Source organism: Seriola dumerili, unplaced genomic scaffold (genome assembly GCF_002260705.1).
Source record: "Seriola dumerili isolate Sdu_G_001 unplaced genomic scaffold, Sdu_1.0 BDQW01000081.1, whole genome shotgun sequence".
NCBI lineage: Eukaryota > Metazoa > Chordata > Actinopteri > Carangiformes > Carangidae > Seriola > Seriola dumerili.
The window spans coordinates 1,056,131-1,128,219 of record NW_019174336.1 but is presented as its reverse complement, the minus strand read 5'-3'; the positions used below and the strand labels follow the sequence as shown (position 1 = coordinate 1,128,219).

The window sequence follows — 72,089 nt, the reverse complement described above, 5'->3', positions numbered from 1 at the left end:
TATGATTTATTTTCATTTTCTACAAAGGAACTAAAAATGATTACGTAATTTGGTATTAATTAAGAAAAACAGAGACAGAGGGCTGCATCCAAAACCCATTCCTAAAGATTTGCTCCTCAGCGGCACATACCAGTGAGTTAAGAGAACACACCAATTTTCTCATATTTTGAATTTGCAGGTGGTGTTTCTCTGGTTGTTTACTCTGGTGCAGTTGATTTTTCATATGAAAGTCAAATAGACAAACCACAGGACTGTGCGACAATAGCTATATGATTTTAGAGTAAGCGGGTGGTGGTGATTGTGGCTTGATCAGAGCTTCAGTCATCATTGTGTTTACATGACAAGAGGTTATAATACATCCTCTAAGCAGCTACTTCTTCAGATTTGGCAGATTGGAGGCTACAGTGAGTCGCTATCTGAAAGTGACAAGACGGGCCAGAGCTAGCTGGTTAGCAAGCTAACTTCACCTCTGGAGACAGCTATTGGTGAGTAAAGAAATGACGTTTGATGCTTAACTCACAATGTTTCTTCTGGTATGTAAACAGCTGCTAATGCTAACATTAGCTATGTGGCAAAACTTACAAATAGCTCCCTTAAAAACTAAATTATTATTAAATCATGTGGATCTAAATCTGTTCCACAGGATATGTGAAAAGTTTGACCTGTTGATAGCACTAGAGGAAAAGTTGGGGGATCATCCTGGATATCTTAACCAAAGTTTATGATACCCACTGGACCAAGATGGTGGACCAACAGACTGACAAGTAGACATTATCGTCCTTAAACCCACATCACTAGCATGGCTAAAAACTCAACCAAATAAATGGGTACATGTGTGCTTCATACAAATTGTCTAAGAATATTGTCTCTTATTTTATTTTAAATCTTACAAATATGGCCAAAATAACATGTGGAGCAGCCTTTGAATGGGACATGGTTGGTCTTGTTTGGTCTTGACATGTTTGGTCTTGACATGCACACATAGAAGGAGGCAGTGAATGGGACACAGCATCAGACTGCTGGCTGTGGTTCAGGATGTAAGTGCATTGAGTAACCGCTGGGTGGCGGACGACTCGAAGGAGAGAGGAAGGAGAGTCGAGTTAGTAAGTAGCAATCTACACTAAGGCTAAATCACAGAGGGGGTAAGAGCTGGAGGGGTGGGATGTAGGTGTAGTTGGGGGGGGGTTACACACTGCTGGGACCAGTAGGTTCGGGGGGGGGGTTACACACTGCTGGGACCAGTAGGTTCATGAGGAGGCAGGAGGTGTGTTAGTGCACCTTTTTTCGGCCAGGTATGGGAACAGTTTTGAGTCTGGAGAGAATTCCACCTGCTGCACTTTGCTAGAAACCAAAATGTCAGAGAGGTTATCAGTAGGTGACCTGGCAATGTTAAAGTCATACATTTGATCATTACAGTAGGAACAGATTCAAATCTTAAAACAAGAACCTGTCAGGTTTATCTCTTACTGACTCATTCATCTGTGAGAAACACCTTCTTCATACAGTCGGCCTAAATAACATTTACATGTTCATTTTACTGTAATGTGCCTGTAAGGAGGAGGAACAAAATCATACGGGCTGGCTCACCAAAATGGTGAAAACCCATATTATCAGACCTCCCCGCCTCAAGCCCCTCAAGCGGGGCGAGGCAGGAAGTACGTTCATGTCATATGTTTCACTGTTTTTCTGACATGCTCTGGCCCATGAGAATATGTAAATACATCAATAACTTACAAGAGCAGAGGTTAGCCCAGGGTGGTCCCGTGGGAGCAGCGGCCGCCCTATCAACCCTGTGAGCACAACACATGACAAATATGTTAGATTTGAGTGTTTTCCATCACTTTTGATTGTTAGACACTGATTAACATGCAGCAGACTTTGTTTGAATATCAGTCATGCTGAAGACACGTGTGTGTTTTTACCAGTTTCTCCATCAGGTCTTGGACAGGGCTCTGTGAGCACTCGCAGCAGGCCGTCTGGTTTGTATGAGTAGTGCTCAACCAGCTGTGGTTAAGGCAGAAGTTATAATACATGCATCAATAACTGTACAAGACTATCATTCAGTTTTCAGAGGTCAAAATGTTTTTTAATCCCTAGATGATAAGAAACCAACTAGTCCTCCAACCTGAACAACCATACAGATCGTTTTTTTCAACCCTCTGATACAACCCAACATCAACCTCTGAGGCTGAAACATGAAGCCAACATGGAAGAACAAAAACCTGCAGTTCCTCTAATGACCACTAGCATCTGGCTCCAACAGTGAGTCAGTCCTCATAGACTCCCATGTTAAAAATGTCCAACTTTACAGCACAAATACACATGTTTACAGCCTGGTACAAAAACAGTTTTGGTCTCTATAGACAGACGACCTATGGGTTCATTTTGTACACATGCTTCAGAATAAATGAAGAATAAAGTTCCCAATAATAAATGAATGAATAAACACGTGCAGCTTTCTAAAGTCTTGTCATTATCGAGGTTACCAGGTTTGATACCACTGTTACTGTCCACAGACCTAAACCAACATCTGTCTTCACTCATCACATCTGGACCTCTGCCCTGTGACGACAGGAGCTGCTCAGAAACTCCAGGCAGGTGGAGAATGTTGATGGATAATCAATGTCAAGAAATACTGAACTACTCTGGACTCCAGCACATTTCAATACAGTGTCCATAATGGATATAAATGTAACTATAACAACCAACAAATACATCATCATATTAGAATATGAAATCAGAATAAGAAATAAGAATAAATTGTATTTTATCAGTCACCAACATTTCAGACGTCTGCTGGGAAACCTTTAAAATAACAACATGAGAATAAGAAGACAGATGAGGATCGTTTTGTTAACCTGCCACAGCGTGTCAAACTTCTTGCCATCTGGGATTGAGAGCTTGCCGGTCCGGTCCCTGTCGATGCGATAGTGCATGACCTGTCCTTCATGTAGTAAACACAGAGCGTAGGATCCATTCAAGTCTCTCTGTCGAATCCTGTTCACACAAGAAGAAGATGAGAGGTATTTACTTTCTACTGTGGAGAAAGATGGATACAGATCACACATCTTTCTACTGACACCAAAGAATCAGTCAGTAAAGACAAATCAGTTGGAGCAAAGCTATGGAGCTATGGAGGAGGCAACTTCTCTGACAGAGTCAGTACATTTGATTTAGTCAGGTCTGGTCTGTCTAACTCTGTCAGAGGAAAGGCTTTTGTAGAAGAAGTCAGAGCTAAATCAAACTACAAGCTGAAGTTTAGTGGTAGTGATGTTCAAGTCATGTGACCGTGGTGTTGAAGTCATGGGACCATGGTGTATTTGGTTTATAGCCTAGTTGAGTTTATTTTCTGTAATAATCCAAAAGACAATATCAAAATCCCATTGGCTTTTTGTGGAGGGAACCAGGGGGATGATAACTTCAGGGTTGGACTACAACAAAACATCATACCTGCAGGACTCAGTACACACATCACCGTAAGAATATCGTTGATACATAATAGTAATAGATGGTATTAAACCCTGTGTCATTTGTCTGTGAGAGTAAATGTAGCAGTAGTGTAATAGTAATGAATAACATGTTGTAAAAAAAACAGTTACTTCATCAAAACAATTGTATCAGAACAAAGATCCAGAATAAACCAGACAGGAAATACACCGTGGTTACAACAAAAGCTTGGCTCAACTTGAAGAATTTGAGGCACATCATGTTTCTTTGAAGAAGACGATTATTTATATCTCTTCCTCCTTGTGACTTCAGTTCTTATGTTTTATGGTTTTAGACTTCTGTGATGGAGGAACCTTCATGGAACTACATTTACATATATGAAATATATGTACGTATGAATTAAAATCAAACATGTACATATATGTAAAAATAATATATGAAACTTATTAGAAATTTGAACAATTTCATATATTGACATACATGTATATGTCTATCACATAGAAATATGTATGTCTATGTATGTATGCTTACATTGTAGACAACATACATAAATATATATGCATAGCCTGTCACAATATGTTGATACAAAAGATAGAATGTGTAAAATTTATAAGAACATATACAAATAAATTTAGAACTATTTGTATATAATAATACAATATAATAATGTATATTAAAATTGAAAAAGCACATTATTTTAATAAACTTGCATCTAGAAATAAAATATAAATTGTTATCAAATATGGTCGCAACATGTTATATCATATAAAAAATTTTCATATAGATTAATATATACATTTTACTGTGGATATTTCCTATATGTTATAACTTATATATTTATATATACTTTATGTATATATGTTATAATAATATAGCCCCTTAAAGGTGACATATATGGTAATATCACTCTTGATATAGGGACATACTGTATGTGTCATATGTTACATTTCTGTATAACCCATAGACAGGACCTGAGTACAACCTGTTGCATGAGCAGATTTTAAACTTTAAATATATATATTTAAATCTTTACATCAAACTGTATTTTATTTTCTCTCATGTACTTTAGATCTTAATTGCTACCAGTCAAAAGTTTGGAAACAGCCTGAATAACCTTTACGTATGCGGTAAACTGCTCAAGGAAAAAGAAAGTTTAGTTCACCAACAACTGATAAATCATGTAAATGTGATGGAAAACAGGCTTTTTTTCAGGGGTGAAAAAATTGGTTAATTTACAGTTTTTTTCCGCAGCAGTGAAAGCAAATGAAGCTCTGACAATTAATGCAAACAATTTCTACAGGTTGATGACTGACAAACCCTCTGTCTGTACAAAGGCAGTGTTGGAACAAACTGTGTTACAAACCCCTGTGTTACGACAATGCTGTAATGCAGGATGTGGTGTTTACTGCTGTCAGAATGGTGAGAAAAAGGTGGGTGAGACAGACTGGTTGGTCAGGGCATCATCCTGCAGCAACATAATGAGCCAAAATATTAGTTCATCAAAGAACCAGATGGTGGAGCTACATGGTGAACACCGGCACAGTCTCCAGATTTAAACCACATGCAGCTGGTTTGAGATGAACTGGACTTCTGCAACCTGCAAGTGCAACACATCTGTGGGCACTTCTGCAACAGTGTTGGGACGAACTTTCTGAACAATGTTCATTTCCACTGTAGAAAGAAGGTCACAGGTGTGTTCGATTGGTGGATGAGAAAAACTTTAGATTAAAATGAGGTGTTTTCAAACTTTGCACCAGTTGCTCATTGTTTGACATTAATCAAAAAATGTGCAAAATGCAAACTTCAAAGTGAATAACAAAGATAAGGCTGGAGTCATAGATAATGAATGAATAATAATACTGTATAAAAGGTATAATCTTTACCCATTATTTTACAGGTGTGTCAGATCCATATCCATCCATCTTTATTCCATCCTTACTTCCTCTTTCTGAACTGCGTGTTTGTGTGCAATTGTAACAAACCATTTCCCTGTGGGATCAATAAAGTTTTTCTGATTCTGATCTCTCCCTCTCTCTCTTCAAGCATCTGTTGAAGACTCCTCTCTTCAGAGAGCACCTCCTCTTCTAACATCCCCACATGTGTAACTAGCTCTTACTGTGGACTTCACCTGATCTCCTTCACTTATTAAACAGATGTACTTAGTTCTTACACCAAGGTCTCTCCTGCTCTGAAGCTTAAGTGATGAACCTCACTTGTAACACTCATTAAGCTTCCGCCAAATGAGTAAGTGTAAATGTAAATGGTAGTCAGGCAGAGGTCAAGCAGGGCATATATGTGGTCTGGGACGAGGTTGGTTCTGTTGGACAGATTGTTGTCCAGTAGCAGTTGTTTCCTACGGTCTTCTACGGTGGCCCTGAGAGCTCAACAAACTGCAACTTCAGAAAACACGCAAATACACAAAAGAGCTGCAAATTCAGAAAACATCTTCATCAATGTGACAACACATGTGCTGCAAATTCACACAACACAATGGAAGTGTTTCCAGGGGACACTAAACAGTGATGAACCTGGCTGGGACTTTTTGTTCAATGACCAATTGTAACTTTTGAAGTTAAAAGCATCGAATAACAAGTGTGTCTCAGCAGGTTCATGTCTTTTTCTTTTTAGAGAGAGATTATGCCTTCGTGGTACCTCATGGTAATCCTACACTTGTGTCCACTGGAAATACTTCTGTTGTGTTGTAGGATAGAATTTGCAGCGCATTTATTTCAAACTGATAAAGATGTTTTCTGAATTTCTTTGTGTTTTGTCTTTGCATGTGTTGCAGTGTGTTGAGCTCTCAGGGCCACTGTACACTGTACTGCTTCGTAAGTGGGAGTGCATGTATAGCATGAGGTGACACCGTTTCATCTGAGTCCAGTTTTTGATGTGGTGTGGTGTTGCCGACCAGACAGCTGTGATGGTGGCCAGGTGGTAATGTTGTAGGTTACCAAAATGCCACTGGTGATGGGTCTCATTGCGGCTGCTTCCACCAGTATCTTGGGGGGTGTCCAAAAATGCAAAGGGTGGCCTCCCCATGTTACAGGCGGTAATATAGTGGTCAGTCAATGGCTTGGTCCAGTCTTGTTAGGGACACGTCCACCTACAGTATGAGACACTGAGGCAAGATCCTACCAGCAGATATAACAGGACAGCAGTTAACTGCCTCCAACAACTTGTAAAGGTCCAAGAACTGAAGCAGGTCCAGATGCCTCCATATATGTCTAAGACAAACCTACATACAGTATGTTGGCTCCTAGCTACAGCTAAGTTGCTAGTTCCATATGAAACACATCAGTACCTCGCCAATGTCTGTACCTACAAGTGAAAAAACTCATATTTCAGTTTAAAACTATTCTCTCTAAAATTAAACTCAAATGACACGGGTGGTGTTGGAGAGTGAGTCAGAGAATCTTGTAAAAAAATAAAAATAAATCTTTATAGTTTAAATGACAAAGAGTATAAAATGAGTTGAATATCTCAAACAGCATTTAGACCTTCTAACTATTTCTGATCTGAACAGTTAAATGAAAACACTTTTTTGTGTGTGGGGATGTTAGTGTCGTGTCTCATTTGTTTCACAAATGCTTCAGCCTGCTCTTCTAGATATGTTGTTTGTTCCTTCTTTTATCTCTTTGTTTTAGTCTTGAAATATCTAACCTTCATGTACACGCAAACCAATATTTATTTATTTTTCATTATTCAGTTTTACTTTATTCTATTTGACTTTTTGGTATTTACCACTGGAGAATGTTTTAATAGTTTTTAATCCCACCTGTAACCACACAAGTTGTTGGTCAAAAATTGTGTGTTTTGGCAGGGGGGCCCTCCAATTATTCATATAACAAATAATCTGAAAGAAAAATGTAAAAAATCTAAACATTGTTTTTACTCCAAATATTCACGTAGAATTTTCTAAATCTAAATAATAAATAACTAAATAACTTCAACATTGTCACATGTAGATAAGACACATTATAAGGCCAAATAGTTACTGTCAGTTTATTTAAATTTAAGTATCTACAACTTTACTGAAAATAGCTTCTGGGATCTAACACCCTGGGGCCCCAAGCAGTTGCCTGTCTTGCCTCACAGGCTGTGCCTCTGGTCATTATTCATGACTGATCCAAACTGTGATCTAAATATTTCTAGAATGCAAAACTATTCTAGAAACAAAACTCTAATGACAAACTGTAACAAACTGTAATAGTATTATTGTGAGCTGTTGTTGTCCACTGCTGAAATCTAAATCCTAAACCAGGAAAGTGACTCCAGGATATTCAAGTCATCTGTGCAGAGTGTCTGAAACACCTCATACATATAAATATAAAGTTATGATCACGTTTCCCTACAGACTCTACTTAAGAAAGAGGACAGAACAGTCACATCGCACCCTGCGTCTCTGTCTCTGGTTTGGCCACTTCAGGAAGCTTTGCAAGCTACCAGAGCGGAAACCACATTGTGTGTGTGTGTGTGTGTGTGTGTGTGTGTGTGTGTCTGTATGTCCGTGTGTACTGCTCAGCTGCTATAAATACTCTATACTCTGTTTGTTCAAACGTAACAAACGCCCATTTCAAACATTTAATATCTTGAATTAAATGTAAAGCTGTGCTGCGGTCTATGTGCAGCTGTAGATGTAAATTTCCATTTATTTCAGCACTCACACTGTTACAGTGCAGATCTACATTTACACCACAGCATTATGAAATCCACCAGCACAGACAGAACAGCTGTCTGAATGTCTGTGACTTACTATAGTTAATCATTATATCATTAACAATGAGGCCTAGACAGGACATCATTGCTACAAATAAGAATTAGCTCAGAAAATGTTTAATATAAACTAAAAACAGCTGACTGGTTTGTGACTGGAGCAGCTTCTGTCTGCCTACCAACACCCAGCTACAACCACCCACTCATGAAGAGGAAGAAGTCCCACTGTTGCATTTGTAGTGAACTTCAATGTCCTGCTTGTAAAGTGCAGAGGAAACACAAGAAGAACCTCACAAAGTTCTTACAAGTTGAGCTTACAGGTTGCTTGGTTCTTGCCCACATAACCATGGATGTAAGTTTGCATATGGACGTGGGGACATGTCCTTAACTATATTTAAACTCGTTTGCACTATGTTTGGTCATATTATATAATTCTGAAACCCCCCCGAGGCTGCATCTGCAGGATGACTGATTTAGGCTAGAGTTTGATTGGTTGAAAGGGTGGGGACTATCTGGAGCCTCATGTCATGTACAAATATTACAATTACTGCCAGACACAGAGGATCAGTGTGCGGTCAGTTATCAGTGCTGTCAGTCCAGACCTCAAACATAGGTGTAAATATAATATTTCAGATGACCCTCTGTCCTCTGTTGTCTGAACTGCAGCACACATAACTTCATGTTGTCCATGCCAAGATGTTTTGTTCTTTGTAGATACCATGCCACCAAAAAAGACACATTAGTTACACATCAAATAACTTAATGCATTAAGTTATTTGACTGGAACCAACACCACAAGGAACATGAGACCTGTTGAACCGTTCAGTGTTGAGTCCATCTGCTTTCATTGTGTCACACAGCAGAGACATGTTGCCCTGTCAAGAGCCTCTCATACTTTGCAATCCTAAAAGACAACATGTATTGTACTCATCCAGTTTATGCAGTGTTTAGTTGTGCTGCGTCCCTGTCATTTCATCTTAGACAAACTGAATATAAATCAATTTATAGGGTAAGCTCTTATTAGATCAGAGTGTTAGTCCCAGGCAGCTTCATTTGTAGAAAGTGAAACATTTTTTTGTGGTTGGATCTGATATTTAGACTGAATTTATTTAGTGTTTATGAGGTGGGTCTACTTTGCTTTATTTTCCCATGGCAACACACATCTTTGAACCATCCAGCAACATTTGGGATCAAACCATGACTTGATGTAGGCTTTGTAAAACAGATTTTTAAGAAGGCTGTACAGATGATGTTCAGCCTTTCACATGATTCCCTCCAGGCATGGATTTCACATATTCTGCAGGGTTTTTAGGAGTTTTTACAGGTTGAGATGGTTCAGTTACAGTTTGGAATGTGAATTGGTGAAAATTGCTGGTGGACTGATGGAGCCTTGGAGGAAAAGCTGCTTGAGAAGATGACCTCATAAGCTACTTTTACAGTGAAATAGTTTTGACTCTGGATGCTCTGAATACTGTGAGCTCTGGAGAAATACTGAAACTGGTCAGATTTTGATTGTAATTCATTTTACGGCCTCACAGTTAATGATGTAAATTACCAGTTAATGATGTAAATTAACTGTAAACGCAGCCGAAGGACACCTGAAAATACTTACAGGAATTTTCCGTTGGTGCGGGAGCCATTTTGTAGCCGGGGCTCAGACTCTTCTCGAGCGATTGTTCCGTGGAACCAGGGCATTCGTTCATGTGCAGTGGTGGCAATCAGCTTCTCCAGCTGAGGCCTCTGGCTGATGATGGCCTGCTCCAGAGCCGCCCCCTGAACACATACATGAACCCACTTATAAGCCACTCACTACAGTATTGTGTGACTCTGAACAGGTCCCAAAATGGTGTGGATGACCAGACACACACATATGATCTCATTATTTCCTCTCTATATGTTAAGAGTAAACTCTTTAACCAGTAGCAAACTCACAGGTCCATTCTTATTCAACTCAAATCTTCTGATCTTCATCCTCCTAAATTTCTCACTTGAAGGTGGTTTTTCAACAAGATTCAGGGCGATCAAATAATGGAATGGCTTTCTCCATTTGTCAAAGAACTGTTCCTCTATAACATGTTACAAAAGGTGCTTTAAAGACCATTCAACTGCTGTTTTATAACTGTTTTTTTCCCATGTATTACTGTCCATGTTTAAGTGTTTTGTATGTTTTGTTCATATTGACATGTAGCTATTATTACTGTTGCTCATGGAGTTACACTCATACACATCACATTCTCACATTTTCTGCTCTTATTTTGATATTATTATTATTGCTGTTAATTTTATCATATATATTTTGAATCTATTCGTTTCTCATCATTTTTATATTGTCACTTTATTTTCTCATATGTTTATTTTGTATTTCTATAATTTTGTGGTATTTCAACATGGTTAAAATGATGTAGGTCACGTTCAAAATTTTCAATTTTGAGTTCACAGACCTAAAAAAATTGATCAGTTTCACATTTGTGTCTTTTTTTTTTAAAAGGCTGCTCTGAGCTTTTTCTTTTCAGGAGAACCTCCTCTTATCATCCATCCCCAGCTCCCTGTCATCGCCACTTCCCACATTATATGAATTACTGTGCACTACCACAGAGTCACAGACATACTTTTAAAAGCCAAGAGAAACCAATAAAGAATGTGTCATAAAGCAGGACAGGTCAAGACTGATCAGTTTATAAATTCAGCTCTATGTTTTGTTTTTTTTTGTACAGAAAGTGAAAAAAATATTTAGCAGCATAAAGGCAGAATAAAATTTCCATTTCCACATCTACAGTTACTGCTCCTCTTTTTTCACTCCTCTCTCAGGCTTCTCTCTGGAGCTCTAGTAACAACAGTTCGGTGAGCCAATAAGTAGGGAGGATGCTCTGAGCCTCTCTTCTGATTGGCTGACTGTTTTCTGAGTGATCCAGTAATAACATGGCAAATTTCAGGTAAACACTCAGAGAAACTAAATCATGCAAGGTTGGATAGTGAGTCCAGCAGTGACTGCTTTGTTGTGACATCACAAAGTTCCAGAAGTCCTGACGGCTGGTTTTAAGGCTCAGTTTCTGAATACAGGCTGTGTGCATTTCTCTGTGAACTGAGGCTTTGATACTTTCACAGTATTAATATAGAACCTAGACCTGCTCTACAATCAAACAACACATGGACATCTACATTTAGACTATATGGGACCTTTAAATGGTAAAACATACTTCAGCATAACCGATAGCTGCATTCTTTGAATTGTCAGCTCCACACATGTAGGACATTGTCTGACTGTCTGTGTGCTCGTGCTTCTTGACCTCTTCACTGTTTGGTGAGTACAGTGTTATCACAGCCAACAGGGTGATGGGCAGGCAAACAAAAGTAAAGCCCATATTGTATAAAAAACATTGATTTTTTTAAACAAGTAGTCTGACTGTATTGCTACTAGTATTCTATCATTTCTGTTAGACAGTAGTTGAAACTAACCTGCAGGTTCCAGGTCTGCTTTACATACTCCCGGATCAGTTTTTCCTTCAGGTCCTCAAACGGCCCCACCTTTGGCTGCATGTTTTTGGGCCGGTTGCAGGGTTTCTTGAGCAGACACACTAGGCCATCCATCTCCTGGGAGTGGTAGTCAATTACATCCACGGGGCTCCTGTGGCTCTTACCACCAGCTATTGCATATGTTTCACTTGGTTCTCTTTCGATGGTGTAGTGGTAGCAGCGGCCTGAATGTAACACAGAGAGTGCAAACCCTCCGAGATAGTTGCGACTTTGCCGTAGCAGGTACATGCCATTGCCGGTGCCCGCCTGCTTCAGGTAACCCTCCGCCTCCTCCCTGGTGATGTTGCCATAGAAGAATGGCAGTGTATTCACCTGGTCAGCCATTTTCCAGATGGTGGCTCCTAGAAGGACAGTCCCCAAACAAGTACAGCCACCAGGATGCAATCAACCTGAAAACAAAAATAAATAAAAATCAAGATTAATTTACACAAAAAAAATTACTCAAACAAAAAACATTTTTCTGATGTTAACTGTTCCGTTTTCCCAGAAACAACAGGACGTCATGAATTGTCAGACATTCCTTCAGTTTCCTAAGTTTAGCCTTGGTGGTGTTTGTGTGTGTGTGTGTGTGTGTGTGTGTGTGTGTGTGTGTGTGTGTGTGTGTGTGTGTGTGTGTGGTTTGTGTTTTGTATAGGCTCTGTTAATGACCAGGTGTTAGGTTAGGTTGTTCAGGTTGGAGGACTGGTTGAGACTGACTGACATAGAGCCATTTCACTCACATGGAAAGAAGTTTACCAAAACATTAGAATTCATCATCTGGGGACCGTGGACATCAGTACAAAATTTCAAATCAATATGGCTAGTAGCTGGTGAGACATCCTGCTGTGGATCTAACTGCTGGACGGACCAACAAATCTACAGACTGACAAAAATCTGATCAGTATTACACTATACTAGCAGGGTAAACCTGCGGTGGCCCTGAGAGCTCAATGCAATGCAGCTACAGGACATGCAAATACACAACTGTGCTGCAAATTAAAAAAAACCTGGTAGAGTGCAGCAGCCTGGGTTCAAGTCCAATCCCTGACCCTTTGCACCATATCATCCTCTCTCTCTCTCTCTCTCTCTCTCTCTCTCTCTCTCTCTCTCTCTTTCTCGTAATTAAGACAACAAACAAAAAACTACAACTTCAGGGGCCACTGTATAAAACTGACAAGTGCATAAAATTACCAGAAACACAAAAGGCCTTGAGCCATTTCTATACCTTGTCACAGTTACCAGGGTAACCACAATACAGTCACAAGAAACTGCAGTGTAGTGAAGTGAAGAACCTTGAGCAGATTCAGTTGCCTTTGTCTAACATTTAGAAACACCACGACCTGGACGACTGAAGTTCTTCACAGACATATGCCTGTGGATCTGAAAACATTCACAAACACATCCCTGCAACTGTGCTCTGCATCAGTTACAATACCACAGGTCCAACTTGTCAATGACTAATGAAACTACAACTACACCTGCAGCAGCACCAACAACTTCACAGCTTCACAGCTTCACTGTCTCATAGAACAGAATATAATCCTCAAATCTAATATTATCTTAAGACTCTGGCCTGCAAAAGCTCAGTCACTTCAAGTATTTCAAAATGGAAAATCAAATGCAATGCATTGGCTCATGCAGCCACTTCACAGAGCCTCTCATTCACCTGTGCACACCCACGCACACTCAACACGGATGGAGGCGAGGGACTGGGGTCTGTCAACATCAACTGTCATATTACTTGACACTTACAAATATGCTTGGACAGCTATTTACAGCAAACTGTGTTTGTCTCATTTCTTGTAAGAAAAATCAACAAGGTCTTTATTGTTTAGTAAAATAACTTCTTTTCACTTTCTTCACATCTGCATTGTGTAACACAAAACAGATTTACACACAATTGACATCAAATGATCCCAAAGCAAAATTAAAAAAAGATAAAACACATTTTGTTATGTTGCTAAAATCATTTAAGTTACCCATAATGACAACGTGAAAACATAATTTTAGAAATTTTTGCAAATTTATTTAAAAGAAAAAAACAGATCTATTCTTATTGACATAGGTATTCAGACACTTTAGCTCAGGTCCCTCCATTTCTCTGGATCATCTCTGAGATATTTCTGCACCTTGATTGGAATCCACAGATTTAGTCAGACCCTTGACTCAGTGCTTAGGATTCATGGATTTTCTGTCAGGTTGGATGGGGACCGTAGATGGAAGTTTCTCCAGAGATGTTCAACTGGCTTCAACTCCGGGCTGTGGCTGGGTCACTCAAGGATATTCACTAAGTTGTCTCTAAGCCACTCCTATGTTGTCTTGGCTGTGAACTTAGGGTCATTGTCCTGTTGTGAAATAAACCTTCAGCCCAGTCTGAGGTCCTGCGCTCTGGACCAGGTTTTTATTTAATCATTTGACATTTTTATCTAAAGAGTTCAATCAGTTTTGTTAAAGGTGGTGTTCTTTCATCGTGTGAATATCTGAGAGACAGGCTGAGATCCGCTGAGAGACAGTGGGGTTGTATGGCGGGAACAGCAGGTATAGTTGGGTGTCGTTTACATATCAGTGATATAAGAAGCCATGCAAGTGGATAATTGTACCCAAGGAGGTGGTGTATACTGCAAAGAGAAGGGGCCCCAGCACCAAACCTTGGGGCAACCTTGTGGGGAGGGGATGGGGTAAAGACGTTTGTCCTCGCTATGACACACTGAAGTGCCCAGTGAGATAGGACTCAAACCAAGAAGGTGCCCATATCAGAGAGTACAGATACATGTACCACAAAGCATGTCCTGCTTTCCATCAGACTGTGAGAAACATGATTCTCTGTTCTGATGAAACTTAGATTGAACTGTTTGGCCTTGGTCCTAAGTGTCATGTCGTCAGGATACCAGACATGATGCTTAGAACTGGTTCTCCTTCTAGATGTTTCTCCATGTCCACACAGGATCTCTGGAGCTCAGCGTGACCATCAGGTTCTTGGTCTCCTCTCCTCTCCCTGATGTCTCAGTCCAGGTCCAGCTCTAGAAGAGTCCTGGTAGTTCCAGACTTCTTCATGTCAGAATGATGGAGACCACTGTTCTTCTCAGGAACCTTCAATGCAGCAGAAATGTTTCTGAGCCTGGACACAGTCCTGTCTCTGAGCTCTGCAGCAGCTCCTTCCTCCTCGTGGTTTCTGCTCTGATCTGTTTGTCAGCTGTGAGACCTGATACAGACAGGTGTGTGTCTTTACACATCATGTCCAATCAGCTGAGTTTACCACAGGTGGACTCCAACCAAGGTGGAGAAACATCTGAGATGATCCAGAGAAATGGAGGAACCTGAGCTAAACTTCAAGAGTCAGAGCCAAGTGTCTGAATACCTATGTCAATGTGATTGTTTGATATAAATTGTGTGACTGTTCTGTTTTGGTTTGTGTTCTTTTTGTCTTTTTAAGCTCCCCCTTAGGGACAATCAAGAAAGACTGAATGTCCAGCTCGAGGACACATTGACAAGAAGAACCCCAGAGCTACAGTCACTGGACCCTCTGAGAATCACAAAATATATGAGAACAGGACCAAAGCAAAACTGTAAAAGGCCTTTCACTAGAATAATTAATACTGCTTACATTGCTCAAATAAATTCACAACAAGTCACACAAGTCACAACTAATTGAAAGTTTCAAGATTTCAACAACACATTATTTCCTCTTTTTAAACTTTGTGATAAGTTAAGTTCGAAAAACCCCATGAAAGTGCTGAGATCAAAAGTTCCTATTATACCCTGCACTGCACTGACAGAACCAGTAATTGAACTTGTTTTGTTGGAAGTGCAGTTCCTGTATTTGGTTTTGTTGTGAGTGTTTGAAGTGCGTTTGTCTATTTGATTGTGTTGTGTGTATTTGCAGCTCATCAAGTGTCAAACTGATGAAGACGTTTTCTGAATTTGTTTGTGTTTTGTCTGTTTGCATGTGTTTTTTAGGTTGCAATGCGTTGAGCCCTCAGGGCCTCAGTAGTATAATGTTGTTAGACGAGACCTTCACTTTAAACTACTTCGGTATAAAATAGCTCCAGGCTCTGAGCTCCTTGTTGGACTGTTGCAGGCACAATTAGCTCCCAGGTTTCCACTCAAAACACATACTTCTTGGTAACTGCAGGAAGTGTGTGTGTGTGTGTGTGTGTGTGTGTGTGTGTGTGCGCGCATGTGTGTGCGTGTGTGTGCGTGTGTGTGATAAGCTAAAACAAAGGTTATTTTCCAAACTGAATTTAAAGGATCATTGGGAAGCATGCATAAGTACTTTTATATGTTATTTTGTGATTTATTTCAGATATTTTCTATCAGTTTTTCAACAACATAGAAATATGTATAATCTGTGTTTGCAGATGCTGTTAAACATAGAGTCATGGCTTGATGGCGTCACACTGGAGAGTTGTGTCAGATCCTCTCTGACATAGAGAACTCTTTTTCATCATATTGGACGTTGCCTCTTTTACTTTGTACAACTGCCGTCCATGCAACCAACAAATTCTGATGTCACAAAGTCTAGTTTGTGTGTTTTGTAGTTTTTGTGTACAAACAAGTTGCATTCTGTTGGAATGTGTCCTCTTCAGGCTGCAGCTGATCATTGTTGAAAATAAGACAATATGTTTTACTCTTAAAGGAGTGAAGCATCATCTGAATTTAGCCACCAGATAACTTCTGAATTTATATTTGTCCTTTCATCAAACAACGTGACAATTAGGCTGCAGCTAGCTTCAAATGCGGACATGCGGACATAAGTGTCTTTTCAGAGGTTTGCCATTTTGGAAACTGATTACTGGCAACTCTTTTTGGACATTCAGTCCATGTGACAGTGCTATTTAGTGTCTGCATATAAAGCTCAGTTAAGTCTGTTCCACAATGAGCGTTATGTGGGAGCTGTGAAGGTATTCTATTACTAAATTTTGTAAAGGTGAGGTATTTTGGAAACTGATATTTAACACACTACAGGGTCAAAGCTTGACCAATGTTTGTGGAGGCCGTCAGGTTTTTCTTCTAATGTTGTGATGAAATTGTTTAGCTCTCATTTGGTTTATAATGCTTCAATTGTTCAAATTACAGGGAGTTAGCAATTCTAAGGATTACTTAATAAATTTGGTTATTAAACATAAATTATTGGATGTTAACATGTTAATATTTGTTTTTTCAATGTAATTTTATTTGTTAAAATGTGAATTGTGTTAATTCTAACTAACTATTCAATGTTAATTTGATGCAAAACACAAGAAAATGTTAACAATCACAACTACAGTTAATTAAACTCAATTTTCAAAGCAATTCCCTTAAATTTATTCAGTTTAATCAAGTCTAATGTAATTCATATGTTGAATGTAATGAAGTTAGTTGAACTGATTTCTTTGCTTTTTCATGTAGAATAGACTCAATTTTTAGTGTTACAGTTACTTTACATTATTTGATTTTACAAGCTCAAATTACAACTACAATAACTAAACTTTTTGATTTTTTTGAGCAACAAGTTTTCACAATGATCGACCTCCAGACATGAGCTGTGTTTTATTATTGTTAGAAACAACACAGAGGAAATTTGAATTGCTCGCACAATTTTATCTTTTTACTTATTATTTTTTAATTTCACACAGTCACATATTTTGTTACACACCTCACATTTCTGATGTTTTGAATTTGTTTTACAGTGTATCATTCAGATATATTTTTATGGTTGAAATCACAAATACATTTCTACTTATGGTTACCTTTAAAATGGTATGGTGCTGAGCAGCAATGTACATTATACAGACCATTCATATTAGTGTTAAACATTATTATCAGATCTGAAAGCACACACAGGAAAGATCTCTTTGATGTTTGAAAACTGGACAAAAACTGTCAACAAAGCGCAAAGTGTAGAAAAATGAAAATTAGATTTCTACAGTTTTATCTGAAGATGAGGATGATATCATATGATTGAAAGCTCTACAACAATGACTAAATGGTCCCTGTGTTAAGACTGTTATGTCAACATCTGAATCCAAATTTTGCCTTTCTTTAACAGAATTTCTACTGAGCTTCTACTTTGTTCCCTGCAGGAGCTCCAGCAGCTAAAACCCACAAAACAACAGAATCCAGGCCTGTACAAATGCTACGAACTCTATACCTACATGTGCACTAAAGGCCAGTGGTGGAAGAATTCAGACCTTTTACTTCAGTAAAAGAACCAATACAACACTGTAAAAACACTCCACTACAACTAAGAGTTGTACATTCAAAATATAAAAGAAACATTTTCTTTATCAAAGTAAAAATAGTTCTGCAGAAAACTGGGCCCTGTGACCATGTTGTGATATGTCACACTAAAATACTGTCACTGTCACTGCAGCTGCTCGAGGTGGAGCTAGTTTTAGCTATAGTCATGTAATCAAGTCGTTTAATTCAGTCGTTCCCAACCTCTTAAAGCACTTAACAGAAATCTGGGGAGGGTTGAGATGATTAATGTGGTTGGAAAGAAGCAAAAACAAAGCTGCACTACACACACATGAGAAATGACTGCTAACAAGACACTGCAGTGGAGAAAAAGTCCAATATCACCCTCTGAAATGTAATGAAGCTATATTAATGCATACACTAAAGGTCCTAAAGTTGGACTTAAGTTCAATACTTTCATTAATTACTTAATTAGTTAGTACTTCATCACTTTCCTCCCCTGATACACACTTGGACAAACTGTATTTGTACTTATTCAGATAAAAAGCCTCCTGGTCGTCTGAGTCTGAACGAAACATCTGTTCCTGTTTCCTAAAATATCTATTTCATTTGTCCAGAATCACTTTGTCTAGAAAACACAAAATGGTTCTATGCAGTTTATGCTGATTCATTCATTTCTAGTTAATTTATTTCCTGAAACAAGGTGAAGTGCACTGGCAAGAAGAGGAATGATCTGAACCTGATTTTTATTTTGTTTGGTCAAAAATAAATTAGCAAGGAGCTGTGGTAGTAAAGTCTGAAACGTCTGTCTTAAAGAAAACACTAAAACTGCACTTACTCTAGATAATGTGGTGAAGCAGAGCCAGAGTTTGATCCTCCTCTAGTTTAGTCCTCTCAGCTGCCAGCAGCCTGAACAACATGTGAACAGCTCATCATCAATTCACCTCCTCACAAACAAAAAGAAAACCCCTGCCGTCTAACCAGAAGAAAACAGTGGGTCACTCACAGTTAGATCCTGGCTGTGTTTTCCAGCTGGAACACATTAACCGTCAGTCCGTTTACTGACACACAGGAGCTGGTGGAGCACTGACGCTTCCTCATTTCAACCACTTCCTTGAGAATTTAATGCTTTTACTTCCCTTTTTTTTATCTCAACATTGACCAACGCGTCTGTTGTGCATACTAAATGATGTGACAACTGCAGCCATACAAATGACAGCACTAATTACTTTAAATGTAACCTTTTTTAAAGTTTAAAAAATACATGTTTAAAATGTATTTTTTAAAATGTATTTTCAAACATTTTTAAAAATTATCCTGAGCAGAAAGGAAGACTGTGAGATACAGTTGAAAGCTACTGAAAATAATAATTGGATTTTTTCTAGCATGTGACATAAAAAATACGTGTGATTATTTAACTGAATTGCATTTTTGTTGTTCCATGTGTTTTTCAAGTCTATCAAGATCTTTTACGTCTATTAATATAAATAAATAAGTACTTAAAATGACACTGAGCATAGGTGACCATTACTAATATTATATGAATATTTTTAAATATGACAAACGGCAGGTCAGTTATTTTTTTACTCAGCTTTGTTGGCAGTTGGTGTTACTTACGTTGCTAATTTTGTTGTTTCATGTGAAACACTTTGTGTTGCAGTTTGCACTCAAATGGTGATTAATACTCTGCCACCAGTGTAATTATAAATACACTGTGAGTGTGGTGTCTTCAGTTCTGTACTAAGATTATTACTTTATCTGTGAAATGTTATCTCATGTTATGTCATGTTATGTTACGTTAATCCTCCATTATAAGTAAAAGTCATGTCTTTAAACATTAAGCAAATCTACTACTAGCAAAATGCGTTGTCATACAGAATATGATACAGAGTGTTATATTATATACATTATTTGATTTATATTACTGATTATTATTACTATTATTGTTATTACTGATGCATTAGTAAGTAGCATTTCCTGTTTCAGCTTGTCAGGGAGGAGCTCATTTAAGTTTAATCTGTATAAATCATTTACAAGCTTTTCATATGTTCTGAATAGAAAATGTGAATCTGAAACTTAATAATTAACGACAGCTGTCGCCATGTAGTGGAGTAAACAGTACAATATTTACCTGTGGAGTAGAAGTGTAACATAGAATAGAAATACTAGTTAAAATCAAGTAAATGCATATTTGTAATAACTGACACCATGAGACTCAGATCTGTGTGTTTGAGCAGAGAACGAGAAATGACTGTTTTTGGCTGCTTCAGGCTCTTTTCATTTTCAGCCAACCATTGTTGACTGACCAGGCTGCACAATTACCCTGATTAACCTTGATTAGTCTTTAAGTGATGGATACATTCATTAATATGGAACATATTGTCATCAGTCATCACAGCCTGTGTGTCGTCCACACTTTCACTTAAAGGCACCTCTGTTTATCTGTCTGTCTGTGTGTGTGTGTGTGTGTGTGTGTGTGTGTGCGTGAGCGTGCGCACGTGTGTGTGTGTGTGCGCATGCGTGCGTGTGTGTGTGTGTGTGTGTGTGTGTGTGTGTGTGTTGGCGGTGTTCGTGCTGAGCAGTGTGAGGCAGCAGGGACAGTCAGTCAGTCAGTCATGTGTCATTACCAGAACATGTTTACCACTCCGGAAATACCAGCTGGCTTTGGTGTGTTTACACTCACAGCATAGTGTCAGTGAAACACACACAGCAGCGCTGAAGCTACAGCCGTCAGCTGACTGTGTGACAGTGTGTCCAAAAATATAGTTTCAGTTCATTTAAATTGAAAAATTAATGTAAATGTAAAATGTTTTTTCCAGTAAGTAGTCTGTGTGTGTGTATGTGTGTGTATGTGTGTGTGTGTGTGTGTGTGTGTGTGTGTGTGTGTGCATGTGTAAGTGTCAGACAGTTTTAGACCTTTACACTTCCTCACTGGGCTGTTTGAAGATTAAAGTCTGGATTCAGGATTCAGGTTGTGGCTGTAACGGTTAAGATCTACAGCAGTTCTGTAACTCACAAATATGGAAACACAAATGTGTGTCCACAGTCTATAAGTGTTTGTGTTTGTGTGACCTGTTCTTACTCCTTCACACATGCATCTCCATCATTACTGTGACTTCTTGTAACCACTTTTTATAACTTATGAGCCTTTTATTTTGTATCTTGAAAACCTTTCATGCTAAATTTACCTTTCTTATAGCAATGCACATTTAACTGTGCTGTTTTTTAAATGCATATATTGACATATTTAATGAACTATTCCTGAAAACAAAAGTTTATAAAGCCACAGATCTCCTCTTACATTTGAAATACTAACAAGTCAACTGATATGTAAAAGTGATTCTTGTCTTCTGTGACTTTTCTTTTAGATAACTTTATGAGTTATTAAGTTATAAAATCAACGGCCTAGATATAATATGTATATCTCTATACAAACTCCAGTCCAGTCTCAAACTCCTCTATATCACACACTTGTTGACTATGAATAAACTCATGATGATATAAACAAAATTCTCTAAAGCGATTTAAAACCACTTCTATTGCATCTATTGCTAAATCAATACATAAAGGTAACACTGAGTTTTCTCATGACTATAAAGTTATAAAAAATAAAATGAAATTATATCATTCTGCATCATTAATCTCTAAAATTATATTTCCTTTAAACAAACAATTTGAGTCATCTCTGATTTTGTGGATCAACGACCTGCGATCAGAGTCAGAGTGACAAGCAGAAAAACAATGTGGCATGAAAGAGATTGTGCAACACGGTGACATTTCAGACTAAAACAGGCTACCGGCAGGTCTGACTTGGTCTACAAGGTGACGAGGTTCAGGTTTGTTTGGAGTTGATGCACCGAGGAGTGGAAAATCTCACCATAAAATGTGCACTTTACATTCTGTGGTCTTTGTACTATAGCTATGTAAAAACTTCTCACATCTGTTCCCACTGAAGGAAGTGGAGTGTCTTCACTTCCTCAGTTGCTCTGACCTTGGCTGAATGTGGCCTCAAAAAGCTACAGGTCTCAATCTAAAAAACAGATTAGGTGTCACCTTTATTTTTGGAACTGTTAACTAGCCTACAGCTAATATGTTTTTAAAGGCTTCTGTTTTCATTTTGAAATGTCTTTTAACCCCTTCCTGCTTCTAAAGAATTTTACAGTTTCTTCACATGTGAAAATAAAGGACTTGAGCCACCGATGACTCTGGTGACCCCTGGAGTCTCTTCACCTGCAGAGCTCTCAGAAAATTCATCTTGACTGGTTTCACATTGAGCAGAAATCGGAGGGACGGGTTTTATTTTTGCTAAGATATAATTATTATTTTCTAAAAGTTCCCATCAATTTATCAGGATTTCACTGACAAAAACGGCCCTACTGGAAGAAAACATGCGCACATAACTTTAGTCCACATGGCTCCACCTTGTGGAACAACAGAACCATCACAATCAGGGAGATGATACCGATGTTACTGTTCTAAACCAACACCACTGCTGGGAGGGTTTCCACTTTAATCAGTGCTCACAGTTACAGACACCCAGTCAGCTCAACATGCTTCAGTTTGGTTGAAATAATAACAAATTTTCACTGAGGTCACAATAAAGTCAATCAATCATAAAAAAACAGGAGACTTGTTTACGTGTCTTGTTATTTTATGAGATTTGCTGTCTGGTGTTTATCTGCTGCTACCTGCTCATTTGCACTATTGTATGTTGTACATATTTTAACGGTGTGTTGTGTTGTGTGGCTTGTAGGGTTGAGTCAGCTAAAATGGGCCATCAGGTAAGGTTAAACATTTTACAACCAATCAAAGTAACTGATCAAAAATTGTTTTCATTGGCCTGAGATGGCTATGGTAGGCGAGGCATAGTGTCGCATAGTGTTCATAGTGCAAGAAGTGCATCAGAGAAATCTAATAGTTGGAAGGAGTCAGCTAAAAATGGGACACTGTTTGGTAAATGATTTATAAGACGGTCAAAAAAGGCTATGCATGAGATCTAATGATATTTTTATAACTTGGCATGGCCCTCTTAAATATTTATCTTTTTAAAAATGTGAAAAAGTATAATTGTTTTGGCATTATATGAGTCACAGTATCAGCTCTGTACCTCTTCAGCTACAATGTTCCGGTAAAATGGGCCAACAGCAATTTCAGCTGGAATCATTTTACTTTGACAGTGAATTGACACAAACTTGTCTTTTCTAGAACAACACTGCAAATACATTTCATGCAATAAAAAGCTGAACAGATATTTCATTGAAAAATGAACAGATCATGTTGTATGAGTGTGTGTTTCTGCACATTAGTGTCTTTGGGTCTGTTTTGCCTGCGTGTGTGCGTGTCTTTGTGGGACTGTGTGTAGCTGTGTGTGTGTAGGTGCATGCTTGTGTCAGACATTTGTCAAACATTTTGTTCAAGAAGAAGAAGCATGAACATTTCCTGTCGCTCGGTCTTAACAGCTCACCATCTCAGGTCTTGTCCTGCGTTCTCTTCAAAAACAGACGATACATTTTAAAAAAGATTGTTGCGATTTTGCATGATACACATCCAGACATATGAACCTGTTTTACACCCTCAGTATATGTGTAACTTTTGTGTAAGTGTGTATGTGGCCCATTTTAGCTGGATCATTAAGCTAAAATGGACCAGCACCTAAATTGACTTTTTTCCACAAAAATCAAAGTTTCTTTTTAAATTTCAACCTTTCTTTATGAAAGCGCCTGTCAAAACATTGTTCATAACCATTTTGATTTGTTAGTAAGTTTGCTTATAATTGCTTTATTGTCCTTATTAGTAATGAGTGAAATTTGCTATGCCATGCTCATTTAGCCTATGTATTTTTACTGTACTTTCTTTGGAAGAGGCCAAAGACAAATAAAGGCAATCAACCAACAAACAAAGCAGATTTTGATCAGTTAATCTTCATACTTAAAATATCAAAAATGACTGCAACATGGAGTCTGATTAGAAATTTATGTTTGTGATATCTTTATTTATCTTTTCCAACATAACATAACATAACTATGTGCACAGTTATACATAGCCTGCAGTACATTAACATCAAATTAACATTAAATATAAATTGATTTGATGTTAATTTGAATAAACAAAGGGCAGAACAGCTCTGTACAGGGAATACATGTGTATGGAGGTATTCAGGTTCAAACTGCAGTACACTGAGTGTTCTCTCTTTTTGCTTCTGTCAGGTTCCTCTTTTCTATTATCAGCAACATGTTGTGTTGCTGTTGCATTACAGACATTTCCTGACTGTGTCTGGGTGCAGTTTTACACAGCAAATATTTTAATTATTGTTGTTGCAGAAACCAATTCTGTCTCTAAAGAACAGCGGAAAGTGTTATTCTTAAATCAAATGTGTGATGGATGTCAGTGACTAACCCTATAAATACAGTACCACTGGTTTGAATAATTATAAGCCACATAATGTATTTTTTGTAATAATAATAATGATAATAATAATCATGAAAAGAGACAAAAACAAGTTCATATTTACTCCACTGATGTATGTCATCAAGATCAAGAGCAAAAGGATCAATATAAACAGTAAATATTAAAAGCATTGCTGATATAAAAAGCTAATTCATTACCATATGTTGCACTGAATGGTAAAACTGCGAACTGCTAAATACATTATAATTAATGGCATCATTAATGACCCCACCCGCTCCCTTTCATTTGGTATTTACCTCTTAAATATTGACACACTGAGGTTCTTTCATATTCAGTGTGAACAGTGTGGAGGAAGCTGAACGCTACCAGTTACTTTACACTGGAAGAAGCTGAACTACAGCAAAGCTACAACTGGGCCCAGCTCTAGGCACGGGCACGGGGGGGGGGCAATGCCCCACCAAGTGCTCTGAGTGCTTCATCCCAACATTTAAAAAATAACTGAAAAGTATTTTATTTAGTCCTTCTCCATTTGACCAATCATAAACATGCCACATTCAAATAATCACAGTTTATTTATATCTGATTGGCTGGTCTGGTCATATAAAAACTGGATACACTTCACTTCATCACTCAGTTACTTACACTCTGGTTACCAGCCTACTTCACTCACACTCAGTGACTTGACTCTGATGAGAACAGCTGGTTTTAGTTTTAGTTAATCCATGAGATTTAATGTCTGGATCTGATTTATTTGGCTACTTGCAAATTGTGGTTTTTGTGATTATTTATTGTTTTTATTGTTGATTATTATTATTATTTGTGATCAACTTCTAGACGCAGAGGTTTAAGATTAAATACATTATGGGCTTATGTATTATTAGATTCTATGGCTTCAGTTTTAGAGAACATTAAACAGTGCGTGTTACAGTTTACAGTCTTAAAGAACACTCATAGAGAACCCCAGTAATGAGTCTTGAAGTCTGGCAGTTAGTGACCAATCAACATCTCTTAATTTGAAGCAGTGTAGGACTGGGCCTGGCTACGCCTGCGGGAGAAATCCAGTTTAGTCACTAAAGCTAATTGGAAAAAGTTCAAAGTCAAAGTCAAACTTCTTTGTAAAAAGAATTATCAGACTGACACTGTACATGTCTTATGAAATTATAACAAAATATAAAAGTCGCATGTGAGCTGTTTGGTAAAAGACTAAAATACCCCACTATTCAGCTGGAACATAAACTTTGGTTTTGTAAACAATAACAGCTTAATTATGGCTGTGGTGATTCATGATTGCGGAGGTTTATCCATGACGATGTCGCTGTGTGAGCACTGAGAAACACCCGCCTTTGGCTTTTGCACATGAACTACACAAAGGTCAGGTGTGTGGTGCTGTCTGCTTGATGAATGCATTACCTGGGTATGACTTCACAATGGTCAGGATGAAAGAGAGAGAAGCAAAGGTAAAAATACATTTCCTCTTGTGGCCCAAAATCATTTGTAGTTTCAGTTGTTAACAACACAAAATGACAAGAAAGTAACTGGACTACTTTAATCACTGTGCACATATAAATGTAGTTAAACTGCTAGTTTATTATGTAGTTCACTGCTCCCAAACACTGTGTGAATTATATGATAAAGCAAAAGGTGAATTAAGTATAATAATAGTATATAATAGTATGATTAATACAAGTGAGTAAGAAACATGATAATAAATGTGTGTAAACAGGTAAAGTCAGATCAATAAATGAATGTGCGGCTGTTTCTTGAAAAAATGTAAAGGTGAGTCAGGATGTTGATCCTAGTTCTGTACAGTCCCATCTTTAACCAACAGGTGCCGACACAGCAAGAAGATACAGGATACAATTTCTCTATGAAACATACTGATGGTTTCATTTCTTCACACCGATGAAACATGACCTGAACATCCTCTCTGTTACAACAGCAATGAAGTCAGTGATCTCCATCTGTTGTTCATGTCACATGTTTTTCTTTTCAGAACTCTGAAATATTTCCTGGGTTTTGTTTACCTGCCTGCAACGATCTCTGACTTGTTTTTTCGTCCAAAGCCTTCTTAACTTCACCTGTCCGGAGTGTGAGTCTTGCTCTAGAGTCCACACAACTTGGTACAGTTTGTGTTTCACCTTGTCTTCACACAGAGGAGACTGTCTGCTCAGCCTGTTTTTTAGGACATAGAGCACCAACGCTATGTACAGCACATTGTGGCTTCTAAATGAGTGCTAATGGGAATATGACCCTGTCAGAATAACTTAATTGTCAAATTTGTGCCAATTTTTTATTACAAAAATACACTGTACAAATCCTCATCCCTCCAAAAAACTACAAATCCCAGTCAGGAATAAAGAGTAACCTATTTTTAAACATATAAACTTCTACAATAGTGCCCTCTAGTGATGAAAGTGTGGAAAACATGTAACTGTCAAATGTATGTGGACTTGATTTTAATACAAAAAATGAGGTGAAGTCTGTCAGTAAGAAATAAGGTAGTCACCTCTTTTTAAACAGAACAATTAATTAATTAATTAATTATATAACTATCTGATTCCTCCTTATTCATCTTCCTTGAACAAAAACTAAACAGAGGCAAACAAAAAATAATAATAATAAAAAAGGGAAGCACGTGAGATCATTTACTGTAAAAATCAAGTGGGAATTAAACTATAGAATCCGAGCCATGAGAGAATGAAATAACGAAATCATTACCTAACATAAAAATAAATTGATATGACAGAATATTTGATAGTAAGGCCAGGAACAAACTGGCCAGAACATCTTGGTTTTCATGCACCCATGTTCACGGTTAGAGTGTTGCATGATGAATACCTGTTGATGTCTTATTCACATCATAGCAGCAATATCAAATAAAACTATGCCTGGACTGAATCTGAATAAAATACAGACATGAACAAATATAAATATATTTTTAACCATTTTAGCAGCTGCATGTGGAAAAAAATCAGAAATTAATTTATAATCAAAAGAAATCCAACATTCAAGTAGCCTGCAAACTCTATGTAGAGAAATTGAGCGGGCAGCCAGTGTGAACATGTATGTGTGTGTGTGCAGTGTGGATTCTTCCATCCATGCGTTGCTATTAACTGCTTCTCTTGACTCTTGGGATATAAAATAAATTGGTCTAAAAATAAGGCTCGTCCCCTAACACCATAGGCTACTGTCCCAAAACTTTATTCCAAGCAGGGAACTTCAGATAGTCGGACCAGCGTATTGGGCATCTTGGGGTCTTATTCACACCCAACCATTTACATTTACTTGAGAAATTCAAACTAGACATGAGCACCCCTTCAACCTCTCTCTGTGGGCAAAGGCTAATGTATTACATATTAATGTCAGCCCCAAGTTCAACTCAAATTTGCAACCGCCGCTGGTGACAGTCCCACCAAAGTGTTACCACAGGGTTGATCGCTTGTGCAGCCTCTTTCTTTGGAGAGGTAGATGGGTGCTGGGACGCACGTTAAAAACTACAAAGCAGGGTGGAGCAGGGAGGCGTAGGGATACCAAACCTACACATGTACCTTTCTGACTTTAACTTCACCCTCCAGAGCGGTCACCCCCATGGTTCAGTGTAGAAGCATGTGCCTATCTTTCTGCCTCTCTGCTTCCAAGTCTTCAGGCTCATCCTGTTCTGTCCTGCCTTGAGGGTATCTGGAAGATGACTGCAAAGATCCTCAATTTCTACCCCTTCCTCAACACAACCTCTGGTATACGGTACAACTACGTATTGGCAAATCTTCTCTCTATGGGAAAGAATGGGTGCGGAAAGGTATTACAACACTTGTGTACCTCTACACAGAGCAGGACTTCAAATTCCTGGGCAACTTGCAGGACTAGTTTAAGTTGCACAAACAATAATACTGGCAGTAAGTGCAAATTCATAGTTTGCTGAAATCAATTTTTAAAAACCCTGCTGTTCCCCTCGTTCATTACGGTAGGGGTCATGAACTGTGTTTTTAATCTTCTGTAAAGTGTCCTTGAGTGCTGTGAAAGGCGCTGCCAAATAAAATGTATTATTGTTATTATCATTATGAACTATCACTTTACTACTCTATGTTTTCTGAAAACACAACAAAACATGGAACATGGAACATGGAACATATCTTTGAATTATATTTACAGAAAATAATGGGTTGGCATCCTATGTAATTTTAAGTGCATGAGGTTAATTCAGTTCAAGATTATTGAACGAATGTATTGGAGGCCTAGATTGAACAGAGCTAAGGTTAAGGGTGACTCCTGGTGCTGGAAGCGCCGTGACGAAGGTTTATTCATGTCCTGTGGGTTTGCCTGAAAGTACGGGACTTCTGGGGGTCAGTTCATTGTCAGGATTGTATCCAGAGAATTACTGGTAATTTAAGTTGTAATATGTAACTTTTCCACATTAAAATGTATAAAAATGACTGGACCTATGATATATATTGAATATTGGTTATTATTAATGTCCTCTATGATCAAGTGTCAGTGTTGTGGTTGTCTGCTAGAGGACCCGTCCATCCTGAAAGGCACAATTCCTCCTACATTTACATCGATTGGGTCCAGACCACTCTCATGCTGGGTAGGACACTTCTTGTCTTTTAATGGAAATTAGCCCATACACTAGTAGTCACTGACTTCTGGGCAGAATAGAATGGTATTATTTGAAATGGGAATAAGTTCCTCTCTATATTAAAGACAAACTTAAGTCTCCCTTCTGTACACCCACACACACATCCATACATGAGCTCACCAGGTCTTAACTATAACACAGCCTCTTTATTGTTCTTATTTTTTGAAAATTTTCTTGTTCACTAGATGATGTCTCAGTCTTCTCTTTTATTTTGCACATGTACATACCCTTCCCCCTGTAGTTTATGTTTGTTTATGTGTCTGCCAAAAATTCAATAAAATGTCAATCAAAAAAAAAAGATTTGTCTATCCAGTGTGGGTTATTGGAACTGACATGGGGTGTGTTTGTGTGTGTATGTGTGTGTGTGTGTGTGTGTGTGTGTGTGTGTGTGTGTGTGTGTGTGTGTGTGTGTGTGTGTGTGGAGTGACAGTAATAAATAATTACCTTCTTCTGCGTTGCTCCTCCTGCTCTTCTCTGCAGCCACATCTTCCTGATTTTAGTCAATAGCGGAAAGAAACCTGGAACATTAACAACATAGCAAATTCAAAGTGCTGCACTATGACACAAGATCAGTTAACACAGCTGAACTGTGAAGTATAGACTATGATACTGAACATTGAACTGAACTTATGGTTTATGGTGTGCTATGTGAGTGCTACATCATCACTACAGTTTTTATTGTACATTGTTTAATCCCACTTTTTCTCATCGTCTTCATTACCTCCCTCCCCTTCTCATTGCACGTGGTCTGACTCATCTAAGGCCTGTATCCTGAGACAGCTTAATAGCAATCGTAATAACTAATATCTAGTAGGTGATGGAACAACTAATCACCATCAACAACACTAATTATAAGACGACCTGCCCTGTCCAACAGTTGTTGTGGAGAAAAAGACATTTTTAGGGTTTCCCTTGAGATATCATTATTCCCAGGAGGTGAGAGTTCTCATCACTAAAGCCTTTTCTTTCGTATGAGTGAAACATGAAATACAGTAACTTGTGTAGCTGTTCTATCACAGACTCACACTCTCTGCTGTCAGGCTGTTGAAGGTCAGAATCATTTTCTCTGACAGGGAGGATTTTTCTGCTCGTCATCTGTAACAGCTATAATCCATGGCTATTTGTCAGATGTTCTCCATGATTCATTTCTGCAATAAGGACGTAGGGAGCAGCTACGAACCTGTTTTCACTTGTTTCACTTGTCCTGAATTTATTACCATTGTGGCAAAACATGTTACACCTGCTTTCAGGGATAGCCAAACACTTTTAGTGCTGACTAACTCGGGACTCACTATATTCACTATAATGTGACTCAACATTAAAGGTCCATGTTTTACACTTTTCAGTTCAAAGTGTTGATCCATAAGAATATATATTTGTCGGTGAGGGTCGGTGAGCAAATCAGAAGAGAGGAGGCTCTGTGCCCCTCTTCTGATTGGCTCACTGTTTTCTGAGTAATCCAATAAAAATATAGCAGATTACAAGTAAACACTCAGAGAAACCAAATCCTACAAGGTTGGATGGTGGGTCCAGGTGTGCGGGGCTTGGGGCATGGATGAGGGTGGTGACTGCTTTGTTGTGACATCACAAATTTCCAGAAGTCCTGACGGCTGGTTTTAAGGCTCAGTTTCTGAATACAGGCTGTGTGCATTTCTCTGTGGACTGAGCACTTTGATACTTTCACAGTATTGCTATAGAACCTAGACCTGATCTATAATCAAAAAGGACTATGTCTAAACCTAGTATCTCTCTGGACCGCCTACTGTCAAATCCTGTTTTTATAACTGCAACTTCGTCTGACAAAATCACCAAACACATAAATGAAAGACAAGGACTGAGCTGTGACTTCAGCTGAAGTTACTGTAACATGATCACTCACAGAGAAAGTTAGAAGAGACAGACTATCTTTCTTTTTTTTAAAGTTATTTTTAGGCTTTACTACAGTCATAGTGTGGGTGCGTGTGAGAGAGAGAGAGAGAGTAGAAGCAGAATGTAACAGAGGCAGGTCTTTATGTCTAACTCCCTCTGTAATAATGATACATGTAATGAAAGTAGTTTATTTGCTGTAATGGAGGCGAGGCTCAGCGTATTGGAAGCATTCCTCCTCTTCCCTGCAGTTCTCAAGCAACTGGGAAACCATAGCGGCACAGTAGACTATGGTTCAACACTCTGCTCACCAGTGGTGGAAATATCATCAGTCAGTCAGTCAGTCAGTCAGTCAGCCAGTCAGCGACATTCACCATTATAGGGCTGGCTGCGCTGTAGCAGTCCAGCCAAAAAGGAATATTGTCAACAAATTATTGTCTAGCCCTTGAACAGGAGATGTCTAGACCCCCGCTTTCTCAGACATAATCTCCAGAAAAAATACTATTTCATAAACTGAAGAATATGATAACTGTCCTCCCACATACATCTGTCAGCCTTCTTTCTGACTTAGGTTAACTGCCTTAGACACGCAGATACCACAGTTTGAATTTTCCATGGTAAAGTTAGCTGTAAAGTTATCTAAATTACTAAGCCAAATAAATAAGTGTTGTAAGTGAAAAACACACTCGACCAAAGCAGCCAAATTCTCACAGTAGAAAATGTATTTTTGCTTGTGTTAAAGCAGATGGAATGAAAATGTCACTCACTTCACCTCAGCAGTCGTCATCCACGGGCAGAGGATGAGACGTGATGCTGCAGCAGAGAGCGGCTCTGAAGTGTACAGTCATGGTGTTGGCAGGGGCAGCTGGCAGCCAATGGAGAAACATGTGGAGGGAATGATGTAATAAGCCAAGATTCTACTGGACATCAAGTTGGTGGGTCAACTGAAAACATTGACTGATGTATGTAAAGAGTTATTAAGCCATTTACATAAACGTTTGTTTATTTTTATTTACTAGATGCCACATCAGTGAGAGACAGAGGGAGAGATCCCTTTCAATTTCCTGATCCCCATTTTAAAATGATTCCAATGACGCTGACAGTATCTGTTTTGTCATCAAATAATGACACAATGACAAAAAAAGACAAGACAGGTGAAATCAGGCACAGAGTGGCTAATCAGAAGTCACGGGATGATTCCCGGTCAAGCAACAACCTCCGAGGCTGAAAATGAAGCCAACACTGTGGTTGCAAAACCTGCAGTTCCTCTAATGACCACCAGAGTCTGGCTCCAACAGTGAGTTAGTCCCCATAGACTCCCATGTTTAAATGTCCAACTTTACAGCAGAAATAAACATGTTCACAGCCTGGTACAAAAACAGCTTTGGTCTCTAGAGCTAATTTCCTCCTTCATGACACCTGTTAACTCACCTGTTTACATTTTATTTAGACTTAAATTTATGGATAATTGAGGGCGTAGCCTCTTTAGTGACAGGTGGGTGGGTCATGCATTACTTAAACTGGTATTGTACTTTTCACATCTGCCAGTACCCGAGGGTCTCCTAGGGTCCATGTGATGTAAATTTCATCATCAGAGGCTCAAAGCAGACGTCTGTGTTCCCTCTGTGCCACTTGTCTGAGCCAGTACATGAAGCCACTGCTGGCTACTGGAATGCACTCCTCCCAGTCAACCCAGCCAACATCAGCTGCCAGGACCACCTCCTCTGGCCTGGCACAAGACTGGGAGCTGAAAGTCAACCTGGAGAAGCAACTAAGTTCCTAAAAGCTGCTGCTACAACAACTCTAAAATCAGACATGGTGCTGATCTCAAAAGTCTCCAAGCAGATCATTGTCTTAGACCTCACTGTTCCCTGAGTGGAATGCACTGAGGAGGCCAACGAGAGTAAGAGGGCAAAGTACGCTGGGCTGGTGGAAGAACACCAAGGTAACAAGTGGCATGCAAGATGCGAGCCCGTTGAGGTGGGATGCAGAGGTTTCACAGGCAAGTCCCTCTGCAGGGCCTACAACATGCTGTGCATCACAGGGCCCGTAGGCGAAGGGTTATTAGTCAGCCACAGAGGCAGCAGAAGTTGCTTCAAAGTGGCTGTGGATCAGGAGAGGAGAACCGCAAGTGGGGTAGAGCTACCTGGACACAAGCCAGGGGCTTGATCAACCCCAGCTGGGTTGGCTGAATGATGTTGAAGGACCCGAAACACCCAATGAGAAAGAAGGATTTTAATTAAAATGCATTTAATGGGAATCAGGGACTTTTTAAATGAGAGAATATTCAGGTAAAAGTAGGAGCTGAAATGTCCAAAAAATATGTGGCAGAACACAGGACTCCACTTCATTATTTCTAAATTATTACTTTCCTTTGTGCTCCGTGCCTGATTATTACAACAACAGCCATGCGTAAATGTAAATGAAATATATGTACAGATAAAATAAAAACATATATGTAAATATTATATATAAAACCTATTAGAAATTTTAACAATTTCATATAACATATATGTCCAGTCCATACAAATATGTATGTTTATGTATGTATTATATTGTGTGTGTGTGTGTGTGTGTGTGTGGGGGCCCAAAGCACACACACACACACACACACACACACACATACACACACACACGTATATATATAAACATAATATGGCAGCATCAATCTTGATATAGAGACATACTGCATATGTCATATATTACATATCTGTATGTTGCAGGTTATTTCCACCTAGCAGGTTAATCTGACCCTGGCTTCTGCTCCATTTTCGTATTTCCATTATGAGTCATACTCAAGTTCATATTCATTGAACTGCGACTTTAAAATCATCCGTGCACAAGCTCTCCCACATGCATAGCAGAACATATTAATCTTTGGTGTCTGCGACAAGAGGAGCATCTCCCTGTAAGGATCAGAGACGAGGCTCAGTGTGTTGCACCTCCGCATTGCCTACGTCGTTACATTTCTCCACTGGGACCTGAGTCCATCAGTTTAACGGGTCTATTTAACGCACTTCAACATCCTCCGTGTCTGCTGCTTCATGTTTATTGCTAAATAAATGATATCCGGCACATGTCCTCTAAATTAAGCTGTTACAATGATGCAGCTAAATGAATCGACATTGGCGGCCATATACTCACCCTGTGGAGTGCAGTCCATTTATTCTGAGCATCGCTCTGTCACCCCATTGTTATGATTCTGTGAGGTCGCCTACTTCAATATGTTTGTATATGGGAGATTAGTCTGAGTCTGTGCTGTGGACGGGGCTGGTGGTGTTTTCACGGCTCAGCAGAAGCATCCTTTTATCACTGCTTTTAATGTTTAGAGATGCACAATATGTCCTTCCGCTCCGGGGCTGCCAGATTCCTGGATCATTTCCTATTGGTCCGGAGTCAGAGACAACGAGCTCACTGAGCCGGCCAATGATTCTCCTTTTCACTTCATTGTCACATTTCAATTTAACTGTCCATTTAACCACAAATAGGCTAGATATCTACATATATTGAATTTCCATATGTAAAATAAAGCATATATGTAAAAATTATGAAACCTATTAGAATTTGGAACAATTTCATATATTGACATACCTGTAGTCCATACAAATGTTGTTATGTTTATGTATGTATGCTTATATTGTAAACATATTTATAAATATATTTCCATCCCAAATCCTGTCAATATACAGTATGTTGATGTTATAAACAGTAGGTACCATTTTCTCCTAATGGGAAGATAGACATGTTTAAAAGTAATTAAAAATTAACAAAAAACCCCAAAAACATATATATTATATATGTTGTTTTAATAAACCTGCATATATAAAATAAATAGATGGTCTCAACATTCATCATATAGATATTGTTATTGTATATAAATTTTACCATGGGTATTTCATATATGTTATCTTCATATATGCAGAGGATGTATATATATATATGATAATAACAGCCAACATTTACTTATAGATGACTATATGGTGACATCAGGACGCCTTTAAAAACACTCAAGGACATCTTACAACACACAGAACAAGAAATAAAATAGCACAAACAAGGAATATAAATACAAAACAAATTAGAATAAATATATGACATTTACAAAATTAAATATTACATGTCTGTATGAGTTAACAAACTAACTATTTATTAAAAACGCTAAATCTTTGAAACATCCACCGTGATGGACTATTAGAAGATTAGAGGGCAGGTCTCAAATCGCCTCCACCTGACAATCAAAATATCTCTAGCTCCAACAGGCAGCTTTTCTTACTACAGTTGGAAAGGTCTTCCTACAGTGTGGTCAAAGAGTCTGACATTACAAGCCCTTCTCACCCAAAGGGAACATGGAACATGGAGAACCCAATGTACAGATCACAGGTGATGATTGGAATGATGCTTAGGAGAGTGCAAACTTGATTGTCTGCAACAGAGCAATTCAACTCTTTAAATTTTGCTGGGCCCACATATCCCCCTCCCAACACTGACTCCTCCCCACCATGTCCCAAATGCAAAACAGAGATAGGCAAGAAATTAACAAGATCCTATCTATTACTACAGAGTGTGACCCACTATGTGTTACTTGGGATATCAAATGTGTATTTAACATAAGTCAGTGGATATAACATAACACTGAGATAAAAAAACACAAACTTCAAACAAGTCTATAGGTGCTCTTAAAAAAGAAAAAAAAGATGTTTGTGGTGACTTTACATGTGTATGTTTGCATTGAAGGAGGTGTGTACAAGTGCTGGTATATATATCATCAGCTGCTGAATTTTAGTTTTGCAAAAGATCAACAGTGGTGCCATTTTCTGTATGTAGAAAACATTCGTAGGCTGTGCAGAAAAAGGCATATCAGCAGGCAATGAATCTAGAAGCCTACAGTATTCATGGTCACCACCCAAACACACTGCAAAGATAACTGTGTAGACCACATATCAGTTATGAGAAATGATTGTTGAAATATTATTTTGGGTGAATAATTTTTTAAATGTAAATGTATATCATAATAGTGATGGTAATTGCCTGTGGTGTTTTGTTTTCAATTAAGAACCTATAGACAATTTAAAAGTGTCTTAGTAAGCACTCACTGACCCCTCGGGCCCTATGAATGGGGACAATGTCATCCTGTTTCTCCACGAATTTTTCAGGTTTTTCCTTTCATTTTAATAATGACTGGGTAGAACAGGCCTGATTTAGTCTAAATCAGAGAATCGTTTTAATCCTTAAAACAAATCGCATTTTCACATTTTACAGCCCTGTTGATTGGACGATTTAAATTAACATGCCAGTGTATACTTTAATTTATTACGAAGAAGTACTTATTGCCAATACATGCCCGCTGCCAGATGTTTGCTGCTGTTGCTGTAATGAGAAGCACAGTCGTTACGTCACTGCCCGGGGTTTCCTAGTGAAGTGAACCCTACGGCGTCATGGCGGAGGCCGGTGGTCGGAGGACCCTGGATTGAAATGCCAGCTTTCTACAATCGCAGTTGACCGACGAGCATTAGACTTTGCTTACATCTAAAACGGGAGAGGGGACTTAACTTGATTTTTGAAGCGAAAGGAAAACCAACATTGCACCAGCTTTACAGAACTGAATCGTTCGGGGCTGCTCTCCCGAACTGGGAGATAGCTAGCTAGCGTAAGGTAGCGTTAGCTACCAGCAGCTGCTAGCTCACTAGTTAAATAAAAGAAGAAAGGACCTCTGAAGTGGAAAGGTGGATTTAGACAACTATTTCATTGGAGTTTCCCAGGTAACATAAATTAACTCAAAGTAACATACAGCGTGGAGCTACTCGTCCCTTAGTTCAGCGAGAAAGTAAGCTAGCGCTGCATGTTTATGTGGTAAAAGCCGCGAGAAGTGAGCGGCGAATTAAAACAAGATGGAAGAGGGTGAAGTTAGGTTAGCTAATTTGGGTTTGTGGGTTTAATGATGAATAGTAAATAAGTTTAGAACTCTACTGTGGTCCACTACTTGCACAGACATTTGCATAGTGAAATATGGGTGACTGTTAAACAGCGACTGTCGACCATAACTGGTAAATGAACATTCCAGCGGTTCCCTGCTCAGATGAACTGGGGCAAAGTTTTGTCATTTTGTTAGCTTCCGTGGTAGCCTCGTGCTTCACAACGTTAGCCAATGGTACTTTCCTTGACAACCTCAGTAAACGCTGGGCTATCATCTCCCCGAATGTTCATTGAACTCACGCTGACTTAAAATAAAATGGGCACCGCGTTTAACATTTGGCCAACATAGTTGCGGCGCATTTTGTGGAATTTTAACGCTAACTGTTGTTTTTTTTTGTTTTACAAGTGTTAGGATTTTCTAATCCTGAAAATCATAATGCTAGCATAACACACTAGCGCTAGCAAACAGTAATTGGTTATACGTAGGAGACAGTGGCTAGCACAGTGGTTAGCATTAATCAAGCTGTTGGTGGTAATACGATATTGCCGCTTGTTGTGGGGTTTTATTGTCTGTTTGAATTTAGAGATGAAATATTGACTGGCGCATTGATCGTTTCTGTACACACTACTGCTAACGTACCCCGCCAATAGCTAATGTTTGCGTCACTAACCGGTATTAGCTAGTTAGCAACAAGCTAATCTGTAGCAACAGTAAGACTAAATGGTAGTCCGAATCGAAGGTTTGTATCACCTCGAGTAGTATAAGATGGTTTTTGCCCACGGCTAAGGCAAGTGAGGTTATTTAGTGGTTATAAATCTCACGGAGCTTTGTGTAAGTGAGAAAACACGCTGCTGCTGCGCAGGCCTGATAGGCCTCTGCGGTGAGAGAACAAATGCTGTTAGCAACAGCCATCCGCACAGGACTGTCTGTTAAAATTTTAACTTAACATATATTTTTTTAAGTGATTTAGTATGCAACAGAGACACTTATTCTCGCTATGAGCGGAAGCGCAGAGCGTAAATGAATTTAAAGATATTGACATTTAAAAAGATTTCGTGCGAAAGTGTAGTGACAGCTCCACAAGGACAGTTCATTTGTTGAACTTTGATGCAGGGGCTATAGTTTGTTTGGGATGGTGTTCTGAGCTGCAAATGCATTTTACTTCATAAGCATGAGCATTTGTATCTGCATTGTGCAGTATACCCAAGTTGTTACATATTTTAACAACCACAAGGTACTGTCCTCACATTTCCTAAACAGTACTTATTATGTTTTTAATGTGTATCTTCTATCAGGTTCACCACGTGGAACATAATACTACAGGTTGTCAGGGGAAGTCTATATTTTGGACTTCAACATGGCTGGACGCAGTGAGGATGAAAGTGTAAGCAACAGCAGTGGAGAATCAAGGTAAATCAATCTTTCTCAAAATGACTTTAGAGTACTGTAGATACTGATCAAAATCTTTATCATTTATTGTATTGTATTTTTATTATTTTTACACAATAGACAGGAGCAGGAAGCTTTTGACAACTTTCATTTCTGTGTCTGGAATGCTGTCATCATGTGTTTGTTTACATTGAAATGTGTCATTTATAAAGTTTCAGACTGATATCTCATGATATGCCACTGTTGTTTTGCACAAGTCTTTACTCTGCACAGCAGTTTATAATTCAATTCAAGTTTATTTGCATACTGTCAAATAACAACTTACATTAAGATCAAGACCTTACAATGAAATAGATCATATGTTGCATTGAGGTAGGATTTTACTAGAGAGTGCAGCAGGGATAACATGTTTTTAAAGGCCAACCAGCATGTTGGCATCACGCTGGTTCCCTCCACAAAAAGTCAATGGGATTTTTACATGTCTTTTGGATTATTAGAGAAAACAAACAGCAGTTAATGATCCTGACAGGTTTTGTTCAGCAGGATCATCTTCAATACTGAACACCGCTTTATGATGTTTGAAGCCTAAATACAATCAGCAGAAGTAAAAAGCTAATGTTTGACTATAAACCAACTACACCACGGTCACATGACCTGAACATCACCACCACTAAACTTCAGCTTGTAGTTTGATTTAGCTCTGACCTCCTCTACAAAAGCCTTTCATCTGACAGAGTTCGTGACAGTTTGTATAAATACAACGAGGCTGTTCAGCGTGATGATGTTTAACGTCCCCGACAACCTCTGTAGTCTCATTTAGGCACTTGTTAACAACCGGCCTTTAACAGACGTAAAAGCTTCAAGAAATCAGCACTGGGGTATTTACTGATGTATTTTATGTCGTAGAATAAAACTTGAAAATGGCTTGTTAACAACAGACCTTATTTCAGTCATCTAACCAGAAACCCATTCAACAAACCCAGAGACTTCAGGAGGTAATCATTTCTGAAAATAGAATTTACCCAATGCGAGGTAATCCAACTCCAGTGTACAATTTAAAATATGTATTTGGCTAACATCCATTATTGTCGAATGACATTATATTATATTCTATTAAAAGTTGTGTGAGGACAAACTTTTGTTGCTGCACATCTGCTTTTTTTGTAAAGCAGTGTTGTTATTTATTTATTTATTAGTATTATTTTATTGGCACTGATAAAAACATTTTGAATGAGTCAAACTGATTTGTGATTGACTGATCTATTGAAATAATAATTCGATCTATTACTAATGCACAAATATGTGTTTTATGATTTTCTATAGTAATTCTGATGATGAATCCGGTTCTGGATCGGGTTCCGCATCAGGGTCAGGCTCAGGCTCCAGTTCCAGCTCCTCCAGCAGCAGCAGCAGCCAATCAGGAAGCAGTGACTCAGGAAGTGGCTCAGACTCTGGCAGCCAGTCAGACTCTGACACACAGAAATCCAAGGAGAAGATGGAACCACCAAATAAGTCAAACATTGATGGAGCTGAGGTAAAGAAACATGATCAAATAAATAATCAAAGATGGACTCCGATTTGTTACAGAAAAATATTTGAACATCATGTGTTAACTGTAAAGCTGCTTTTGTATAATCAGCATCAAAGTGCTTAACACTGCGTGAAACTATTTGTCAAAATCGACTCAGCATTTCCGTCTCTGCGGAAACACTGCATCAAATGACTGCTTAAAAAATGCAGAGTTCACATGCTTTAACCTAGTTTAACATATTTTACGATAAGTGGCACACAGGTCTTTTTGGATGTTTTAACACAGCATGTCATGTGTAAGGTTGTAAACCTCACATATTTTGGTTAACCTTTGACTTCACTCATTGATTTAGTTCTGGAAGTCCAACCCAAGTATCCTAGCAGTGCAAAGGTCTGCTATGCTCAGGAAACAGCAGCTTCAGCAGCAGCAGCAGCAACTGCAACAGAGACAAAGCTCCTCAAACAGTGGATCTGATGAGGTTTGTTACAAAAAGAACATTTTTGTGCTGTTTAACTGGAAACGAATCAATGTACCTAAATATAACATCTGTAAGTTGATTGCTAGTTCATGAACATTCTGTCGTTGATGATAATCTTTTGTAGGACTCGTCCAGTAGCGATGAATCTGACTCATCGAGTGGTTCCAAAAGGAGAAGAAATTCAGGATCCTCTGACTCTGGATCTGGGAGTGGTTCTGGATCAGACTCATCAGCAGAGGACAACAGTGATGAAACAGCGTCAGACTATGAGCCCAGTCACAAAATCAAAAGCAGAAAACCTCCAACCAAGTAAGTGGACAGCTGCCTGTGTATGCAGGGTTACATTATTGTCCAATTATGTCGTTTCACAATGGTCACTCACCACAGCTGTTTAGGTATTGATCATAAGACCTCTAATCTTTGAAGAAATACACAGTGGCTTGAGCTTAACTTGACAAATGCCTCCTCTTGTGCTCCAGGATGAATTTTCGGAATGGGAAGAAAAGCAGCACCCAGAGGAAGAACACCAAGAAGTGCTCTTCTTCTGAGGACGAGGACGATAACTACAAGAAGGTGGCATCAGCAGGGCCACGGCGGCAGGCCACGGTCAACATCAGCTACAAGGAAGACGAGGAACTTAAGACGGACTCAGATGATGTCGTGGAAGTTCTGGGTGAAGATGTTCCGCAGCCTGAAGAAGACGAGTTTGAAACACTGGAGAGAGTGATGGACAGCCGGATAGGAAGAAAGAGAGGTAAGGGAGACAATGCTAAGATGATGATGCCATCCACTCTGATTTAACTTGGGCTGTACACAGGAAATTGTTTAGCCCAGTTCTTAGGATGAATAAAGAAATGTTATAAAGTATTTCTTTTTTTTCCTAACAGCGACAGGAAGTGTAACCACTGTATACGCTGTAGAAGCAGACGGGGACCCCAATTCTAACTTCAGCCCCAACAAAGAGGCTGGTGATGTCCAGTATTTGATAAAGTGGAAGAACTGGGCCCATATCCACAACACTTGGGAGACAGAGGAGACACTCAAGTTTCAGAACGCCAAGGGCATGAAGAAACTGGACAATTTCAAGAAAAAGGATCAGGAAAAAAAGAAATGGTGAGAGCTTGTTTATTTACCTTTTATCAAAACTGTACACACTGAGAGTCAGAGCTGCTCTGTCTTCTACTGACCAATGAGCAGCAGGAAACTCAAATGTGATTACAATCACAAAAGTACTGGAGGTCTCAGTGGCCAGCCAACCTCCCTGGTGAATTCAGTGACCATATCAATGCTAAAGCCATACCTAAACATACCACTCCTATCCTTATGCATTCATATGGATAAAAGAAAAAACAAAATGTCACCATCTCTTTGTCCTACCTAAACAATCAGTAACAGTGTCTCAAAATAGCCACATGCATGTAAAAACAAATGCCATCCATTGGAACCTGTATTCAGTGTGACTGGTAGTGTAAGCCAGTGGCATAACTGTGAACCTACAAGACCCTATTTAACCTCTGTATCTAAAATAGCCCACAGCTCCCCTCAGCCCCATGTGACTGATGACGACTGGCCACCTTAATTGGTTAAAATTTTAATCACATTTGTCCCCTAAAAAAAACAGGTGCCTCATTTATTTCATTGGTACCATTGCATTGGAATGAAAAGGTTACTTTGGTTTATCTTTTGTCACAGCAATTTCTTGCTCCAACAGGGATTCAGACCATTCATCTTCTGCTCACAGACCTGCTCAGTTTTGATGATGAAAAGTTTAGAATTTTATTTAGTACCCTCTGAAAAAATGTCAGTTTGGCCCAGATTAGAAATGAAATACAGGTTATTGCTTACTTTGTTTTTTTCCCTCTCCCCAGGTTAAAGGCGGCTTCACCAGAGGATATAGAATATTTCAATTGTCAGGAAGAATTGATGGATGACCTGCACTCTCAGTACCAGTTAGTCGAGCGAATCATAGGTGGGTTTTCTACTCAGTACTTGTTGTTTGCATGAAGCAGTTTACTCAGACTGGATTTGTGTGACTAAATATGTCTTTGAATTGCTTTGAGCAGGCCATTCAAACCAGAAGTCAGCGGCAGGTTACCCAGACTACCTGTGCAAGTGGCAAGGCTTACCATACTCAGAGTGTAGCTGGGAGGATGGCGCTCTGATCGCCAAAAAGTTCCAGAAGTGCATCAATGACTACATGTGCAGAAACCAGTCCAAGACCATTCCATCCAGAGACTGCAAGGTAACATACAGCCAGGTCTATACTGGCAGTGCCAGTGTGTTGGTGATGTTGCCTTACATGTTGGTAGAGTAGTAGAGTTTTGAATTTAGTCTAGCTTGGTGTCATCTCTTCCGCTGTCATTTTCCAATCTTAAATAAACTGAACTCTGAGTTCTGAAAACTGACTAATTTCCATTCTTTCCTGCAGGTGCTTAAACAGAGACCCAGGTTTGTGCCCATGAAGAAGCAGCCGGCTTACATCGTTGAAGGACTGGAGCTAAGAGACTACCAGTTGGACAGTTTGAACTGGATGGCCCACTCCTGGTGCAAGTACGGCTCAGACTGTCCTTAAATTCTCAGCTTCAGATGTTAATGCACTGCTGCTTTTTATCACATGAATGTAAAAAGTTGAAAGTGAATATAGCTGCTGGTGGAAATCTGCAGGTTTTAACTCTTTTGCGCGCAACAGAAAGAAGCAGGTTTAAGTTTGGGTTGATGCTTCAGCTGTTTTTCGCATTATGCAAATTAGCTTTAATTAGGCTGTGCTATAGAGCGTAGATGCTACGCCCATGCCCAACTGCAATATCAAATCGATAGTATTAGTTCGAACATGGGTGCAAAGTTTCATGAGTTTTTCTGCGTCCTAAAGACCTAAAAAATGTCTTTGTGAAATGAAAATTGATGCATGAAATCCAGAATGACTAACTTCCTGTCCGGTGGACAATTTTTAAGAAGTATGTATTATAGCCAGAAAAATGAGAGCAAAGATCACACCAAATTTCATAAACATCCAACTCCCCATTGTATGTACAGAAGTAGCATGGCCATTTCAAGTCTGTAGCACTCCCCATCTGTCCTTAGCTTTGGGGTTGTGTAGCAGCCAGTGGCACAGGAAACAGTACATGGCATGGATTCCTCTAGAGTTCAGCAAATTGTAGATGTAAATGTCCTGCAGCCAGTAAAGATACTGAAAATCAAAAGAGGCCAGCTTCTGCAGCAGGACAGTGATCAATGCAGAGCTCAAAAGCCACCATGATCTACTTAAAGACATGCAAGGTAAAGCTTTTGGTATTTCCCTCCCCTGACTTGAATATCACTGAAAATATACGAGTAGATCTCTCTATATCCCAGGTTCATATGCTGGATGCCTCATAACAGGCACACAATTTGAACTTCTGCTCCGTCTTCATTCATAGAGGCAACAGTTGCATCTTGGCTGATGAGATGGGCTTAGGGAAGACCATCCAGACCATCTGCTTCCTCAACTATCTGTTCAATGAACACCAGCTGTACGGGCCCTTCCTGCTGGTCGTGCCTCTCTCTACGCTAACCTCCTGGCAGAGAGAGATCCAGCTGTGGGCCACGCAGATGAATGTTGTAGTGTACCTGGGAGACATCAGCAGCAGGAACATGGTACAGTGATTCAGGCACCTGTTAGACGGACACTCACAGTAGAGTGTGACTTTTTTACAACTACATTGATACAGTTGATATAGTTTCATATTTCCTTCTCCTGCAGTTGATGGTTAAGAAGTTAGTTAATGAATGTCTTAACTTTTGTGATGTTTTCTTTTCTCCTGTGTTTTCATTTAATAGATCAGGACACATGAGTGGATGCATGTCCACAGCAAGAGACTGAAATTTAACATCCTCCTTACAACATATGAAATTCTCCTCAAAGACAAGGTAAACAAATACCTAACTGTATTATGGAACAATGTCTTGCTGTTGTTTGCCACATATGAAGTGGTAAATGTCAGATCTTAAGCTGTATAGTATGGATGTTGGCACATAACGCAACTGTAATAAATATGTGTTCTGTCTCCAGTCATTTTTGGGCAGTGTTAACTGGGCCGTCATTGGTGTGGATGAGGCGCACCGACTGAAGAATGATGACTCCCTCCTCTACAAGACCATGATCGACTTCAAGTCCAATCACAGGCTTCTGATCACAGGGACACCACTGCAGAACTCCCTGAAAGAGCTCTGGTCCCTGCTGCACTTCATCATGCCTGAGAAGTACGTCACATCAGCTATTAAAGTTCTCTCATTGCTTTAGAAGGACAATGAATATGTTCAGTGGTTACAGGTGAAACACAGAAGTCTTAAAAAGTCGCACATGTAAAAAAAAAAAACAGACATATAAAGCCTTTTGTGTCTCCAGAGGGAGCTGTGAGAATTCTAAAAAATCACCTCAAAGTACTGTATGTCACTTGAGTCATCAATTGTATTGGCTGAAGACTACAAGTTTAAAAATGAAAAAAGGACAAGTGACTCGAGGCTACAATACCTGCTACTAGCATAACACACCTGAAACTGTGGATAAGTTGCATTGTGTGATTCAGGTGTCGTATTTTGGCAAAGAAGAAGAATGTGTGGAATAACAAACAGTATCTGTGGCTCTGCTACTCTGATGCTTTTTTTTAACCAACTAAGAAGAAATAATAGCTCTACTGCACAAATTTTTATTGATTTTGTTTAATTTTTATTTTGCCTTTTTCTTCTGATTTTGTGAGCGCATTTAACAATACTGATGTAACAATATGAAACATACATACAACATATGATACCAACAAACCAATGAGACACTTTGTAAATAGTCAAAATACTGAAATTGAACCAGTTTTGCTTCTAAGGAGGAATAAATAAGGAATTTTCATTTTTTCTGTTTATATCTTATACCATGAGCTGACTGTATCTCTGTGTGTTGTATGTCTTGTGTCTCAAGGTTTCACTCTTGGGAGCTGTTTGAAGAGGAGCATGGTAAAGGCAGGGACTCGGGCTATACCAGTCTGCACAAAGAACTGGAACCTTTCCTGCTGCGCAGAGTCAAGAAGGACGTGGAGAAATCCCTTCCTGCCAAAGTGGAGCAGATCCTCAGGGTCGAGATGAGTGCTATCCAGAAACAGTATTACAAGTAAGAGCTGCACGCTACGCTAGCTTTTAATCAAAGAAAGCATGTAGTTGTTTTATTTATTGACATTAAGAAACGACACGTATTATTGCTTTCCTGACTGGCAAAGAAAACTGATTCATAACCACTTTTATCATGAAAACATGAAAATCTGCTCATGCAGGAATTTAGGCTGTGTTCAATAGCACCCTAACAAAATACTGCAAGTGTCTGTGGTCTGGACATGTAAATGATGAGATGATAAAATGCGAACCCAGTTTGAAGAAAGTTCAGGTGAAGCTCTTGTACCAACCATAGGCATTATTGATCCTCAGTTTGTTAGAGCAGGATATTGTGAGTGTGAACGCAGCTGTACCCTGCAATCGGCTGATGTGTATTCACCTCCTACTGAGTGATACAGAGAAGAGTCGGTCATCATGGGAGTGGATTATATATAAAAAAGTGTGTGTTTGTGATTAGATGGATCCTGACCAGGAACTACAAGGCTCTGAGTAAAGGTACCAAAGGCAGCACATCAGGTTTCCTGAACATCATGATGGAGCTGAAGAAGTGCTGTAACCACTGTTACCTGATCAAGCCCCCAGAGGACAACGAGTTTCTCAACAGAGCTGAAGCCTTACAGGTCTGATTATTGTGTTATTGTGTTTCACATCAGGGTGACTGTTAGTCCTGACAAACATTTCTATATATTTTTATCATTTAAAGTCACGATTGCTGTTTACAGTAGCTAATAGCACTGAAGAAGACGACCGTGATGAAGGTATTAAACATCATATTCTGGTTTTTAGAAACTCAGACAATAATTAGCATCATGTTAACAGGGGTATGACCCCATTTTCACACTGTCACTTTGGTTTCACATGGATCCTTAACATGTCTTAAAAGCTCTAAAAATAGATTTTAGAAATAGATTAGAAAGTCTTATTTCTAACGATGAAAGGTCATAAATTTTGAGATAATGCACACCCATAAGAAAAATTAGCAGGTTCACCTGGGTGTTGTGTTTACATCAATGCTGATTGAAGCCACAACTGATAAATACCTGCGTCTACTGCAGAGTCATGTGACCCAGGTGTGCATGCCAATTAAACCCTTTTCCAGTATTGGCAAAAGTGGGGTTTTTGACCAGTGGAAAAGGGGCTTTACTGTAATGTCATGTAGGGACCAGTTCCCCCCAGACTGTCACCTATTCTTAAGATTTTCCCTGCAAGTAACAGGGCAAATGCTGATTTCAACATTAATAACTGAATGAGTTGAACTGAAAGAGCTGGAGAGCAGTTGTGTTCAGACAGAGACGTGGTGGGGGGTGGGGGGTGGATGGGGAGGGGTCTCGTCAGAATAAGAGACAGTAAATCTGGAACATGATAACAGATTGTGCCAATTAAGGAAAGCCAGGGCAAGGAGAAGGAGTCTACCCTTCTGTCATCGCCAGACTGTATGGAATTTTGAATGAGATTGTTTGGAATTGCAGACCAAGTATCAGTATTGTTTGGTCCTGTTTGCTAAAGTTTGTGAAAGCTAACCCCTTTGTGGTTAGTTAACAAGCAGGTACCCGGGTCGTGTGTGTGTGTACGTTGCACTCTGAGCGAGAGAGAAAGAGCGAGCGTGTGGAGTTTTGGTAGAATGACGAATACATTTCATGGCAACGTTAAACAGAAATTGTCATCACAAATAAAGCATTATTTATTTACATGTAATAATCAGATCATTCACAGTAATCACTCAAAATCAGCAAGAGGAGGTGTGTAGAAACAGTATAGTATCAACAGCAGTCAGAGTGTGTGTGTACGTGTGTGCACACGTCGGTGTTGCAAGCATCAGTTATAATTGTTAAACTATAGCAAGACAAATTAAGTTTAATAATTTAATACTACAAATAATGATGATAATAAGTAATACATCAATGGGAAAACGAGCCAAATATCATCTTGACATTGGCAATGGCATGAGCTATCAGTGATCACTCTGATTGTCGATCACCAAGATCATCGTCCATCAGCACAAACATATTGCATATTGCTTTATTGTTTTTACACATTTCTCTTACTTAAATTAAGGATTTCAAGCAAATTGGAATTAAAAGCTCCCAAAAGTAGTTAAGTCAGGCCCACTGGCAATTATTCTGCTGTAGAAACAGTGCTGCATTTTCTTTGTTGAGGTCATAAAAAGAATTAATAATGTTATTACTTTTTGTAATTCATGTCAAAAAGTGTGCTGATACCACATTATTATTTTTTTATCTGCTTAGGGCGGCCTGACAGAAAAATGGTGTGCTAAATTTCAGAAGCATACGGATTCAGATCTTTGACTGTGGAGGCCACAGCTGAGCATACTGTGTACTGTATTGATTTCATGGCATGACTTGAAGAGGCGTGACCAATAACTGTCCTTTCGTCTTACAGCAACTGATCCGCAGCAGTGGGAAACTGGTTCTGCTGGACAAACTTCTGGTGCGTTTGAAGGAGCGAGGCCACAGAGTTCTTATCTTCTCCCAGATGGTACGGATGCTGGATATCTTGGCTGAATACCTGAGGAGCCGACAGTTCCTCTTTCAGGTAGCTACACACTGTCCTCACATGACCATCTATACACATGACAAACTACACACACACACACACACACACACACACACACACACAGACACAGACAGCATTTTGTTAGGAATTGTCTGCCACCAAAAATCATGTCACTGAGATGGTATTTTTTCCCTATTCTGCTGTATGATGATGAATTACACTGCTGCCACATGATTGGCTGATTGGCCAATTTCTAGGAATAAACAGGTGTTCCTAATAAAGTGCTCAGTGAGTGTACACATACAGACATGCTCCACAAAACCACTCCCGGAATTTCATTCCAACTAACCCCAAAAGATGAAATGTGTTTGGCTTCAGAAGGTATTCAGACCCTCTTCACCTTTTGCCTCCTTTATTGTGTTAAAGGTTTCATTTTAAATGAATTATATTGCCATTATTGCCCATCAGTCTTTACTAAATAATCCATAAAGCTGCTCCAGGACAAGTCTCTGACTGTCGTTGACTGGCCCAGCCAAAGTCCAGGCTTAAACCCCAATAGACCTAAACATCCCATCCAATTTGATGGGGCTTGAGAGGATCAGCCAGGAAGAACGGGGTGAACAAGTCCAGGTGTGCAAAGCTTGTAGTGACTTACCCAAGAGGACTAATCTGGAGCTTCTGCAAGGAATGGATGAATTAAGGGTCTGGATACTTTTGTTAAAGAGAGATTTCAGTTTTTCATTTTGAATAAATTTGCAGAAATATCTAAAAACATGTTTTTACTTTGTCATTATGGCAAATAGCAGTTTTGGCCATTTACAATCAAATCTACAACACACAGTGATGTGGTCTGCATGCTGTTGGAAACCACTATATGTCTTGTTATGAATGTGTGAATCTGAAATATTGTGTGTTTGTGTAGAGATTAGACGGCTCCATCAAAGGGGAAATGAGGAAGCAGGCATTGGATCACTTTAACGCTGAGGGCTCAGAGGTGAGTTCTGTGCTCTACATATAGGAACTGCTGTTTGTGGTTTATTTAAATAAAGCGGTGTGCTCTTATATATGGTCAACCTCCTCATGTGTTCCCAGGATTTCTGCTTCTTGTTATCAACACGAGCGGGTGGTCTGGGTATCAACCTTGCATCAGCTGACACGGTAGTCATCTTTGACTCAGACTGGAACCCTCAGAACGATCTGCAGGCCCAGGCCAGAGCCCACAGGATTGGACAGAAGAGACAGGTAAGCAGCCGCTGTCATCGACCTCGGCCCATTTCTACTTCTTTGTTTGTTGCAGTGTATTTTGCCACAGGTTTGCAAGCTGTCACCTATATTCATGTAAAGATAGAAATACAAATTCTTCTGATATTTATTTTATTAATCTTTGTAAATAGGTAAAGTGCTGCTGTCTGCATGTGTTCAAGAGACCACACAGTCTGCCATCTCTGTAATGGCCCAGACAAACATTTTCTCATCCAGAGTGGTTTACGCTTCTGCTTTTGTTTTTGTCACTGCAAAGTATTAAAACTGTTACAAGTTGTTGCACCACAGGCCATTTTGTATAGTTTCCCAGTGAGATCATGTGAGGTGGTGCATCATGCCCTAATTGCTCACTCTGGCATGATAATCTAAATAATATCCTGTAGTGTGTGATGAACCATTATATTCAAATCTTGTAGTGTGAGCATGTTTGACATTAGAGAGAAGAACATCTGTTAAATTTCCCTTTTATGTGTGTGATGTAACCCGATTTCAAAATGGCTTAAAACTCCTGTAATCTGAGCCCGGACTAACACACACCACAGTGTTCACACGTTCAAGCTTTTCTCTCTATTTAATTGTCTGTGAGCTTCTGTAAAGCTGCTGGTTCTAATTATAAAAATTCTTAGTGTTGTAACAGGAATTAACCTTGATCTGTATCTCAAACTCTGCCACGTCAGGTCCTTGAATTTGAGGGAGTTTGGCCTGGAAAGCCCTTGAATTTAATGTTTAAGAAGCGTGATAAAGGAAGGAAAGAATAGCTGGCCAGTGGAACGCTAAATGTAATGTTGACAAACAAAAACAGCAGCTCCTCAAAGAGTGGCTGAGAAATAGGAAATTATCACCTGTAGTGTTGTTTTTACCAGTAGCTCATTACTGATGGAGATAAATGTTTGATCAGTCATCAACAAAACGTTTTCATTCACAGAACTGCAGAGATGTATTATAGGATTATTTTATTATTATTGATGATTTAACATTTAAGTAGCATTTTAATCTTGGAGCAAACTTTATATCATATTTATGACAGGTTTTATATTTTTAAAATATTTATTTATTTCATATTTTTAATCGATAAAGTAACTGGTATAGCTTTAAATGAATAAAAAGGATTAAAAACTACAGTATTTCAAACTGAAATGCAGTTGAATAGAAATATAAACGAGCATAAAAAATAATAAGTCAAGTTGAGTGCAAGTACCTCAAAATTATACAGAACTTCACTGCTGTGTGGCTTTCCAATGAAATCCCATGTAGAAGTATAAAGTAGCAGGAAAAAGAATAACTCAAGAAAAACACAAGTACCTCAAAATTTAGGTAAACTTCAGTAAATGCTGGTAATGTGGTAACTTTTGTAGACCCACTCAGATTATCCTTAATACATAGAAATTGCCCACCTTATCCAAACATGTGTCCAGAGCCCACACAGCCGCCCAGCTGTTCTTTATTGATTTACTTAGTATTGTGCTGTATATCTTACTGTTTCCTTGTGGACTGGCAGGTGAATATCTACCGTCTGGTGACAAAGGGCTCCGTGGAGGAGGACATCATTGAGAGGGCGAAGAAGAAAATGGTGCTTGACCACCTTGTCATTCAGAGGATGGACACCACAGGGAAAACTGTCCTCCACACTGGTGCTGCTCCCTCCAGGCAAGCAACACACACCACACTCTGCTGCTCGATTAACTCCCGCCCTCTTTGTCTGTCGACCACCTTGTTAATGACAAAGGTGTCAAAAAAAGCACAGCTTTTCTTTTTATGCCTCCAGACCAGCAACAGCCAGGGATTTGAGATTTTCATCCATCCATACCATTCCAGTGAACCCAGTATCTCAGCAACTCCTTGAGGGAGAATCTCTTTAAATTCAGCACTTTTTTCTTGATGAAGATATTGGCACATCCAAATGTCTTAGATGCAGGTGCTTTGGAAAATGTCACTTAAGTCTTATAAAGAAGAATATGCCATACCTTACTCTTGCTCAGCATCACCATTTATTGATCATCTTAACATTTCAGTCTCTAGACCTCCCAGAAGTATTTAAATTTGGTNCAAAGGTGTCAAAAAAAGCACAGCTTTTCTTTTTATGCCTGCAGACCAGCAACAGCCAGGGATTTGAGTTTTCCATCCATCCATACCATTCCAGTGAACCCAGTATCTATAAAGAAGAATATCCCATACCTTGCTCTTGCTCAGCATCACTATTTATTGATCATCTTAACATTTCAGTCTCTCTAGACCTCCCAGAAGTATTTAAATTTGGCACAAAGTTTCATTTGGACTCGAGGAAGAACTTGTTGGTGGTCAAAGGTCAACATCACTGTGACCTTGCACTAGTAGACAAATGAAGAGATTTCATTTGTAGGGATTACATTCCTCTCAAAGTTTTCTGCCATACTTTGTCATTATCTCACTTGAGTGTGTTTTATTTCATACAGCTCAGCACCTTTCAATAAGGAGGAGCTTTCTGCCATCCTCAAGTTTGGTGCTGAGGAGCTTTTCAAAGAACCAGAGGGAGAGGAGCAGGAGCCTCAAGTATGTAGTTCTTTTCTGAATTGTATGAACATAATTACACATTGTTTCTGCAATGTACTGGAGTAGCATGTCATGGTCTGTTCTACACTGTAGGAAATGGACATTGATGAGATCCTCAAAAGAGCCGAGACCAGGGAGAACGACCCTGGACCCTCCACAGTGGGAGAAGAACTGCTTTCTCAATTTAAGGTTAAAAAATACTTCTTGAACAATATCCACAATGGTTATACCCTGTTGTTCTGCGAGTTCACATTTACAGTTGTTTGTTGACCCGACCTGTGCAGGTAGCCAACTTCACCATGATGGAGGAAGAGGAAATAGACATTGACTCTGAGCGTAGTCAGCGGAGTTGGGATGACATTATTCCTGAGGAGCAGAGGAGGAGGATGGAGGAGGAGGAGAGACAGAAGGAGCTGGAGGAAATCTACATGCTACCACGCATGAGGAATTGTGCCAAACAGGTACACAAAGATGATCAGGACCCATGGTTTAGATTTTTGTTTTCAGTGCCATATCTGTGCTCACGGGTTTTGCAGGTTCTGGGTTCTTGATTAATCTCCAGGTGATTTTTCTTGGTTTATGGGAACAGATAAGCTTTAATGCTGTGGAGGGCCGGCAGAGCAGGAACAGGAGATACTCCGGGTCCGACAGCGACTCCCCCTCAGACAGAAAGAGGCCAAAGAAACGAGGGCGGCCTCGGACCATTCCACGAGAAAACATTAAGGGTTTCAACGATGCTGAGATCCGGAGGTGAATGTATTAACAACAGATTTCTCAATGTGGCTTTTTTTCTTCTCCTCCCAGCAGATTCCTGTTAACATATCTGATTCATTTACAGGTTTGTCAAGAGTTACAAAAAATTTGGAGGACCACTGGAAAGGTAAGCTACATCAGATTTACTGGCTGTTTTTATTTACAAAAACATACCACACAGTATGTTCAGTGTTTGTTCTTCACTCAGGTTGGATGCTATTGCTCGTGATGCTGAACTCGTGGATAAGTCTGAACATGACCTGAAACGATTGGCTGAAACGGTTCACAACGGCTGTGTGAGAACACTACGAGAAAACCCCTGTGGACCAGACAAGACCTCAGGTAACCAGACCTGATCCTGGTGGTTTTCACAGACTTGTAAAGATCTAATCTCTAAATCCTGATGATGAGGATTTCAGAAGATAAATGACTAATATACCTCAGAGTTATTTAAATACTGCTGGAGAAGACAGAGTGTTTTCCCCAGTGAAGTTTTCTATGGTTTATGTGAATATGAAGTGATCATAGTGCTGCACTGCTACATACACATAGGCGGAGCTTACTACATACATGGTATTTTGTTCACTATGATGTCATGCTCATCATGCCATTTCACACAGGATTAAATGGCTATTAAAAAGTATGAAACCAGATGAAACTCATGCTCTGATCCATCAGTTGCAGTTATCAGCCCATAATCAGCGGTTTCCAGACCAATCAGATGACATAAAGTTTGTTTTAATTGCGATGATTACGGCGTACAGCTCATGAAAAATCAAAAATCTAGTATCTCAAAATACTAGATATTTCCTAAGATCAATCAAAAAAGGATTTACAATACAGAAATGTTCCAAGTTCTGAAAAGTAAGTTCATTTATGCACTCAATACTTGGTTGGAGCTCCTCTAGCACGAATTATTGAATCAATGCAGCAACCAATGGAGGTGATCAGCCTGTGGCACTACTGAGGCGTTATTGAAGCCCAGGTTGCTTTGATAGCGGCCTTCAGCTCGTCGGTATTGTTGGGTTGGGTGTTTCTCATCTTCCTCTTGACAATACCCCATAGATTCTCTATGGGGTTCAGCTCAGGTGAGTTGGCTGGCCAATCAAGCACAGTAATATCATGTTCAGCAAACCAGTTAGTAGTAGTTTTGGCACTGAGGGCAGGTGCTAAGTCCTGCTGGAAAAGGAAATCGGCATCTCTATAAAGCTTGTCAGCAGACAGAAGCATGAAGTGCTCTAAAATCTCCTGGTAGACGGCTGCATTGATTTTGAACTTGATAAAACACAGTGGACCAACACCAGCAGATGAAATGGCTCCCCAAATCACCACAGACTGCGGAAACTTCACACTGGACTTCAAGCAACTTTGTTTCTGTGCTTCTCCGCTTCCCCAAACTCTGGGACCTTGATTTACAAATGCAAAATTTACTTTCATCTGAGAAGAGGACTTTGGACCACTGAGCAACAGTCCAGTTCTTTTTCTCCTTAGCCCAAGTATGGTGCTTCTGACATTGTCTCTGGTTCAGGAGTGGCTAGGTTCTAAGAATGTGACAGTTGTATCCCATTTCCTGAAGATGTCTGTGTATGGTGGCTCTTACATTGACTCCAGCTTCAGTCCACCGCTTGTGAAGCTATCCTAAGTTCTTGAATCGGCTTTGCTTGACAATCTTCTCAAGGCTATGGTCATCCCTGTTGCTTGTGCGCCTTATATACCACACTTTTCCCTTCCAGTAAACTTTCCATGAATATGCTTGGATACAGCACTCTGTGAACAGCCAGCCCTTTCAGTGATGAACATCTGTGGCTTACCCTCCTTGTCTTACCCCTTACCCTCTATCGTCTTCTGGACAACTTTCAAGTCAGCAGTCTTCCCCATGATTGTGGTTGCATGTACTGAACTAGACCGAGAGATACCTGGTATTATTCTGTATGAATGGTAATTTAACCAAACTCAAAATGAAATATTCTAATATTTTGAGACAGTGGATTTTCGATGCCGTAAACATCAAAATTAAAAGGGAAAAAAAAAAGAGAGAAAAAAAGCTTGAAATATTTAATTCTACGTTTGATGAATCTAGAATACATGAAAGTTTCACTTTTTTAATTAAGATTATTAAAATCATGTTTAGATTCTCTTTGCACATTTGGATGTCTCTGAAAAGAAAAAAAAAGCTGTTGATGTGTGTTGGTTAGAATTTTTTTCCCTGAACACTTTTCAAAAGCCATGTGTAATTTGAATTTTAAAGTTCTGTTAGATTCATTTAGCGTCATATAACTATTTGTACATTCATGTGAGATCACTGGAGCATCCATATTCTGATAGTCCAGGATGTCATGGGAAAAAAAAGACGCTTCATTAACTCAATTGTTCATCACAGGGTTGAGGTTACACAAGAACTGGTGCACAAGGAGACCAGTCGAACCAAAAACAGGAAAAGACTTCAGTGGTTTAATACTTCATACAGTGTTGTTCATAGTTCAATAAAAAATGCTACATGATACAGTAAATGGGCTTCAAACAATCCCTGTGGTCAGTGATCGTTATCATTTGATACTGCTTCCATTGATCTTTGATCAGCCCAAGAAATCCTGATTAGAGCACCCTTAGATGAAACTGCTTGTTTTTCCTCTTGTTCAATCATCAGGAGGCAGACGGGGGAAAGTAAAAGGCCCCACATTCAGGATCTCTGGAGTCCAGGTGAATGCCAAGCTTGTTATCTCCCATGAGGAAGAGCTCGCTCCACTCCACAAGGCTATTCCTGCTGACCCAGAGGAGAGAAAGAAGTAAGGCTCCCAATAAACTGCATACTTTTCTGAGTTCAGTCAAACACGATCAGACACCACAGCTCCTTTTTATTTGGCTAACTGAACTGAACCAAACTGAGATCACCTGTTGATATATCAGAGCTGAAATGGACCATAAAGAGAAGAGTTCTCTTTCAAATGAGCTCACAGTGTGAACACAGAAAGACCTGAGTCCCTTTTCTTTTGGTCCACTTTAAGAGGACTGAGTTTGGTTCATGTAAAAATGACTAGATGCGAAAACAGCCCCAGTCTGTGTAATATCCACTAAGTTAATGTCACATCGGCTTTATGTTGTTTCTACATCAAGCACCCCTGTTAAGTATGACATGATGAATGTATTTGTCTGCTTTTTAACAGGTACATGATTCCATGCCACTCGAAGGCAGCTCACTTTGACATTGAGTGGGGGAAGGAGGACGACTCCAGCCTCCTGATAGGCATCTATGAGTACGGTTACGGCAGCTGGGAGATGATCAAGATGGACCCGGACCTCAACCTCACACACAAGGTGAGTTTGGAGGAACACACTTGCATGTATATACATACTTTATATATGTCTGTGTATGTATATGTGTGTACATATGTATGTACCCATTTTATTATGTTGAAGCCTGATGCTGAAATTAAAAAAAATCTTTTTTTCCCTCATCACTTTGATTGAAGTCCACCTGTGGTAAACTCAGCTGATGGACATGATGTGTAAAGACACACACCTGTCATGTGTATACATGCATGTGTGAGACAGGGAGTGTAGGATTGACACATTAGTGAATCAGTCCTTTTTGGTTTTACTTCTCCTATGTAAGTAACAATTAAGTACCAATGCAGAGATAGTCTTCCTGTCACAAAATGTAGATTTTGGTTGTTAATTCCCACAATGCCTTGTGTCCATGTAGTTGTTCCTCTAAAATGACCCTTTGGTCTGGTCATAGATCTCTCTGATGAACCAACAGCTGGTCTGTTACTGAAAGAAGGATCCTTCGTCTCTGTTTCCTGTTCATTTGATAGTTTGATGGTTGAAAGCTAGGAAGCGTGGCCTGTTGGTCCATGAACTCGAGGATGTCTGCTCCTATGTTTTCCTTTCAAATGTCACTACAAGTGCAAACTGATGGAAGACTTTAATGTATTTGCATGCAGCCATTTAGGAAAAGTGACTTTAAGTGCGAAGTCATTACTGCTTACTCATATTGAATTTAAGAACTTTGACCACAACAAATAAATTCTCATCCTTAATCATTTTTTATACCTTTCCAACACATGGACACATTTGTCAGTAACATCTTAAAACAAAGTGGTTATGTTCTTTCATAAAAAAATATTGAATAATGTTAACTGTGTCCACTGTTGATCAGCTCCTACCAGATGACCCCGACAAGAAGCCACAGGCCAAACAACTACAGACCAGAGCAGACTACCTCATCAAGTTACTGAGCAAGGACCTGGCCAAGAAAGAAGCACAGAAACAAGCAGGGACAGTAAGTCCAACAATGTCCAACTCTGCATGTCCAGATTCCTCTGCATCACTGACTAGAGTCATTTTCAGCATTGATTTGTATAGGTTAAAGTGTCGCATGCCTCTGTGTACGTCCTTAGGCTAATTCACGGAAGAGGAAACCAAGAAGTAAAAAAAGCAAAACTCTGAAGCCGACAAAGACAGACGAGGTGATGAAGAGTCCGTCCTCAGATGCCCCATCGGACAAGAGGTCAGACGATGAGGATGCACTTAACGAGGAAAAGGTACGTTCAGATTCTAGGTGTACTGTTGCGGCAGCATGTACTGGATGTTTCGGAGTTGATGTGTGATGTGCTTGGACCTTCTCAGGAGATGGCACCGACGAAGCCACCGAGCAGACGAGGCCGAGCAGACAGAGTTTTGGTGAAGGAGGAAGACGATGAGGAGGAGGAGGACGGCGATGAGGAGGCAGAGCCTGAGCAGGACGAGGGTTCTTCATCGGGGGAGAGAGAGGTCAAAGAAAAAGAGATCAAAAAAGAAGGAAAGAAGGAAAAGAAGGAGGACATCTGGGACATGAAAGAGTCAAAAGAGCCAAAAGAGAAAAAAGAAACAAAGCCTCTGGAGGCCGTTCATAAACAAGAGGAGAACATGGACAAGGTGAAACAATAACTCTATATGTGATACAGTCTCCATTAATTAAATGACCTATAATTATGCTGAAGGCTGTCAGCGTCAATAAGTAAAGGAGAAAACATGATGTGGTTAGGAATTAATTCTCAAATCCTTTTCATCAGAATGAAGTAAAGACTGAGGTACGAGAGCGAACGAAGAAAGCCTCCGATGTCCCAGTTCACATAACAGCAAGTGGAGAGAACGTGCCAATATCTGAGGAGTCGGAGGAATTGGACCAGAGGACCTTCAGTGTGGTAAGTTCCACTGAGAACCAAATCTGCAGGTGGTTAAAGATTCAGCTACCACAAACCATTTTGCCACATGCATAGCTGAGTTTAGCAAACCAGATGTTTACAGTTAATTTTTCTACTTTATTGTTTCTCACACTGCGCCTCCCCTGAAGTTCTCTGGGGCCCCCCGGGGAGGCGCACCTCACTCTTTGAAAACCGCTGCTATAGTGTATTTATACTGTGATTTATCTTGGCTAAAATTGTCTCTGTGTACATTGTCCAGTCATTCCATGAGTCATTGGCATATTATTACAGACTGACTTTTAATGAAGTTGTGTGTTGGAATTGCTGGAGTTGACTTGTGTTTGAATGTTGCAGTGTAAAGAGAGGATGCGGCCGGTGAAAGCCGCCCTAAAGCAGCTGGACAGACCGGAGAAAGGGCTGTCGGAGCGCGAGCAGCTCGAACACACGAGACAATGTCTCATAAAGATCGGAGACCACATCACAGAGTGTCTGAAGGAGTATTCAAATCCAGACCAGATTAAACAGTGGAGAAAGTTCGTATACACTTTTAATGAGTTTACCACCCAAAGTGAAGCTGACCATCAACACAGATCGCATCTTTGTTGATATGTTACATATATTAACCTGGAGGTGTTTTTCTTTCACAGAAACCTGTGGATTTTTGTTTCCAAGTTCACTGAGTTTGATGCCAGGAAACTTCATAAACTGTATAAGCATGCAATCAAAAAGAGACAGGAGAACGCCCAGGTATGAGGAGGCCTTAAAGTCATTCGGATTACACTATGACATCCTGTATTGACGATGAGGATGATGATGACGATGATGATGATGATGATGATGATGATGATGATGATTGTGATTGTGTTTCTTCAGGCAATGGAACAGAACACTAGAAGTATAAACATCCATGGCTATAAACATGCAGGTACACTCACTTTCCCTTTGTTGTACATCAAACATAAGATAAAGTTGTCTCCGTCACAGTGCACTGATTCACTTCTCATCCTCAGATGTTGAAAGACTGAAGGACAACTCTCACCAGGACGAGAGCAGCAGGGACAGCTACAGCTCAGACAGGCACCAGGCTTCAGGTCGATACCATGAGAGCAGCAGCAGCAAGGAGAGACACAGCTCAGAGTCCCACAGGAAGACCAGTGGAGGAGAATCCAGGAAAAGACCACACTCCTCCTTCAGCAATGGCAAAGACCACCGAGACCGAGACCACTACAGACCAGACAGCAGGGACAGAGACAGACAGGACAGGTGAGGGACAAAGACTGGCTAAGTGCTTATTCCAGGAATAAAATGAATATTATTTATTTTATTTAGGACCATATAAGGGACTGTACAAAAAACGTGAACAAAAAACGTGAATCTCATACAAAGAGGAAAAAATGCTTTGTACCAGCTTTAGTTGGTAATTTCCATCTGCAGTCTCGGCTGGTAGAAACAAGTGTTAACAAATGCAGTTAATACAGGGTGTGGCTCGTTTCACAGTCAGTCAGCATATCTGTCTGTTTTGGCATTTGAATGAAGACTTATGGAGATATAAATGTTATTGATTTTGCATATTTTGAAAAATCAGAGTGACAAACTTGTGAATTGACTGTAGGTTGTAGTGAAGCAAAGTTTAATCACAATTTAGTGGATGTGCTGAAAGAGTTTCAGCACTGTAAGACGTGCAGGTGATTTGTTTTGTTTAGAAAGTTAGATTACTTTGTAAGCCCACTTAAATGAATTATTACCAAATTTTATGGATGGACTTGAGCCCTAATAAACTGACACAAACAAAATTATGGCACTGCTCTGTCAGTCCTTGAACCATAATAATAATAACAATAATAAAACTGGCGCTAAAACTCCAGGGTTCTGCCCCTTAGGGTTTCAACACTAATGACTTGAAGCTGGTACACTCAAAGTGTTTTGTTTTTGACTGGATGTGGTCTCCTGCTGCCCAGTCATGCTGATGTGTGTTTATGTGCAGATACTACAACGACAGTAAACACAGGAAGCTAGAGGAGTTTCGCAGCAGCAGAGACCACCGGCTGGACGTAAAGGATTATTCCCACTCAGACCAGCGCTCTTCCTACCGGTACCACTCAGACTGGCAGTCAGAGCAGCGGGCCTCAGCCAGTGGGCCCCGCTCTCCCCGAGACCAACGCTCACCGTATGACTCACGCTCACCCATGGGCCACCGCTCGCCTTTCGACTACTCGTCAGACCACAAGAGCACACCTGAGCAGATCTGGAGCAGCCGCAAGACATAACAGGAGCTGTCTGGGTCTGCTACTAGCAGCCATAGACTCAGCAAATGCCTTACAGGGACTGTTGACTCCAACCTGAAGCTGTTTGAAACACTGTGTATCAGTCAGTTCAGCATGACTGTCATCTCCACGCTTCAGCTCATCTCGGGAACCTGGGAGATGAACGCCAGGGCACGGCTCAAACCAGGTAGCAGATAAAAAATCAAAGCATATTTTTATATTTAAGAGTTGAAAGCTGCATCGTTGTGTAGGCTCAACAGCATGCAGCACAATTTTTTGTTATTTTTATAAACTTTTTTAAATTCTGGAAATGGACACAATTGACCCTGAGTGCTGCCTCATGTTCCCACCAACCCATGACACTGGATCCTGTATTTGACTGTTCTCTATGTTCATCTGTCTCTGTCTCTATCATGCTCAATGTGATTATCTAGCTTATTTAAGTGTCGGCTCGGCAAGGCGTCAGTCGTCACATGAATAACATTAGAAGCTGATGTAAAGGTTGAATCCAGTCTGGGCTCAGGCTCACCACCTGAAGTACCTCATTTACAGCATTTCTCATTTCCTCAGTAGGTTTCTTTTTTCCACCAGGTGTGAATTATTTAATAACATATCTTAGCTGTAAAAAATAACTTGGATTTTTTTTTAGAGCAACTTGTATCATGTTTTTTTTTCCTTCAGTAATACTGTTGTAAATTTTTGTAAAATAGTAAATCAGTGGTCTTTTTCCTCAGGCTTTTTGGATTTATTATGACTCTACTTTTCCCCATCAACTCAGGCTTTTTTGTCGTTCTACTATTGACTTTATGTACAATAGTTCTTTCCTGATAATGCTTTCAGAATGTAACTTTTAGTAAAGGGAAAGTTCTTAAACAATACTCAGTTTTATTCACTAGTGCTTAGTTCTTTTGTCTCAGTGAAACAGTGAGTTGGAAGGAACTGACTTTTGTAATCACAGTCTGAGAGAGACGGTCGTCTTTCACTAGAAGCACCTGTTAGATCTTAAATAATCTTTTTACATGATTTTGTTTTCCTTTACCTTTCATTTTATTTTCTGTGTAGGCAATAATAATGTTTCTATGCAGCCAAGTATATTTGTGGTGAACCACCCAACTGAATGAAGTCACTGTTACAGTTCACACTGTTGTACATAAATTTCCGCTATTTCAAAAATGAATTTACACTGAAAGTGCATGAATTTTTATGAATTGTTTTATATAGTTGTTTACGAAGCCATTAAAATCAATCAGTGTACTCACTCGTACCAAGTCTTCAACACAGTGTCCACTTTGTAACTCTGCCAGACTGCAAACATTTCAGGAGGTTAATTTCATTACACTTAAACCGAGCACTTCATTGGGAACACTTGTATTCATGTAACACAGTACTCATTCAATCAGCCAATCATGTAGCAGCAGAGCAGCGTATAAACTCCAGCAGATCCAGCTGAGGAGCTTAAGTTATGGTTCACATCAAACATCAGAATGTGACTCAGTGACTGAGCTTCATGATTGTTGGAGTCAGATGCTGGTCTGAGTGTTTCTCGAACTGCTGATCTCCTGGATTTTCACTCACAACAGTCTCTAGAGTTTTTACTCTGAATGGAGCAACAACAAAAGCATCCAGTGAGCAGCAGCTCTGTGTTCATGAGCGAGGTCAGAGGAGAATGGACAGACTGGTTGGAGCTGACAGGAAGTCTACGGTCACTCAGATAATCTCCATCGATCAGGTTGAGAGGATAAATTTGATATCCTCTGTCTCATTTCAGTTCGCAGTGTAAGCGGTTTTCGTAGCTGTGGGACACATCTATGTCCATGGCTATGTCTGTATTTTCATTGCTTTTTTACATTTATTTATTTTTTCATGTCTGCATTTGTTATTTATCTCTGCATTTGTGTGTAACTCTGTTAATTGGGTTGGCGGTCCTACCTCAGTCTAAAGTTATTGGTTAGAATAGTAATAATGATAAGCTTTATGTGTATAGAATCCTTCAAAACACAGTGCTTTCCAAGACAAGATAAAATTGAGGATGAACACTAAAATATGAAATTATGGGCACTAATGGATTTATAGCAGTGTGATCGGACAATGATCACATTTACTTCTGCCTTGATTAGTACACAGGAGCTCTGCCTGTACTCCGTTAGCTGCTCAGCTAAACTGAAGTTGTTACTGTAGCCCTGTGTTTGTGATGGAAAGTTTTTCATTAGCTGTTGCCAATGATTTAAGATCATTAGCGAACAGTGCACCCAATGACTCACTTCAGTTTCATCTGGGAAGACTAATGGAGGATTTAGTTTATCTCAATGCTGATATGGATGTCACCATTCACCACCTCCCTGAGACAGGAAGTGATGATTGGACGTCCATTGTACCTTTTACCTCCTCATATGGTTAAAACTCGCTTCCTCTGGGCCACACTGCTGGAGACGCTGCAGTTGTTTGGACTGAGAGAGAACAATTGGTCAGAGGATGGCACAGTGTGGGATAAGGTCATTTTAATGAACATTCATTTAATCAACAGTGTGTCTTTTTTACATTTACATCACAATACACCAGGAACAGGTCTAACAATCTTCACTGGTATGATTTTGTTAGTTTTCTGTGTGTGAACAGTTCACAGATCTCTCACCTGTCCATATTACTGCTCTCTCTGGCCTCAAGTACTACACTGACCAAAAATATAAACACAACACTTTTGCTTTTAGTCCATTCTTCAGTTGAGATAAAAGACCTAAGAGAGACACACACACACACACACACACACACACACACACAGTGACAAGATCCTGACGCCTATTGTCATAATAACTTAATATAACTTCACACAACGATTGAAGAGGAGTGGTCCAAAATTCCACCTGATCAACTCTGTACAAAGAGTACAGCATACTTCATGTTGCACTGCATGAAGTAAATGGTGGTCACACCAGATACTGAATCGTTCTCTGATCCACGACCCTCCCCCTAAAAAATGCACATCTGTAGCTCAAGTCATGAGCCACAGTTCAAAACCAGAATCACTTCCTCGTGTTGGTCTGCCTCCTCCACTCAGACTAGTTTCAGGGTTACATCCCTGTTTATCCAGAGTCATATACAATATGAAACATTTGTGTGACATTTTGTCATAATTGATGTGAAGTCTTGAGTAATGGCTAAAAAGTGTTTTGTGAGGTCACCGTGACTTTGACCTTTGACCTTTAGCCACCAAAATATAATAAGTTCAACCTTGAGTCCAGGTGAATGTTTGTGCCAAATTTGAAGAAGTTCCATCAAAGTGTTGTTGCTGAGATATTGTATCTATGAGAATGGGATGGACGGACGGACGGACGGACAGACAACCTGAAAACAATAAGCCTCCTGCACCGACTGTCGCCAGCGTGGAGGCATAAAAAAACTGCACATTTCAAAGTGGCCTTTTATTGTGACCAGCCTGAGTCATGATGTGTAATCAGCATCTTGATATGACACACCTGTTAAATTACAGTTATTCTCAATCGCTTTGATGCAATTCACTCATCAGAAACATCATTCTCACAACTCTTAAAGATGATCTCCAAAACAGTTCATTTCTCAGAACCCTAAATCACCAAATTCTCTAAAACAATCTAAACCTTGTTCACGTGTCGAAACATGAAAAGTCAGTCAGTCACTTCAACATTGTCACCAGAGCTTCAAGACTTGGATTACAAATGTTTTGATGTTCTGATAAAAACCTGACTGACTTTAGAAAAAGAGAACTGCAAAAATATAGAGTAAAACTGTTCATACACAACACTGAACTGCCGTTACAACAGTAACATGTTGGAAAAAACATTGTTTCAACATTGCATTGGTGTTTATTGTACTGTTTACATTTCAACAGATCATTGTCCTGTCACTTTACAACACTGTATGGAAATGTATTTACAAGCCTGTGGAAAACAGAAGAGCTTTAAATTTAGAAAAAAATTACTATACTGAAAAAAGTGTTTGGCATTTGATGCAAATACTTGATTTTTAAATGTGTTTATGATATTTTGAATGCAGTGTTTGCTTTGCAGTAGATTTGTGGCACTTTGTATTTTGTGAGCAAGTTTTGGATTTGTGTGCAGAGTTTTGAAAACATGAGGCCTAGTTTAGAAAATGAGTGAAAGCAAGTGAAAAAACTGTATCTGTAAATTCACAGAATATAACTGCTGTAACTGAGGAAAGCAAAATGATAAACATGGAACTATGCATCGGCAAATAGACAAAGAGAAATAAGAAATCATACTTAGAACATATCATCAATTATAGTACGTGTGTGTGTGTGTGTGTGTGTGTGTGTGTGTCTGTGTGTGTGTGTGAGAGAGAGGCTATCCTTGCTCTTTCATACATATTTGAAGAAAGTTTAAAGTGATCTGATTGAAAACATTGATGCTGCAGGACAGTATCAAAGTGAGTGAGAGGTCTGTCGTTCTATCTGACGGAGGAACAAACTGTTTCCATGAGTTGTCAGAGTCAGATGAGAAATGCATCAACACAATGAGAAAACATCTTTAGCAGTGAACTATGTGTGGATACAAAGGAGGCTTGTACTAATACAATATGAAATGCTAATTAGTGCCGGGAAATGATGAACTGTTTTGAGAACTGCAGTAAGAGTTATGTTACGACCCTAGTGATGTTGTACGATGTGCTGCTCTCTCTCTCTCTCTCTCTTTCTCTCTCTCTGTCTCTCCAGGTGGCGCTCCTCCTCACCCACTTACAAATCAGCGGGAGATGTCATAGTGGAGAGTGGGAGCTGCGTCGAGGTCAGTGGGCCAGAGTATGGAGCTGTGTGTGCCTGTCATACTCTTTACCATGAAGGAGGGTGCTGGGTGTCCTGATTACCTGTTTTCTTTTCTTCTCTGATTCCTCCTTAGTGTTGTGTTGCAAATATTCTGGTTGTTTATTGTTTCTTAGTTCTTTTAGTGACCTTTTTCAGTGATTTAGTTGTGTTTGAGTTTAATAATAAAAGTCATTGGTTTTTTTCCCTCACACATTGTTTTGCTTCCTGATCTTTCTTTCCTCCCGGAACACATTTTTACTTTTGTTTCTTCCCCTCATCATGAGGGGAACAAGTAGCAAGTTGTGCGAATGATGTTTGTGATGTGAGAACTGCATCAAAACAATGGAGAAAAACTCCAGCTCCAAAACGGAGCTCTCTACAGTTAAACTGGGCTCAGTGACCTTATCTTTGTCTCTTCTGTGCATAACAATGATTGAATGTCTGTCCTGTAAGAGGGAACCCGATTCTGTTGTCTGTTTTTCTGTATCTGAATCCAGGGTCTAAGGATGGGGGATGCTCTATTTGCTGTACTGATTGTAAAGGTCATTGAGGCCAATTTGAGATATTGGGCTGAACAATTAAATATAACTTTACTTAACATAAATTTCTCTTAGACCACGTTTGCTCTACAGGGCAAGTGCTTTTGTTCCTGTAATTGTAATTTCAATTGCCCCACCTCCCGCTTTCTCACCAAGATACCAGGTCCCTTTGTGTTTTCCCTTAGGGGGCGTTCCTCAGGTATAAATGTTTAGGTCTTCCCATGCCCGGGGTCTTTCTTCATTCTGACCGCTCGTGTGTTGATTGACCTTTTCTTTGCAAAGAAAATAAAAACCTTGTCTCCTGTGATCACTGTGCTGTGTTTGTACTGCGGTTATATTTGTGTCATATTAACTACATAAACTCCCCTGCACGACATTGATCTGGGTGAAACTGTGACCAAAATTCTGCAGCACCATCCCAACTATAGATACAAAAAGGTGGTTGCGCACCTGAATGCACCATGGCATCAGCATCAGGGTAAGTGATTTTAGTTGACAGCTATTAATTGGATCTGGGGATCATTTACCAACAGCTTGGGGTTTGGGCGACTTGCTGATCTACAGACAGTGTGGAGAGAAGTTGCTTTCTTTACTGCCAGGCTGGAGTTTTTAGGGGTGCAGTGAATTTACTGTGAGATAGGAGATTGGGAGACAAGACCTTCTAAATCCTGGCAGTGAAGTTCCTCTCTGCTCTACACTCTGCTCTGTGCGTCATGTTCAGAAGCACCTGGAGGGTTTCCAGTGTGGCTGGAGCTGCCACTGAAGGAATTCAGTCCTCACTTCAGTTGTGGACTCACCATGAGCATGAGGCCCAGTAGGACCCCATACTGGTTTAAATCTATTCTTTTTTGTATAACTGTTCTACAACTTATCTGATATTATACAAGTATTGTGTTCCAATGGTTAATGCAGATGCATCACTCCAAAGTCCTGTGCTGCACATCTGTATTGAATAATGTAACTTTTAAAGTAAGTCCAGAAACCAAATGGTGTTTTGAACAGACCCATTAACCGCAACTCCTGCAAATACAGGTTGACATGGATTATGAAGTAGACTAGTGGCGCCGGCTGGACTGTATTTCATAGTACACAGAACCACCTTTCCGCTAACTTTAGGTTTCCCACACACACACATATCTACTCATTTAACGAGTAAGCGAGCAAGAGAGAGAGAGAGAGATTGATTGGTGTATTGTAGTGCTAAAGATAAGACACGGCACCACCATAAATATCTGATTATCGCCTAACACATGTATTTCAAAGACTAATCAACAGGCCTGAAAAACAAGTCAGTTATTAACAGGCTACAATATACTATTATATACTATATTGAATATCCCTGACAACATAAAATTCCTCTTCTCTCCACATTAAATGCTAATCCTTCTCTAATCATTCTTTCCATTATCTTTTCTATGTTTGGTGTCAGTGCTGTTGTCCTATAGTTTGTTGGACTTGATGGGCCCTTCCCTGGTTTCCAACTAATTGGCAACTTTCCCTCTCCCAATACTTCATTATGTACTTCATGCTTCATAGATGAAAAAAAAACTCAAATGTTTTAACATTGTGTAACACAATTCATCCTTCCCTGGAGATTTTGGTCTAGATCTTAGTAAGTAAATGGAGCTTCCATTGTCACTATCGTCCCTTCTCTCAAGAATTCCCAGATGAGCTAATCTTGTTATTACCCTTCCTCAGTCAGGATAGCAGAACTATGGATCTGAGTAAGTGCCTTGGCCATCATCTCTACCTTCTCTCCATTGGACACTACTGCTTCCTCCTCATCTCCGGTACTGGACTGCCATTCCCTTCGGATTCCTCTAATGCTCCTAATCATGCCCATGAACTGTATATAACGATAGATGTTACCTCTGTTACGTCACCCACAGGTTTCTTAAGAGCAAATTTGAAGCTTAGAGTGAGCTGCTTTTCAGTTGCCAGCTAATCCAAAAATGGCCATAAATTGCCGCAAAGGGGGAAATTAGCTGTAAAGACCAAAACTGTTTTTTGTACCAGGCTGTAAACATGTTTATTTCTGCTGTAAAGTTGATGCTGTAAAATTCTGAAAATTGTGAGTTCTTCTTAATATCTTGAGAGTCAAAGTTAGCAATACACTGCAATCAAGTGAAACCATAGTCTTACCAGCTGAAGGTTTAGAAACAGTTCTTGAAGGAGTGTAAGTAGATGAAGTATTAGCTGAAGTAGTAGTAGTAATACTTTGGAGGTAATGTAATAGCAGTAGAAGAAGAACTTCTTCTTAACAATACCAAAATTATAGTGTAATAGTAGATTCTTGTCTGAAAACAGTGGATACAGTGGCTAGTTTACAGTTGTCAGGATCTCATGCCTTAAATAGTACCTGAACTACGTTAAAGGACCCATTTGTCAGCTGTTTCTACATAGCTAACGTTAGCATTAAGAAGAGGAAACGTGAGTTAGCATCAAACATCATTCCTTTAGCTACTCACCAAGAGCTGTCTCCAATGGTAGAAAGCAACCCTCTTGTTTTGCTTCTATTTCTACTTCTTTAGTCCTACTGAAGTTAGCATGCTAACTAGCTAACTCTGGCTTGATTGGACCATCTCATTCCTTTCCAATACCAAGTCAGCATCCAGGCTGTCCTGAATAAGTAGCTGCTCAGAGGATGTATTATAACCCATTGTATTGTAACACAATGACTGAAACTCTTGGCAAGACTGGTCAGTAAACAGCTGTTATGCTAACATTGGCTAACATTTAGCAATAGCAAAACTTACAAATAGGTCCTTTAACGAAAGCTATCTCAAGTACAACAGATAACACAAAGTTTGCTAACTGTAGGTAACACCAATAGCACAGCACAGCACACTCAGGGAGAGGGAATGTCGCTACCTGCTGGTGTACCTGGTAACTGCACCTCACAATTGTTCATGTTTTCTACAGATCAGCTGCAGTATTAATTGAACAAAATTAAACAAACATGTAGGTAAGTCACAAATGTCATGTGGCAAATGTGCAAAACCTGTGTAAAAATCACGTTGTCACTTTTTCAATCACTTTTTGTGGTGAAACAATTCATATTTGTAAAACACACACACACACACACACACACACACACACAACTTGGAGTCACCCTTCACCCTTCACCCCGGGAGCAGCTTTCAAGTCACTGCCCTTAGTGTTCATGTACATATTGCATATCTCTGTCTTAACACTAAGATTGTTCCACAATATAAATTGACCAGTCTAATGTTATATGGATTTAGTACACAGTGAATAAGAGAGCAGATAAGGAAATTCAGACCTCTGCTGCCCGGGAGCTGACCAGTTCCAGAAGGAGAGAACACATCACACCAAGTCCTTACATTGGTTATCTATCAGCTTCCATATTGATTTATTTTTAAAGCACTTCATGGTGGTGCACCAGCATAAAACAACACTATGCTCCCATTTTTCATGAAATAAAAGTTGAAATAATAGCAGAGGAAGATTTTCTTCTACACAAACAGGGGGTTTATTTCTCTTCAATCTTCTTCACAGATGTGTTTCAATCTGTGTGCAGGATCATCCCTCCACCTGACAGGTGTGTCATATCAAGATGCTGATTACACATCATGATTATTGCACAGGTGTGACTCAGGCTGGTCACAATAAAAGGCCACTTTTGAGCACTTTTATTTTGAACTGTAGATTTCTCATGACTTCAGCTACAGATGTGTATTTTTTGGGGGGAGGGTTGTGGATCAGAAAATGAGTCAGCATCTGGTGTGACCACCATTTGCCTCATGTAGTGCAACAAATCTCCTTTGTACAGAGTTGATGACATGTCTGGTGACTCTGCAGAGTAGACCATGCAAGAACTGGGATGTTTTAAGCTTCCACGAATTGAGTACATCACACTGCAACATGAGGCGATGGCCACAACAATTGGGCCTCAGGATCTCGTTTGTATCTGTCTGCATTCAAATTACCATCAATAAAACGCACCTGTGTTTGTTGTCTGCAGCTGATGGCTGCCCATACCACACCCCTCCCACCACCACCATGGAGCACTCTCTCACACATTGACATTAGGAAACCGCTCACCCACATGATGTTGTACATGTAACGGAGTTCATAAGTTGGTGATCTCACTTACAATTACAAGCCGTCTTGCTGTCATCATTGAAGGTGCACTGAATTCAATACTTACTTGTTTCAATATTATGTTATGTAGGCTACTGTTTTATTGTGATGTACTAGTTACCACGGAGATTTCTTATTTTCATTTGTGTACTTGAACACCATACTGACGAGCCCATGCAGACTTCACGGAGACCCCCCCCCCATGTTCCGTCACAGTCTGATGTCTCTGGACTCGTGGTAGGTTCATTTAAGCTAAGCTCCTCCAAAATACTTTCCTTGTATGGGTAAAAGTGTGCTTTATTTGTCATACATGTGGAGATAAGCTCCCGACAACACTAACTAATATTCTGTGATGATGTTGAGTGGTTGAAATATATGGGGAGCAAGTTACTGTGTTCCCTAACTTTGTTAGCTTTGTTAGTCGTTTGTCGTGGCTTATGCTGATGTATGGTATTTCTGGAGTGTTAAAAAAAAACTGAAAAAAACAACAACGTATACCAAACCGAGTCTGTACCGACAAGATACTGCCCTGAACGGCTTCCATGTCACCTGTATATAAATCCACCACTGCTCCAAGCCATTGGAACAGACTCCCAGAGGAGCTGAGAGCAGCTGAAGTATTGGAAGTTTTTAAACATGAACTCAAAATGTAGCTCTTAGCCTGGCTTTGGTGTATTGCATCTATGTTGTAAATTGTATTTTATTCTATTTTTATTTGTTATTTTATCATTAATATTCTTCAACAGCGAGGCCAGTCCTATAATCTGGAATGTGACTGACTGACTGATGATATTTCCACCACAGTGGAGTGCTGAGCCTCAGTCTACCGAGCTGCTCTGGTTTCCCAGCTGTTCAGGAATTGCAGGGAAGAGAAGTGTTTCCAATACACTACAAATGAACTACTTTCATTCCATGTATCATTATTACTAAAGGAGGCAGAGGAATAACTAAACATAAGACACACTGAGTGGAGAGAGCAGGAGCGAGGGAGAGAAGTCATCGGTAACGGTACTAACCACTATGCCCAACTCTAAATATCATTCAGAGGGAGATAGACATAACGAATGAATATGAAGAATAAATCCTATCACTGTGACTCATGATTAATGCTAAAACCAGTCAGAGTTCAAATGACCAAAGCTGGTATGCTGGGGATCGAACAGGAATTTAAAACATGTAAGTAGATTTACTCCATAAAAGGATGTTGAAATTTCAAGCTTTGGTTACTTTAAAAACCTCCATCTGAGGCTGTGTGGACCATGGAGGCTGACCAATCACACATCTGGAACTGCACAAAGATAAGGCTCTATTGGGAAAATGTTAATGAGGTTGTCAAAAATATTGTAGGATATGAAATTCCAAATACTTGTCCAGTGATGTACAAGAAAAAGTATTCAAACCCTTTGGAATGACCTGGTTTCCTGCACTGAATTGTCATAAAATGTGATCTGATCTTCATCTAAGTCACAAATGTAGACAAACACAGTGTCTCTAAGCTAATGTAACACGAACAATTATAATCTTTTGTGTCTTTATTGAACACAGCCATAAAACATTCACACTGCTGTTGGAAATAGTAAATGAACCCTTGAATTTGATAACTGGTTGAACCTTGGCACCAAGAACCTGAAACCAGCTCTTCACTAGCTGCTGATCAGACCTGCCCAATGTTCAGGAGGAATTTTGGACCATCCTTCTTTATAGAACTGCTTCAGTTCAGACATATTGTTAGGATGTCTGGTTTGCATGTTTCTCCTCAGCTCGGTCCACAGCATCTCTACTGGATTAAGGTCTGGGCTCTGACTGGACCACTGCAGAAGGTGGATTTTCTTTGTCTGAAGTCATTCTGAAGTTGATTTACTTTGAAGTTTAGGGTCATTGTTCTGCTTCATCACCCAGCTTCTCCTGAGCTTCAGCAGGTGGACAGTCACCCTGATATTGTCCTGGAACAGACCTTGATAAACGTGTGTCCTCCCTCCTAACCTGACCTTTTGAAATAGGAAGTGTACTGCTTGTGGCTTCAGATAATGTTTCTTTATGTATTGGATTGTTCCACAGAGGGGAATGTTTGCTTGTTTATTCATGTCCTTAACAATTTGTCTTGAGTTGATATCTTGATTAACATATATTTTTGTTGAGGTACATCAAGAGCATCAATTGACTGATTGTTGCCACCTGTGTGGTCCTAACTTTAGGACTCCTAATTTTTCTGACTAAGAGTAATTCACAAAGCTACTTAGCGCTAAAAGTAGCACCTAAGTCTGGGAGAAGTTAGAAGCAGTGGAGAGGACTCCTAACTCACTACAACCAAATCACTAAGAATCTTAAAGGGCTGCTGTCATTCCACGTCGCAGCGTTCTGGAAACGTTAAATGACGCTGAATCATAAGGGAATAATGAAAATTAATAAAAAATTAATGCACCACCACAGGATGAGGAGGTATTTATAACAGGAAAGCAGAATCACACCATCAACACACAGGTTGTATTGATGCTGCCTGTACAGTTGTAGACGTTGTTGTACAGTGTTCAGGATCTACACACGAGTCATGCATCTGAATGGAGAGTGACCTGATCAGCTGTTTGAAAGGATCATATTCCAGCTGGATGTCACCTGGGGGGGGGTCAGGGGAAATCTTCTCACACCTCAACTCACAGCTGGGACCACAGCTGCATCACAACAGATACAGCTACAACAGGCTGTGCATAATAGGCTGCCAGTTAGCTTTAGTTAGGTCGTCTAGGACAGGTTAGTTTTTGTTGTTGTTTTTTTTCCATTGAGAGGATTGAATGTAAGCTTTTATTGTAAAATTAACAACACTAACGTTATCATACAGATGCATGTTGGAGAATGCATTACTTTTGTAAACAGCTCATAATCCGTTATTTGTTGGGGGGGGTGTGTTTAATATGTTTAATTATTACTGTGGGATGTTGC

The 72,089-nt window shown here is 39.6% G+C and overlaps 2 protein-coding genes and 1 long non-coding RNA gene across 6 annotated transcripts in view; 1 reads left to right on the top strand and 2 right to left on the bottom strand.

The window, feature by feature from the left end:
• syk (spleen associated tyrosine kinase) overlaps nt 1-18,942 on the bottom strand; it is a 26,990-nt gene extending 8,048 nt beyond the window's left edge. The window contains exons 1-8 of one of the 4 annotated variants that reach the window (XM_022744622.1): nt 18,857-18,925; nt 18,689-18,759; nt 11,617-12,083; nt 9,773-9,933; nt 2,859-2,997; nt 1,923-2,004; nt 1,735-1,790; nt 1,279-1,341 (exon numbers count right to left, since the gene is read on the bottom strand). In XM_022744622.1, coding sequence (XP_022600343.1) covers nt 1,279-1,341; nt 1,735-1,790; nt 1,923-2,004; nt 2,859-2,997; nt 9,773-9,933; nt 11,617-12,018 — 903 coding nt within the window. In that variant the 5' untranslated portion in view covers nt 12,019-12,083; nt 18,689-18,759; nt 18,857-18,925. Of the gene's footprint in view, nt 1-1,278; nt 1,342-1,734; nt 1,791-1,922; nt 2,005-2,858; nt 2,998-9,772; nt 9,934-11,616; nt 12,084-18,688 lie in introns of all 4 variants that reach the window. The other 3 variants (XM_022744623.1, XM_022744621.1, XM_022744624.1) reach the window with 3 other exon arrangements.
• Nucleotides 18,943-24,787: 5,845 nt separating this feature from the next.
• LOC111221234 lies at nt 24,788-34,037 on the bottom strand. Its single transcript, XR_002665083.1, has 5 exons — nt 33,905-34,037; nt 31,528-31,625; nt 29,339-29,412; nt 25,669-25,678; nt 24,788-25,303 (listed from the first exon to the last, which is right to left on the bottom strand). It is a non-coding gene; the product is annotated as an uncharacterized LOC111221234 (long non-coding RNA).
• A 2,204-nt stretch (nt 34,038-36,241) lies between these two features.
• On the top strand, nt 36,242-60,445 carry chd1 (chromodomain helicase DNA binding protein 1). Its single transcript, XM_022744546.1, has 36 exons — nt 36,242-36,519; nt 37,970-38,084; nt 39,387-39,597; nt 39,947-40,072; nt 40,197-40,381; nt 40,552-40,826; nt 40,960-41,185; nt 41,941-42,041; nt 42,136-42,314; nt 42,501-42,622; nt 43,489-43,705; nt 43,889-43,978; nt 44,121-44,311; nt 45,021-45,209; nt 45,666-45,828; nt 47,609-47,761; nt 48,645-48,716; nt 48,815-48,964; nt 50,484-50,632; nt 51,418-51,514; nt 51,608-51,703; nt 51,799-51,975; nt 52,104-52,264; nt 52,353-52,394; nt 52,476-52,609; nt 54,915-55,053; nt 55,432-55,582; nt 56,427-56,549; nt 56,668-56,811; nt 56,897-57,184; nt 57,322-57,453; nt 57,808-57,986; nt 58,101-58,200; nt 58,327-58,378; nt 58,464-58,716; nt 59,438-60,445. The coding sequence occupies exons 2-36, from the start codon at nt 38,032-38,034 to the stop codon at nt 59,718-59,720; spliced, it is 5,403 nt and encodes a 1,800-aa protein (XP_022600267.1). The 5' UTR covers nt 36,242-36,519; nt 37,970-38,031; the 3' UTR covers nt 59,721-60,445.
• Nucleotides 60,446-72,089: the final 11,644 nt, after the last annotated feature.

Coding starts and splice junctions, on each gene's coding strand:
- chd1 (XM_022744546.1), top strand. CDS start 38,032: ATGGCTGGACGCAGTGAGGATGAAAGTGTAAGCAACAGCAGTGGAGAA. Junction 40,073..40,196: donor CAAACAGTGGATCTGATGAG/GTTTGTTACAAA, acceptor AATCTTTTGTAG/GACTCGTCCAGTAGCGATGA. Junction 44,312..45,020: donor CACTTCATCATGCCTGAGAA/GTACGTCACATC, acceptor TTGTGTCTCAAG/GTTTCACTCTTGGGAGCTGT.